Source organism: Nuphar pumila, chromosome 9, assembly GCF_984573655.1.
Source record: "Nuphar pumila chromosome 9, dmNupPumi1.hap1.1, whole genome shotgun sequence".
NCBI lineage: Eukaryota > Viridiplantae > Streptophyta > Magnoliopsida > Nymphaeales > Nymphaeaceae > Nuphar > Nuphar pumila.
In genome coordinates, this window is record NC_143257.1 from 63,592,327 (window position 1) to 63,664,415 (window position 72,089).

Here is a 72,089-nt window from a genome sequence, read left to right on the forward strand (position 1 = left end):
GCTCAAATTTATTAGAATCAAATCAATTTTCTATATTTAACTCAATTTCAAATCCGCATCCAATATCAAAATCCAAATTTGAGCTGCGTTGTCTAATTTTCAAATTAAAATTACAAAATTACCAAAAATAGTTTTGAATGGCTCGGATAGTCCATCCGCCATCCGTTTGGATTCACTGCTCTATATTTCTTGATTCGAGGTTCAAAACTCAAAAATTTTCTCAAATTCTGGATCCAAACCCGTTTTCTAAAAAAAAAATTTAGAGAATAGCCTTGAATTCTCGAAAAACCCTTCTTTTGTAAATATTTTCAAATTTTACAAAAATATGTCAAACATCCTTTGTTTTCTCGAAAATTTTAGAGTTTTATTTCAAAAATACAAAAAAATACAGAAAAAACCAAGAAAACAAACAAAAAATTCAAAATACAAAGGAAATTACAAAAACCTCTTTTAGAGAAAGTTTTAGAACCTTGTTTTAAAAAAATCAGAGAACCCCCTTTTTGAAAATCAAGAAAAATCACTGTCTCGCTCTCACTCTCTGTTTCATTTCTCTCTCTCCCTCTCGCAGGCCCTCCCTCTGGAAGCCTCCATATGCCTCCCCATCGCACCTCTCCATCGCCCATCCACCTTTGTCTTCCTCTCCACCATCGATCTCCAACAGAATCCCTTCCAGAACCATCTTCCATCTCTCGCCAGCTCCCATGTGCATCTTCCTTCATCTCCACCCTTGATCACCAACGATCTCCACCTCCTTTCCCTCTCGCACGCTCTCCCATTGGAATCACCTTCTTCACCCTCCGATCACCATCCTCGTTCTTCAACCATTGATCTCCAACGAACCCATTTCCTTCCCAAATCTTCCTCTTCCTCTATAAAGGAAGCACAAGGGAAAGGTTTGAGGATCCATCACATCTCACCCCCTCAGATCGATTGACATCGATCATCAACCTACTCACTCTCTTGCATCTACCAGCAACAAACTTCACCAACGTTTTTCCTACTTCCTGCAGCGGGACCCCGGTGAGTCTTCCCCTCCCTCTTCTCTCTGTAGCTTTGATCTCTCTTGAGTTTTTCTTGTTGATCACCTCATTATCGCACCATGGGTAGGGTTTGAATCACTCATAGCTATTTCGACCCATCCCTGTGCTACAACAAAAGGAATGTATCATTTCGACATATTTTCTTTTCGTTTCTTTTGCATTTTACAGTTTCATTGCATTCCATTCTATAGTTGGTTTTATTTTCGATTTCCTTTCGTTACTTTAATTCCCTGTTTATATCAGAATTTTGGTTCCCTGGTGGTAAATCAACTTGTATTTTGATTTTCGTTTTTTTGCTCTATTCTTTTTTTTTTACTAATTGTGATTATCTGTGTGTGTTTGATTTCCTGTTTTGGTAGTGCCGGATTCATAGTTCTCATTTCTTGTTATGTTCTTGTTTAAAATATCCTCTCTATTTTAATTTCCGCACTCTGTTGATATCTTTTGATTTTTGAAGTTTCATTTTCATCATTAACATATGACCATCGTCCCTGCATTTCGGCTAAAGCATTCCATCACCTGATCACATTTGTTTACCTGTTATGTTCTTGATTCATCAGCTGATCTAGTGCATTATCCATTTATCTGATTATTCCTGTTCATCGGATTGCACATCATGCATTTGGCCCCATCATCTGCATTCTATCCATTCAACATCATATTTTCTGCCAAAGGTTTTATACCCTCCTCCCCTTTGCTTTAAGGTCCAGTTATACTCGGGTAATTGATGGTTCTAATGATCAACGAATTTGTGATAATGAGAATCTATGTATTGGATTTACAACAAATCCTAATTAGAAGCATCTACTTCTGATCCATAGTTAAAAAAAAAATGTTGTAGGGTTAACCCGAGGCTCAAAATGCAAATGCGTCATATTGTGGGTCTGTTTGAATGTTGTTGTTACATTTTTTTTCAGTATCTTGAATTGTTGGTTCTCACAAATTTGCATCGTATAAATTCTTGCATCATTGGGTTTTTGTCTCCTGCAATCATTTCAATTTACCCTGTACCGCATTTTCCATATGCATCTGCTATACCTTAAATATCCATGTGAAATTGACAGTTACTGTTAATTTGGAATATGTTTCATAGTAAAATTCTTTTGGCTTCATCGAGAAATCCCTCTACGTAGTGGACCTCATTGCAAGCCAATCACTGTTAGTACAAAAGGCTGTTGAAAATATTTGGGGGTGTGGTGTTATCTGTAAATGACCCTTGAATCCATCTTAAGATGCTACCTAGAATCACCTGGTGCAGAGGATGCAGATGCTTTGTTGAGTGTAAGCCCATTGGTTAAGCTTTTTCACAGGTTCTGTATAGCCAATACCTCTTAGCTACTGAACAGATTTGAAATTCTGGTGCTTGTCTTCATAAGTTAATTAGGATTTTCTGTAGGTTTGAGCACATTCCAGAACATTACACTCACATATGTGTGGCTTTTTATGCACTTCCCACTCATAGCGCTTGTGGAAACATTGCGTGCGCATCTTGCAATCGCACATCAATATACTCACTGTGTACATATGCACCCTTGCATTATCATATGGTTTCCTGCAGGTCGTTTCATTTTTTATCATATATGTAGCACCACTGATGACCTTCAGGAGGTCATAGGTAAAAGAGGATCTGTTGATTACTATTGCTGCCTCCTGTAACCCCTTCGGAGTTACTGCATCCCCATCAGTTTCCTGCAATATTTTCATAAATAGTTTTGTTTGGACCCTTAATCGGGATTTGATCCTGATCACGCAAGGTGGGCATTATCATTGTTCCATCCCCTGTTTCATAGTTGTGCATATTTCAAGTTTACCTTATGCTTATAATTGCTATCTACATTGGGTTATATTGCCTCTTCTTTGTCGCTAATATCTGATTGATTAATGGAGTAGTATTTTCCCTTTTATAGAGTCTTATGGGATGTACAATATGGGAGATGGTGCCTCCTCAAGAAATCCACCTCATTGTATGCCACTGGGAATCCATTTACTACTCGAACCTTGGGAGTTTTGATGCCAATACTTGATTTGTTCCATCGATCAAGGCTTCATGTCTGAAATTGATCAGCTAATTCCTTCACTATCTGAATTTTGAAGGTTTGATAGTTAAGGTTGTTTGGTCGGATTTATTTGAAGGATCAATATATGCGTCTGAATGACTGAATATTTCTCTTTCACTAGTCGCCAACTATTGTTGTCACTTACTGTTGCATACATCAAAGCAACACTTTCTCCATGTATATTAGTGTTCTTGAATGCTCATACTACTTGGATTTCGTTACAGAAAATGCTAACTTTGTTTACCACAAAGCTCCATTGGCACATTCATTATTGTTTAAGCTTTTGTTTTATTCGTTTCCTGATGAGGTCTAGAACAAGGCATGCCTTGGCAGTAGTGGACTCTTAATGAGTCAGTTGATCCGTGTCCACAAAGTCATCTTACCAAAAGGTGTGATATGCTCTCATCTGTTGCCAGAAGCATAGTGGCAAATGTTAAAAAGGGTAAAATCTTGTGAGAATCTGAGGATGAAGGCGATATATTCCCACCCGGATCCACCAGCATACGTCCTGACTGCTCACTGAAGTTGAATGGTGTTTGAAATTTATTAATCAGAATGACATCGTCCAGTGGGCAATCACCGTGATGTTCTCACTGTCAAGCTCCCCAGGATTTTCTTATAACCTGTGTGTTTGCATTGTTCCCACCTGCTAAAGCCAACCTGTTAAGTCATTTGTGCATTCTAAGTAATGATTAAATACTTACATACCAGTGTTTGCATTAGGTAGAATACCTGTAGGTTGGGTCATCCCATTGCTCATCCAGGTTTCCTACGTTGAACCTGTTCTGAACATAGCTGTGTTTTTGTATGGTTGCAGGACTGCTTAAAAGCTCTTATAGATTTTCTTTTCCCTATGAGCATTGATTGAAAGATATGCTTATTTCTGTGCTATTAGCCCCTCCAGAGAATTTTTTTTTTCTGTATGGCTGCAGGATTGTTCACAAGTTCCTACGGATTTTCTTTTCTCTATGAACATTAATTGAAGATATGTTTATAACAATTTATGCGCTATTTGTGTTTCTGAAAATTTTATTTTAATAGCCACTCAAGATTCCTGTATTTGGGCAGATTCTCTTTTTCGTGTGCTTCCTTTGGAATATTGATTGAAGGTGTGTCATTGGGTGATAATGATTATTAATAATTGGGACCTGAGTGATGATATCATGCTGCCAGTAAAGTTTTCATTCACTGTTCACCTGTCACACACCTTGCTAAAGCTTCTTTTCGTACCCCCTGCTACACAGTGCACCTCCCCTGTTACCTCTCTCACCTCATATCACCCTCTAAGCTTCACCTGTTGCATCAACATTCACTGTACCTCCTGCGCCCAACACATGCTTTATACTCTAATTCCCTTGCCTGTCGTGCCATCACTTAGGCTACACCACTTTGCACATATTCATTTTCAACACATCTTCACATTCCACTTCTGCACTTATTTCCTGCACTCATACCACTTCCAACAGGTTAACATTTCACCTCCCTTGTACCACTACCTTATATCTGCAATCTATTAGTTTTCTATGTGTTGCCTTCCACTTTTTACACCCTATCATTGTTGCATACCCACTGCCTTACACAACACATTTAGCATCTTTCACCCCTATCACCTGTGTGCTCATTTTGTTCCACCAACAGTCCCACATTCACCTTGCCACCTTATGCACATTACACCACTACACTCGCCACCTTCACTCCATCTACTGCACCCTCTTCCTCTGCACCTGTACATTGTACTAGTGCATACATACCTACAGCAATACTATAATTCATTGTGACAAGGTCGTCCTTTGTTGCATTTCCACCACCAATCTCCACCTGTTGCGTTTCGCCAACAACATCCCAGCTACTTTATCCTTGCAACAGTGACCTTCCGTGTTTTTACCTTCAGCGCCCTCCTGTGTGCCACAGGGTTGTTCATTCATTACCACCGTTTGCATATGACATAAGTCATGTACTTCCATCTTCATTGCCTCCATGCTTCTTGTATATCTTATTTTGCACATGTCTATCTGCTGAAATCTTCTACATCACCTCCCGTTGTCACTTTACTCACCTGTAGCTTATAATTACTTCCCCAACACTTATGAACCCCTTTACCTATTGCAAAACACAATACATACCATATTGTCACTAACAACAATTCAGGCACCTATGCACCATCATGTGTGGATCATTCATTGCTTTAGCAGCATGGGCACTAAGTCTCACTGACTTTCTGTGGTAACTCTAGTTCATGCATATGCAAAAATCCAATCCAAACTTCCAAGTTCATTCAGCAGACCCATATCTCCATCTCACATGTGTCCTCATTCTCCATGGCATAAGCATGAAATTGAATGCATTACATAGGCATTCCCCACTTAGAATAAGTATGACCAGTTCGGTATTAATTTCCCCTTTATGATACTAACTCTATCTTTTTGCAGGAAATGTATGAAAAGGGTTATTTTTCCTCTTAACTTAGGAATTGTAATTTCCATTTCAGAAATGTAATAGCTAGATTATAATGAGAAATTTACATTTTTCTACACTAGATTAGAATGTATGAGCATGTGCATCCTCTAGAATTGCTTGTTTCATAATATTTTCTTTTTATTTCCAAAATTCACAAATGGGAACACGAATGGCACGTGCACCATTCTAATAAAAGGTGATTAAATCCTAAGTTGATGATTTGCATCAATGTCCGTAGTCAAGATGTGAACAAAACTTAGGATTTTCATCTTTTATGAGATAACACTAGATCCACACTGGATCTCTCTTCAAAAATCATCATATTTTCAAATATTTTCCTCCTTTATTAAAGTTTAACTTAAAATTAACTCAAAATTTATATCAATGGCCATAGTCAGGATATAAATTAAGAATTAATTTCATTTTAAACTCTATAAAGGCACCAAAATATGTTTTATTCTTTATTTGAATTTAAATATGATTATTATATAATACATTTTATGGCCTTAGTCAGAAATGTATTATATTTTCAATCTTATTTCAAATTCACCTAAAGAATGAAACATGCTTTCAAATTCCAATCTTCAAATAAATTTCAAAAAACATTCATCATTTAGGATAGAATTGCATCCTTTTCAAAATTATTTTCAAGTCATTTTCTGAACCAAGTGAATTTTGAAATAAACTTTCAAAATTCAACTTTTATTTTTCTAAATTCAAAACCATTTTCAATTTTCATTTACAAATTCAGATTTATTCTTTTATTCTAAAATCCAATTTTAAAATTTCAAATTCTCAAATGCCTAATTTTATTCAAATTCTTTATTTTCACTTTCGGAACTCATATTAAAATCGGAGTTTCATTTCAAATCAAAATCATGGAATAAACTTTGAGATTCCAAATTTGAGAATGATTTTGGATTTCCGAATTCTTTTCTTATTTCAGAATCCAAGTTCAAATTCAAACTTTATTTTCAAGTTTTATTTAAAGTTCTGAGTTTTTGATCTTTCATTCAATTCATCCTGAAATTCAAGTGCTGAGATAGATTTTGAACTTCAAAAATTGATATTTATGAATCCAAACCTGATTTCCAGATAAAATTCAAAGTCAATTCTAGATTTTCAAATTCAATTCAGTTCTTAGAACTAACTTTGATTTCAAGTCTTAAATTCAAATTCTAAATTCATTTCTAAATTCAAAGTCTAAATTCAAATCTCAAATTCATTTCAGATTCCAAGTCTAGATTGCTTTCTTCCAAATTCGAATAATTTCTTTAAATATTTTTTTCAAAAACTTATTTCAAAAATCACTTGAAAAAACTCAAAATTTCTGAAATACTTCGTAAAAACATACATCTCTGCATTTGCATTGCACAAGCATGATTCTTTGTGCATTTTAGACTTAGAATAATTTCTTAGATAATATTTAGGCAAAGCAAAAGGCATAAATTCGATCCTTGGTTCGATTACCTCTGGTAAAGGCGCCAGGAATGGTCGAACCTCGTACCGACGAGCGAATCCCGTCTCTCCATTTTTCTCGCAAATTTTCAAAACGGAGGTGAGTGATTTTCAAAAACATTTCCTTGGTCAGATGAGACCTTGCAAAAGAAATCCTTTCTCTTCTTCCTTTTCTTTTCTCTCTCTTCTTTTCTATCTTTTATTCCTCTTCAAAAAGTGAATAGAGGCTAGAAAGGCGAAGAGAAGAAAGAGAGGAACGAGAGGAACAATTTTGCATGATCACAGAAGTTGGCGACCGTGATGGGACCCGTCTTCGTCCGGTCAAATTTTTGCCTTTGCTTTGCTTTGATATTTTCTAAGTCTTTATTCTTTCAATGTCAGCTTCATTTCCATGCAAACTTTAGGAGCCTAGACCCTGTCCTAAGCTTACATAAAAGCATATAGGATTTAAGTATGGTTTGGTAGGACTATATTGAGGAGAACTATCCATGCTCACTTAAACTTAGGTCTGCAATACAACTCTCCTCAATTCTAGGAATTGAATGCAAACAATATATGCAAGTGTATGCTTCTCTTCATTTAAAGTCTATCTCTTTTAGGACTTGCATTAGAACTTTCTGGTTTTATTGCATGTTGAACATGTTTTCAAGCTTCGGCTTGAGTATATCAGCATACCTTGATTGGAACCAGATGATCTAAATCTTAGAGTTAGGATTAAGTTCCTAAAAGCCATTTCAAATATTGCATTTAGAGTCAGCTTTTAGGGAGTGACTGTTTATGTATCCTTGTTTGTACAGTTGTAATTGTGTAATGTGTTGTATTTTCCTATATATATGTATTAACTTTTTTAAAATCTTGGGTATATCATTCAAATTCTTCTCGTTATTTTCAAACCCAGATGTATATTTTTCTCTTTGTCTTCATTCGATTCTTTTATATCAATTTTTCTCAAAAACCCTGGAAATCCGTTTTTCTAAAAAAAATCTTGATTTTTCAAAATTTCCAGGATCTGTATCTATTCTCTTTTTCTTCAAGAATCTGTCTGTAAGTCCTGCATTCTATCTAATTTTCTTCATTCTTCTATTTGTCCCAGTATTATTCAAATGGCGTCCAAATCCCTTGATACTATCTTTCCCAGTGATCATGTCTCCGATCAGATAAGGGGTGGACTCCCGGATCATTGAGCCATCCAGAGTCATTCTTTCTTCCCCCGGTGGTATTATTCTTGGTTCACCACTTTCTTGCGTATGTTCCCAGACCACTTGGATGATTGCGGATTGGAGCTGGCATCAGCGGTAGGGAGGCAGACCATCAACGGAAGTCTGATTCAAGCTATGGCAGAACGGTGGAATCCACGTACCTGCACATTTTGGTTTTCATGGGGAGAAATGACCCTACAAATGGATGAATTCAATGACATCATGGGATTGCTAGAACCAGCGAGTCAGCCAAATGATCTTGTCGAATAACAATTCTTGATCAATATCAAGGGGATAGATGTTCGAGAAGCTTTGGCCAGAACAATAGGGAGCAGATCTTGGCCTCTCGTGGAGATCAGTTCATCGACCTGTTTGGACTCTATCGCAAGTATAGAGCATACAAGGAGGTTAACACCTTGTCCCGAGCAGCAAAAGACAGAATTCAGAATGCCATGGTCCTATATACAGTGGGATTAGCGTTCTTTCAAGACGATCATAATTACATTGATGTCAGAGTTTCCCAACTCTTTCAAAGATGGGGAAGCAAGCAGACCCATCGACTTTCAGTTTGCATGGCAGCTCTAGCCTTCCTTTACCGAGGATTAGCTTGCTTTGTGCTTGGAGAGACCATTCTGGTGGAAGGATGCACTTATGCTCTGCAGTCATGGTTCTTGCAACACGTGCCATCGAAGGCCAGTTCCTTCAGATTCAACAGCAAGAAGCCAAAGACAACCATCCAGTGTCGAACCTTGATCGAGAATCTACATCAAGAGGAGATTGTTTGGGATTACTTCAACTGGCAGGAGTCAGTTCTTCGCTACACTTACGCCTGATACAAGCGGTACAGATTGATGGGACCCTTCTTCTGTGTCGATTATCAGCCCGAGAGGTGTCTCAGATAGTTTTTGCAGCGACAAGTTCGAGCCAACACTCATTTTCTGGCAGGTCATGTGCCAGAGTTCAATCTGCAGTCAGATCAGTGGTCTGGGGCATACCATGCGACCAAATACACTTGGGACTCCTTCATTTCTCTGTCTATATTTCCAGGACCCAATGTATCTTCTGAATATCGAGAGTGGTGGCAAACTGTCTGCCCACCTTCTCTTTGTCTTTGAATTTATCATCAATAAAGTTCAACTTTTGCTCTATTAAAAAAACTTTTGGGGCCGAATTTTATTCTTTTATTTGTTTTATAGCATAAATGGTCACGATTCTCGTGACAACCTCATTCCTAGTGATGGGACATTCCTTCTATTCTTCTTCAAATATCTCTTATCATGGTTGACGACCTCGTCTAAGTAACAAGGCACATTTTCCGTTATCACAAAAATGATAACGCAATTATCACAAGTTTTGTGGTGACCGATCTCTGGTGATGGGATAACCTGTTTAATTGTCTATCAAATTCCTCCGTTCTCGTCTTTTCTCAAAAGTTTTGTTTCAAAAAACTTCTTCCGCGCTCTAACCATTCTCTTATTTTGCAGAAATCATTGGCATTGTCAGAATGGTTCAAACAAGAGCTGAGAAAGAAACGGTTGCTCAACATAGTGACACTGAGATCGAATGAATGGACTCTCCCAAGTCAGTCAGAGGACAGGGTCAGAGCATGAGAGATGATATTGATGAAAGTGCAGTAGGATCGAGGCAACGAGCACTAGAGGAGGGGTAAATAGTGCTTTTTAAAAATTGTCTGCTGAATATTGACGGATTTTGCATTTTGAAAAGCAAACACACAAAGAACACATAATTTATCCTGTTTCGGTCTTTCTCGACCTACATTTAGTCCCAAAGCAAAACTTGCTTGAGATTTCCACTATCAACCTTGTGTAACTACAAGATCATACAGACCAAATCCGGTCCCACTTTCAGTAACACACCAACTGAAAGCAAACAAATCCTTTAAACCAAGGAGTCCTTCCTTTTACAGAAAATAAGTAACAACTTACAATACAACCTATGAGCTCTTTTTTTGAATGCAAATGAGATGCAATTGGCTTTTGAGGCTGTTGAAATACTCTACTCACGAATTCACTATCTCTCAAAGGAATTTGAGTGAAAAACTGAAGTGAAAAATATCACGTGAGTGAGAAAATGAATATGAGTAAAAAGCAAAGAGTAATTGATTCAAATTGATTGAATTGAAGTGCTTTTGTGTGTAAAATGCACTCATATTTATAGTTGAAAGTTTTCATACGTTGAGGGTATGAAAGGGTGTCAAAACAGTCCATTTTGAACGATCAAAATGTTTGAAAAATGAAAAGACACGCCTTTTTGAAGTTTCAGGAAAAACAGCAAAATTAGTCGACTGAAACAGTAGTTAGTCGACTAATAGTTAGTTATTAGTAGACTGACAGTTATCGTCGGTCGACTGATCTGTTTATCGAGCCGTTTAAAAATCTGAACTTTTAAAACTTAGTTGACTAGAGATAAAATTAGTCGACTGATAATATCATCAATAGACTGAAAAACCTTTCAGTCGACTGCTGCTAAAATCTTCTGAAAAGCATACATTCTGTCCGGTCGACTGATAAAAGCATTAGTCGACTGCTGCTAAATTTCCAAGAACACACATGTTCTGTCCAGACGACTGATAAAGTCATTAGTCGACTGCTGCTAAATTTTCTAGAAAACAGACATTCTGTCCAGTCGACTGATAAAACCTTCAGTCGACTAATTTGACAAAAATGACTTTTTAGAAAATATGGCGTAAAAGGATTAGTCAACTGGTGAGTCTATTGGTCGACTAATAAACATGAAAATTTAAGAAAAAAGTTTTCTAAAAAGATTTTTATGAAGGGTTCTTTTAGAAAAGTTTTTCTAAAGACCTTTTCGATAAAATGCAACCTAAATATTCACTCTAAGTAAGGCTCTTACAAGAATCTAAGACTTTTAATGAATTTAACATTTGCACACTAGTCTTCAAAGATTCTTCATCGAATTCTTCAATTTCTTCATTGCCTTAGCTGAAATACAGTTGATTTCACTTGCTCATTATCAAAACCTTGTACTTGAAGTATCACGTAAGGCTTCGTTGTCGTAACAATCTCCCCCTTTTTTATGATGACAAACTTAATCAAAGATGAAGCATTTAGATGCATAGATGGAGATTTTACTCCCCTTATCAATATGCTGCAAAAAATTAAAAGTTAGTTCATTCAAAGCACATATATCACATATTGATTGGTTTGCATTTTCATCATTACTTCGTGCATTTTTAAATCCTTTTCATAAATGAAATTTTAAGTGCTTTCACATGATGTAATTTTCATGTCATAATGCAATATGCAATTTCTATCTTTTTCTCTTAATTTCGCATTTCTCATGCAAAATGCTATCTTTTTCTATCTTTTTCTCCCCCTTTGTCATAATAAAAAAGAGTAAAGGCAGAAATAGCATAAGCAAAATGTAAATACAAGTTTAAAATATTACAACCCATAAAATATTAAAGTTCAGTGAAGACAAAAAATAAAGATCAGAAAAGTGAGTTGAGCAAATCCTTGATTGCAGTAACATCTTTCTGAATCGAAGAAAGTTGTTGAGTCACATCTTCACGAAAAGTGCGTTGATGCAGCTCCAAAGCTTTCAGTCGCTGCAAAACTTCATCATTGTCTTGACTTGTAGAAAATTTGTTTCTTTTTGCTTGAGATGAAGGTGTCGCAGAAGATGGTGAAGGTTCAGAAATTGATGGTTCAGTAGGATCAGATGGTTCAGTTTGATCAACATTTAAAGGAGGCTGATATTTGATTTTCATCCTTTTAAAAATAGTTTGATCAAAGAACTCCTTTTGCCTAATATATTTTTCATTATTTAAGGAAACTTTGAAATGTCTAAAAATACGAGTTAGAAGACATCCATAAGGAAGAAATGGTTTTTGTTTCCACAAATTTGTAAAATACACATTAGCCCAATTTACAGAAATATTTCCAAATAATACATAAAGAGCTGTAGATAAATCTGTGGAATAGTAATCAAAAGAACCAGTTTTAGGTAGAACATTATGGGCAAGGATTTGTCCAGCAATGCGTGCACGAGTTTGAAGATTAGTATTTTTGAAAGGAGGGCAATGAGGTGCACCGGGAAGAAGAATTTGTTCAAAAACTCTTTCATCATTTAGTTCAACAGTATTGAAAAGAGTGTCTGAAGGTGGAATTTCTAGGATTTCTCCAAGTAGTTTAGAATCAAACTCAATTTCAACATCACGAACAAGAGAGGAAAGAACTCAAGTTTCATGATCAATTTGTAAATTCGTATAAAACAAGTGAATCCGAAAAGGATAGTGAAGGTGTCTGCACAGGCATCAAAAAGATGTGAAATTCCTGGAAATAATTCTCTTATTTTGTAACGAGAAAATAGGTGAAACAATACATTTCGGCCTGGTAAAATAGGTAGTGCAGAAATCGATCCAAAAGTATCATATAAAAGAGGATTTCGGAGTAATCTGAGAGAAAATCCATGTCTTGAAGAAGGTGTAGGAGGAGGAGAACCTAAACCTTTTGCAGATGCAGTCTTCGAACGAGGCATGGTTAAAAAAAAAAGATTCAGCTCAAAAAAATAGTTGCATGGAATGATATGGACTTCCAAATGGCGTTCGACGGGAGGAAGATGTTGTCGTGCGTCGTGCAACAGAAATAGAGGAGGATATGATGGCTGACGGCAGGGAGAAGGCTGCCACAAGGGGATTCCAGTGAGGACTGAAGATACATCGTCACGACAAGAGGATTCTGACGAGATCTGAAGATGCGTCGGTTACTGCAAGAGGATTCCGGCCTTTCTGTGTCACGGCCAGAAAATTCCGGCGAGGATAGGTTCGAACGGTACTCCGAGGGTTTTTTGGAAGAGAGAGAGGAAAGAGAGAGAAAGAGGGTTTTCGTTTTTTAAAGGGTTTCATTTTTAATAAAAACGAAAAGGTGTGAAAATGAAATGAAACGATGCCCTTTTTAAAAAAAGTGGGTGTTTTAAAAAAAATCCAAGGGGTATCGGGTCCCTTCAGTTAAAATTTTTAAAAAAAAAATAGTCGACTAAAATTTTATCGGTCGACTAATAATGTGTAACTCTTTCTAAAGATTTAAAAGCATCAGTCGACTAAAATTTTATCGGTTGACTAATATGGTGCGATTTTGAGATTTTGTTCAAAAAATCAGTATTTTATAAATCCAAAAATGAGCAAATGCCTAGTTCTCTCCTAATTCTCATAAAATCTTCATTTTTAAGTGGTTTAGTGAAGATATCAGCATGTTGTTCTTTAGTAGAAATAAAATTTAACGAAATATCTCCTTTTAATACATAATCTCTTAAGAAATGATGTCTAACTTCAATATGCTTAGTTCTTGAGTGCTGAACAGGATTTTTCGAAAGATTTATAGCACTAATGTTATCACAATAAATAGTTGTTGTGAAGTAATTCAAACCAAAATCTTTTAAGGTCTGTTTCATCCATAGTACTTGTGAACACGCTAAACTAGCCGCTATATATTCTGCTTCAGTTGTTGAGAGTGACACTGAATTTTTCTTTTTACTAAACCAAGAGACTAAAGCATTTCCTAAGAAATGACAAGTTCCGCTAGTACTCTTGCGATCAGATTTACTTCCTGCAAAATCTGCATCACTATATGAAACTAAATCAAAGAAAGATGATTTTGGGTAAAACAAACCAAAATCTGAAGTATCTTTCAAATATCGAAGAATTTGTTTTACTGCAGTTAAATGAGATTCCTTTGGATTAGCTTGAAATCTTGCATACATACAAACACTAAACATAATATCAGGTCGACTAGCAGTTAAGTATAATAGAGATCCGATCATACCTCTGTAGATCTTAGTATCTACATTTTTACCATTTTCATCTTTATCAAGAGAAGTAGTTGTACTCATAGGATTCCTTCTTGATTTCGATGAATCCATCCTAAATCTCTTGAGAAGTTTTTTTGTATACTTAGCCTGATTGATGAAGATTCCTTCTTCACTTTGCTTTATTTGAAGTCCAAGGAAGTAGTTTAATTCGCCCATCAAGCTCATTTCAAACTCTTCCTGCCTAGCTTTAGCAAATTCTTTACAAAGAGAATCATTAGTAGAACCAAATATTATGTCATCAACATAAATTTGCACAATAAGAATATCTGAATTAAGATTTTTAATAAATAAAGTGGAGTCTACCTGTTATCATCGCAAAATTTTTACTTTTGCGAGTCAAATTGACCTTTGAAAAAGTTTTTGAAAATAACTCGCCTCCGTTTTAAAATGCGGGATAATTCTGAAGAATGGGACTCGCCTGTCGGTACGAGGTTCAACCGTTCCTGGCGCCTTTACCAGGGGTAATTGAACCAAGGATCCATCTACTGCTTTACTCTGTTCATCTTGTCTAAACCATATTCTAATTCCTAAATGCACAAAGAATCAGGCATATGCTATGAATTTTTGAAAATGCATATTTGAAAACATGATGTTTGCTTCAAAGATTAAAAAATAAGCTCTTTGAAAATCGTGAATCATGATTGAGATACTGTATTTGAGAAAGTGAAAATCGATTTCTGAAGAAATATAAGGAGTTTTCTGAAAATCGATTTTGAGAAATGTGAAATAGCTTTGGAAAACTTGATTTCTTTGAATTCAAACTTTGAAATTGAAAACATAACTTAGAAAATCAAATTTGGAACTTTAGAAATACTTGAAATATCATTGGCAAATCCATATTTTAAGAAAATCGATTTTTTTGAAAGACTTAGGAGATTTTGAAGAAATTGATTTCTCTGAATTGAAATTGAAATTTGTAAATGCATGAATTGAATGAATATGGATTTGAAATACTTGGTTTTGAGGAATTGAGGAAATCCTTTTTGTATTTTTGAGAAATGCAATGCATTTGAAGTTAGCCTAAGAGTGTGGGCTGAATGTGGCTAATACAAAGATTACAAATCTGGGTCTCATTCGTATTCTGACTATGGCCATAAATACAAATTCCACCAAGTTTGTCAACTCCATAAGAGCTAGTGCACGTGCCATTCGTGTAGACCATAGTGAATTGGTAAAAATATGCATGAATTGGCATACATAATAGTTATGTATCAAAGCTTAAAACTATATGCAATGCATCCTATTTTATGCAGGAATTGAAATTCTTATTCCAAAATTAATTACAATTTACATCACTAATCAAATTTAAATACAAGAATTTAAAAGAAAGTAAAGTCTTCAATGTTCCTGCAAAACTAGAAAACTTTGTTAATGAAGATATGTTGGCTTTTCTAGGTTTATCCAGTAATATCTAGAAATTACTGGATTTTGCTTGATATAAGCCTTTTTGCCATGATTCCCTTAAATTAAAATGATGAAATATGAAATAAAATTGAATAAATAAGGAAGATAAGATATGAAATTTTGAAATTGGGGTCAAAATGACCAAAATACCCCTGATAGCAAGACTATGGCCTTGAAATCAGGGTTTTTAGAAAGATATTTTATAAAATGCAAGTTTTAAAATCCAAATAAGAATAAATTAAACTAAATATGATGTGACATGATTAAAAATAAGGAAACTAGGGTTTAGAATTTCGAAATTGAGGTCAAATGACCAAATTGCCACCGATAGCAAGACTATGGCCTTGAAATCAGGGTTTTCTGAAATAGATTTTGGTAAAAACTTGGGATTTATGATTGAAATAAACACAAAATCAAACATGAAACACCCTAATATGATTATAAACATGAAAAAACCCTAAAAACACACACTTATGCACAAAAATCAAGAAATATCACAAAATTTGTGATTTTGGCAGTGTTTTTGGATCTTTCAGGTATCCTGTTTTGCAATTTTATTGATTCAGACATCAAATGAATTCTAAATTTCATAAAAATTGGCACAGACACTTATTATAACCCTAAAATCAGATTGGAATTGCAAAAATATTTTTTGATATTATTTTAATCCGAAAATTGCATTAACAACCTAAAATAAGCTATTTTTAACATAGGTCACCAACCAGTTTCAGAGTTAGACCCAAATCAGGGGTCAATACTCCATGAAAACTTCTGAATTTTTACAAAGATAAACTAGGAAGAAAAACAGAGATTTCCCAATTTACAGATCGGAAAAAGCATCTTCGGTTAGGGAGAAACCCTTCCGGCAATCTGAACTAGAATCTAACAAACCTAACAGGGGTTAAAACAGCTACTTCAGATTGAAAATACAGACATAAATAGCAAACTTATTCAAACATTTCTGAAATTTTAGAAGCTAAACGTTAACAGAAATAAAACAATACTCATTTTTTACAGACCGCGAATCGGATCTGTGGTTTTGGATCTATGAATAACACAAGTCTGATTAGGGTTTTGGTAAACCCTAACGAGTTTTAAATTTAAAATCACACTTTCTGTCAAAGGAAAAATACTAAACGGATATCAAAAAATATCAAAATTTTACATTAGATAGATCTAATCAATATGAATCCATGGAATTTTACATATCTCAAATTGGATATAGGATGAGAAAAATATCATCACAGCAAGTTACCTTTTTTATTTTAACAACGATTTTAAAGTTTTAAAAACCCAATTTGATGTCCGATTTTTCTGACAGGGTTCCCGAATCCCAAAAACTCTGATTTTTTTACAGTAGTTCATATGCATATGCATTTATAACATATAAAAAAATCAGCAATTAACAGTAAATATTTCAATCCTAAACAGCATGCTCTTTTCTGTTCTAAACTTAAAACACACAGAAATTTGATAAAACCTAATAAAGCATGCATTAATCAATGAAAACAATAAAGAAAATACTAAAACAGTAAAATAAAATTGATTTCTATGTTAGAGAACGTGCAATAAACATGAATAAGCAAAGAAATAAATAAAATACATGGAATCAATGGTTGGAATTTGATGTTACCTTTAAAAGCATGGATTTAACCCATTAAAATGGTAAATCACATGTTTTACCGGTTAATAATATAAAAAATAATGCAATAAATGATTCTAATGGATTAGAATCATGAAAAACAGCATGTAATAGAGTTATATCATCTTCTTGAATTGATTTTGGGGTTCTTGAATGAAATCCATGGTTAAATCCATGAACATAAGAGTTTCCATGGTGAAATCTATTGAAAAATCATAAAAAAAATAATAAAAAATAATAAAATAATATTAAATAACTCACCTTGGGGTTGCAGCTGCAATGGAGGAAGGTGGAGGTGCTGGAGAGGAGAGATAAGCCACGAAAATTTGAGAGAAAAAGAGCTCCTTTGACCCCCTTTAGGTCCTTTTTTATAGTTTTTCAAAACCCATGTAATTAGGACTAATTAATACCTAACTTTGACTTTTTCAAACTCTATCTAAAATCACCAAGGGAGGATGATTTTTTGTGGTTTCCTAACCCTAAATGAACTCTAACTAAACCTTAATTAACACCTAATTAAACCCTAAAAAGTCCAAATGTGGCACCACCTAGTATGGACCCACATTTGGTTTTAAAAACTTGAATTTAAAACCTTTAAAAACCAATGGTTTAAAACTTAAATAAAATGGATTTTCAAAATTGATTTTGACTCCTCTAAACCTCTAACACTAACCAAGACACTGACTAACCCTAGTCTAGCCCTGACTTACTCGAATATGGCGCCACCCCGAGTGGGCTCCACTTGAATTTTCAAAAGATGATTTTAAAACTTGAAAATGAGAGGTTTTTGAAAAGAGATTCAAAAGTAGACTTGAAATCAAAAGTTTTGAAATGGCATAGAGTTTCAACTGGGTCAGAACTCTTCTGGATATGGCTCCAACTGAGTGGACCCCACATCTGAGTTTTGAAAATTTGAAATAAATACTCAAAATGGCTTTGAAAAGGGGTTAAAATCAATAGTTGAAATTCAAGATTTTTGAAAACAGAGTCTCAAGCGAATTGGAACTCTGGGTTAGAGTCCTGAACTCTTAGAACTCTGAGATTTTGGATTTTAAAAGCCAAATGAAGGAGTTTTTGAAAAGATTTAATCGAAAATGGTAAAACAAGTCAGAAAATACAGTCAGGGTTAGACTCCTAACTCAATCAGAACTCTGAAATAGAGTCCTGAATTAACTGGACTCTACAAAAATGACTTAATTTTTGAAAAACAAATGAAAATAAATGAAAATAGAATAAAAACAGACTCCTGACTGGACTAGGACTCCGGGACAGAGTCCTGATCAGACCGAAACTCTAGATTTTTTTTGGTATTTTCTGAAAAAAAGGCGAAATAACTTATGAAAGCAGTGAAAACAATAACAAATATTAAAATAGAACAAAGTTCTGATTCAACTGAGACTCTCAAGACAGAGTCTTGATTGAACTAGGACTCTCAAATTTTGGCCAAAACAGAAGATTTTAAAAGATTTTCTCCGAAAACAGGTAAAAAGGTAGTGAAAAGTAGAGTTCTAATCCGACTAGGACTCTGGAAAAAGAGTCTTGATTCAACTAGGACTCTAAGATTTTTGAGATTTTTGATAAATGAAGGAATCCAGAAGCGACATCACCTAAATGGGCCTCATCTGAGAATTAAAATCAATTGAAATTGAGTTTGAAATGAATCTAGATTGTTTTCTGAGAAAACATTTTGAAATGTAAGGTCCCGGGGTTGGAAAATGACAGAATGTTGAATAAAAACCCAGGTTTTGAAATTGATTTCGAAAGAAAAAGTTTTAAAACTCAAATATGGATTAAATATTTTGAAAACAAGAGTGTTGGATCTCGAAAATGGGATGCAATGACATGTAATGCTATGTAATGCTATGCAATGCAATGAAATGATATGTTGAATTCATGCAATGATAAGCAATGACACATGAAATGGATGAATACTGAATGAGGAGGAAAATTTGGGGTGTTTACAGATGCCCCTCTTTGCTGCTAAGCCGGTTAGAGGCCGAGCTTAGTGGCAAAGAAAAAAACACCAAATTCAGACTATAAAAATGCCCCAGTTAGATAAATTTGACTGGGTATGAAAGAATTAGTTCAAATGATGGTGGTAGATATAGCATAAAGAAAAAAGAAGAAGATTCACCTCATCGAAATGAGGCTCAGGCTTAGCCCTTAACCTGGATGGGACGACAAATGAAATACCTCATCAGAATGAGGCTCAGGTTTTACCCCTTGACATGATCGGGGATGATACCTCGTGGAAAAACGAGGTTTTAGGCTTAACCCTTAACCTGAAAGGGGACGATACCTCGTGGAAAAACGAGGCTGAGGCTTAACCCTTAACTTGAAAGGGGACGATACCTCGTGGAAAAATGAGGCTCAGGCTTAACCCTTAACCTGAAAGGGGATGATACCTCGTGGAAAAACGAGGCTCAGGCTTAACCCTTAACCTGAAAGGGAACGATACCTCATGGAAAAATGAGGGTCAGGCTTAACCCTTAACCTGAAAGGGGACGATAAACGTAATCCTCAAATGAAGAAACCATGATGAGACCTTCGAATTTTGCACAACAAATCCGCGAGGGGTTTGCAAAAGGAAAAAAGGGGGGTTACCTAAAGCTTGAAAAGGGATTGATCTTGCGCATCTTATTGCTGAGACTGTATGGCTTTTAAGACAGATGACCTTTTGCATAAAAATACAGGTTTAACCCTTATCCTGAATGGAAACGATACCTCGTGGAAAAACGAGGCTCAGGCTTGACCCTTAACCTGAAAAGGGATGATACCTCGTAGAAAAATGAGGTTCAGACTTAACCCTTAACCTGAAAGGGGACGATACCTCATGGAAAAACGAGGCTCAGGCTTGACCCTTAACCTGAAAGGGGACGATACCTTGTGGAAAAATGAGGTTCAGGCTTAACCCTTAACCTAAAAGGGGACAATACCTCATGGAAAAACGAGGCTCAGGCTTAACCCTTAACCTGAAAGGGGATGATACCTCGTGGAAAAACGAGGCTCAGGCTTAACCCTTAACCTGAAAGGGGACGATAAACGGAATCCTCAAATGAAGAAACCGTGATGGGACCTTCGAATTTTGCACAACAAATCCGAGAGGGGTTTGCAAAAGGAAGAAATGGGGTTCTCTAAAGCTTGAAAAGGGATTGATCTTGGGTGTCTCATCGCTGAGACTGAATGGCTTTTAAGACAGATGACTTTTTTGCAAAAAAATTTAGGTTTAACCCTTAACCTGAATGGGAACTGTCTATGGTGGGACAGTGGGGAACATAGGGAAGTGTGCTAATCTGAGAGCCCAGGTGCTCAAATTAAAACAAGAAGGGAAGGATCTTGCATGACTCCCATCATCTGATCCTAAAAGGGATAACAACAACGCCTGGATACATCAAATAGAAATTAAGCTCTCACTTCATGTCGGGATAACTTGAAAAGATTGCCAATAAGATAAAAATTGTGGTTAATTCAAGAATGATAAGCATATATATGAAAAATATTCCCTCTTGTCTACCTGAAGTATTACCTCCGACTAGGCTTAACTCCGTAGAATCAAGATTCGAATTCAAATATCATTGCCTTTGACTTTCTCTTAAGGAAGCTATCAATTTCCTTGATATGGGCAGAAAAGAATATATTCTTGATATTGCGAGAGCTATTGGTGAAAGGATATTGATAAAAGAATTTCACAAAATTAAAGAAGATTCTTGATAGATTCGACAGTCTGATATCCTGGGATTCTTTTCTCATGATGATCTTTCTGCACTCTCTTTTTGACAGAATTGGAGCTCTCTTGGATTTTTCGGGAATTACATCATCCTTCATTTTGGAGATGTCCTGACATTTCTCTCTTCTTTTTTTTGGAAGGGTACGTCACAAACTCCTTCATCTCGGAGATGTTCTGATCCTTCTTTTCTCTCAGGGATTATATTGACGGTTATTGGCTCTTTGGTTGAAAATCTCTTGATGATAGCAGTAATTAAATATCCTTTAGGGTTTGTCGGTAGGTCCATCACACTCGCCTTCATCTCGACGGTGATCTGGGCTTTCTCTAGAAGGATCCGTCACAAACTCCGTCATCTTGGAGATGATCCAAATCTTCTTTGGCCCCGGGGGTCGACTCGCATAATTCGTCTTTATCTTGACGACAATTGAGAGATCCCTTTTGCAGATAGTTAATTGCAGCTTAGATGATTGAGGAGATATGAAGGTTGAGTGGATTTTTCTGTATCACCCAGGATATTTTGACTGCTTTATTTTTCAATAAAGGTCTTTAAAAATATGCCATTGACTGCGATCAATATCAATCACTTCTGGCTTTGCAACAACATTGAATTTTCTTTGTTGGCCATATCGCGGATTTATTCTTCATCCTCTTGGTTGGCCAATAGAAAGATTTTGAACTTTGAATCCTTTTTCACGAAAGCTTTGTCCTTTCGGAAGTAATACTGAAGGTATTTCGAGGTACAATTTTATGTAATAAAGATTTTGAGATCAACAACTATTTTTCATGACAAATTGGCAAAATATTCTTTGAATCCTTGGTGAAAGAAATCACTTGAGATCTAAATGACACATCTGTGGCTAGATTCTCCTCTCCTTTCACCAAAGGAGAGACTCAGGCTTGACCCTTACCTGAACGGGTAATAAAAAGATACTCCTCTCTTCCCTGAAGAGGAGGCGTTTGCAAAACGAACTTTCGAAGAGAAATTAAGCTTTCGTCAAAACTCCTTATTTCTAGGCTTCTCTTATAGAAAGGGGGCCGCTAACAAAGATTGAAAGGATATCATAGAGGAGCGAGTCCATCACACTCTCCCTGGAAAAAGGGTCCTCGATGACGGGGGTGGCCTAACAAAAGACATTTAAGATTACAAGGAGGACGAGCTTCCGTCGAAACTCTCCCTAGAAAAAGGGTTCCTTGCGTGACAATAAAGATTATTTTGCAAACTGTTCGTGAAGCACGAGTCCCTTCAAACTCTCCCTAGAAAAAGGGGTTCAACAAACAAACAATAAAGACATGCGAAAAGAAACGAGCTCCCTCGAACTCTCCCTGAAAAAAGGGTCCCTCGCAAGAGAAGTACTTGACGATTAATTTTGATAGATTTTGATAACTGTTTGATAACACGAATGACTAGAGGTCTGACAAAATCGGCAACCCGAATATCAGATTAACAGAATGGAATGACCCAAGGGTCTGATACAGATTGTTTGGTTTGCAGGTTTGAAGATTAACATTGAGTCTGAACCCCAATATGAGATTTATGTTGCGACCAGTATAAAGACCGAACTTTGATAGAAATACCAGTATGAGCACTGAATTTTAAAGGATTATCAGTACGAACCCTGGATTTTTGAAGGATACCAGTACGAGCACTGGATTTTTACCAGTACGAGTACTGGATTTTGAAAGATTACCAGTACGAGCACTACCAGTACGAGCACTGAATTTTAAAAAGGTTACCAGTACGAGCACTGGATTTTGAAAGATCATCAATACAAATACAAGATTTGGTAAAGCAATCAAGACGATGTTGGATTTCATAAAAGAACCAATTTGAAAATTGGATTTAACCGGTCCAGTGGAAAACTGGGTTCGGTCAGAAGCTTTGAATCGGAATTCAAATCTTCAAGGAAAGACTAGATGAATTGGATTTTGAAAGAGAATTCGAGTCGGAACTCGGATCTTCTAGACCAATTGCCAAATTTGCAGGAAAGCTTGAGTAGAAGTTCAAACTTTTAAAGGAAAGCTAAGGGAATTGGATTTGAAAGAAAATTCGAGTCGGAACTCTGATTTTCTAGACCAATTCTGAATTGGATTTGGAAGAAAACTCGAGTCGGAACTCGGATCTTCTAGACCAATTCAAGACATTTGAAGGAAAAAAAACTAGATGAATTGGATTTGGAAGAAAATTTGAGTCAGAACTCGGATTTTCTAGACCAATTCTGAATTGGATTTGGAAAAAAATTCAAGTCGGAACTCGGATCTTCTAGACCAATTCAAGACATTCGAAGAAAAGAAAACTAGACCAATATGTTTTGTGTTTGGAAACGTTGACTAGGAAGAAAACCAAAAGATTTTCAACAGGATTTTAGAAAAGTATCAGCACGAGCACCGAATTTGAGAAGAATACCAGTACGAGCACTAGATTTTAAAAGGTTTGCCAGTACAAGCACTGGGTTTTAAAAGGTTGCCAGTACGAGCACTGGATTTTCAAAAAAAAGTCACCAGTACGGGCACTGAGTTTTAAAAGATTATCAGTACGAGCACTGGATTTTGAAAGGTTACCGGCACGAGCACTGGGTTTTGAAAGATTGCCAGTACGAGCACTGGATTTTTTTAAAAAGGTTATCAGTTGACGATGGCTCGGACGACTTGCTAGGGTCTCAGGATTTTATCCCTTATCCTGAATGGGAAACTTATGAATTTGGTGCATATGAATGCGAATGAATGCATGCAAATGCAAATGAATGCAAAATGAGAGATTTATTTGATCCTGCCTGCACACAGGTTGTTTTGAATAAAAGACAACTTTATAATAAGAATGCCCCAGTATATTCTGGGGAAGAGAGATATTTCGATAAAAGAATAATTGATCATTTATTGAAGGGAATTTTTGAAGAATATAAAAGATAGAATAGAGATTTTCTAGGTATAGAATTTCTTCAAATGTCGAGCATTAATGGGGTCGGATAGTTCTACCCTGTCTGCATTAATCAGACGATATGAATTATGGGGCAACGCTTCTTTCACCAAGTAGGGACCTTCCCAGTTTGGTGACCATTTGCCACGTGGACGATGCTTGAGATGAGCCGTTGATCTAAGGACCAAGTCATTAACTTGGAATCTCCTTTCGATGACTGACTTGGCATATTGCCTTGCTATCCTCTGACGATAAGACTGAGCGTGCTCTACTGCTTTGAGTCTTTTCTCATCGAGTAAATTCAACTGTACCAATCTCTGTTGCTGATACTGATCGAGTGGTAGCTCTAAAAGAGATGCGAACTTAAGGGCGGGCTTCTGAACATGAAGAGGTAACACCACCTTAGTCCCATAAACAAGTTCTGAAGGAGTTGCATTGGTTGGGGTTCGAATGGTAGTTCGATATGCCCAAAGTGCATCATGGATTTTCTCGTGCCAATCACAACCCGTCTTAACGGTTCTTTCCAAGATGCAAATCAAACTCTTGTTGGTTGCTTCTGCCTGACCATTTCCTTGTGGATAATAAGGAGCTGAAAAATGATGATGAATCCTGAATTTTGAACAAAAGATCTTCATTCTCTCATTCTTGAAATGAGTACCATTATCTGACATGATGTCGTGCGGTATACCGAAACGACAAAGAATGTTCTTATGAATAAACGAGACTACATGTCGACCTTCCACTGTACGCAGAGTGACGACTTCAACCCATTTGGTGAAATACTCTGTTGCGGCAAGGAAATATTTATGACCATTAGAAGCTGAAGGAGTGATGGGTCCTACGACGTCGAAGGCTCACATAGAAAATGGCCATGGAGACACGACTGATTGCAAGTACGTGGCTGGCGCATGAATGGAGGGTGCGTGCATCTGACATTGAATGCACTTCTTCACAAAACGATAGCAGTCTTGCTGCATGGTTCTCCAATAGTATCCTGCCCGAATGATTTGTTTAACAAGGGTTTGGTAGTCGACATGACCACCGCAAATACCTTCATGCGCTTCTCGCACGATTTCTTTGGCTTCTTCTTTGTCTAAGCACCTAGAATACTCAGAACTGAACCCACGATGATAAAGAACATTGGCAAGGATAAAATAACGGGCGGACATATGCTGAATTACTTTTTGCTCCTTCTTTGATAGTTCTGGTGGAAGCTCACCAGTTTCAATAAAGTTTTTAATATCTTGGTACCAAGGCTTTTTTTTCTGTTTCGCCCGGTTGACTTGCATTACCGAAACAAAGGCATGTTGGTCAAGTCTACCGATTTTAAAAGAGCGACAGGACTCTCTATTTCTGAAAGACATAATGGGGCCCAAGCTGGCCAACCCATCAGCTATTTGATTAAACTCTCTTTTGATATGGAAAAGCTGAAATTCATCAAAATTGTTGATGAGGGCTAAAACGATCTTTTGGTAAGGGAGCAACTTCTGATCTTTTACCTACCATTCAGCTTTGACTTGGCTGGCGACGAGCAATGAATCACCGAAAGCATGTACCCTCTTAACATTGAAGTCTTGCAAAATTCTCATACCTTGTATTAAAGCTTCATACTCAGCCATATTATGGGTACATTGAAAATCCAGTTTCAGAGAAAAGGGGATCATCTCTTTCTCTGGTGTGATCAGCAAGATTCCGATCCCTATGTCGGCCATGTTCTTGGAACCGTCGAAGAATAAATTCCAACCTGGGGATTGTTGGACATTACAGATTCGCTCATCGGGAAAACTATCCTCGATTTTAACATCTTCTGCCAAAGGAAAATCTGCCAATTGGTCCGCAATTGCTTGGCCTTTGATAGATTGCTGAGAAACATACCCCAGATCATATTGCATTAACAGGACTTTCCACTTAGCAATCCGTCCACTGAGAAATAGTTGTTCTAGAACGTACTTGAGAGGATTTAATTTGGATAGAATCTTGACTTCAGACGCTAGCAGATAGTGTCTCAATTTCTAACACATCCAAACCAGAGCTAGACACGTCTTCTCTATTTGAGAGTATTTCTTCTCGTAATCAATGAAAGTCTTGCTTACATAATAGATGGCATGTTCAATCAAACTGCCTTCCTCATACTCTTCCAAGAATCCACCGCAAGCAACTTGATTAACTGAAATATATAGCAATAGGGGTTTCCCCAATTCTGACGGTTTTAAAACAGGAGGATTGACAAGATATTTCTTGATGCGTTCAAACGACTGTTGACACTCCGGTCCCCATTCGAACCTCACTCTTTTTCTGAGCAAATGATTGAAAGGTTCACATCTCATGGCAAGGTTGGATATGAATCTCCGAATTGATTGCATACGTCCCTGAAGGCTACGCAATTCCTTAAGAGTAGTTGGAGGTGGCATGTCAATGATGGCCTTTGCTTTAGCGGGATCCATTTTTATCCCCTTTTTGCTGACCAAGAAGCCTAGCAATTTGCCTGATTCAACCCCGAAGACACATTTCTGAGGATTGAGTCTCATTTTGTAAAGAATGAGTCGCTTGAAGACTTGACTTAAAGCATCAATATGATCTTCTTCTTCTTTGGATTTGATCAGGATGTCATCAACGTATGCACCCATAGTCTTGTGCATCTGATCATGAAAAATGGCAGCCATTGCACGCTGATAGGTTGCCTCAGCATTCTTGAGCCCAAACGGCATGACTGTATAACAGAAAGTGCCCCATGGCATAGTGAAGAATGTTTTGGATTGGTCACGAGCGGCCAACTTGATCTGATTATATCCGGAGTATCCGTCCATGATGGAGAACATGGCATGCCCAGCCGTGCTATCAACTAGGAGATCAATATTTGGGAGTGGATAGTCATCCTTCGGAGTAGCTTTATTGAGATCGCGAAAGTCAATACAAATTCGTACTTTGCCATTTTTCTTGGGAACTGCAACGATATTTGCCAACCAGTCTGGATAATCTATTGCTCGAATGAATCCTGCTTTAAGCAAGTCCTCAAGTCCTTCCTTGACCTGTTGCTCGATTCGAGGATCCATTTTTCTTAACTTCTGCTTAACAGGTTTCGCATCAGGCTTCAGAACGAGTCGATGTTCCACCAATTTAGGATCTAAACCTGGCATATCTTCATAAGTCCATGCGAATACTTCTTGGTACTGCTTGAGAAAGTCGATGAGCCTTTCCTTCTCATCTGTACTTAGACTGGTGCCGATCTTGAGAATTTTCGGACTATCTTCTGAACCAATATTGATGTCCTCAGTCGGATCCTGGACTAGGGTCGATGGTTCATCTTGTTTCTGAATCGCTGCAAATTCTGGCAACTCTGGAAGCGACGAATCAAATTCTGCCATTTCTTCTGACTGCTTTATGACCTTACTGTCCTCTGCTCTTGCCCGGACCCGATGTATCTTTGTCGGTTTCGATAGGATTAAAGGATTGATGACTAATCTTTTTATCGGTTGAGAAGACATTCTGAAATTTTTGAAAAAGAATAGATTTAGAAAAAGTTCATTCACTATGACATAAATTGCATGAGAAAAAAAGATAAGAATAATGAATTTTGAAGACAAATTGCAGAGGAATAAGAGAAAGATGACATCCAGATAGACGAGAAAATTGATAACTTTATTAAAGACATGAAATAAAATGAAGACATGAACTGAAATGGGACATTGTTCCTACAAACTGCAGAAATCGAAAGAATGAAATAGAAAAGACAGATGGTAGAAAATTTTTAATGGATCCCTTTAATGAAGACAGTATTTTTGTGAGATCTTTTGCCCATGAATCCCGATCCTGCCCTGCGCGGATGATGATCAGGGACCACTGGCTCTAGTCGGCCATCTCCGTTCTTGCCCAATCCTTTGAAAGGCTGATAACCATGCTTCAGTAACAGGTCAAACCCTTTCTTGGTTCTAACAAACTGCGGGAAAGAGGATGGTCCTTGAAAGTACTGTAATCAAGACAACCTCCGATGTTAAAGAAATGTGGTCCTTACCATTAGACCATCGATGCTGTGTGGTTTGTCTCTGATGTTGCTTCTAACTTTAGCATTTCAAGGCTTTCACTGAGAACAACATCTTCACTTTCCCTAATGCTGGGGATATCAACAGTATAAGTTGGCCTAGGGATCATAGGCTGAGGTAGCCTCTCTTCAGGATCTTCCCCCAAGACAGTAGTTATCATGCCACCTTTAGACCATTTGATGCACTGATGCAGAGTGGATGGTACGGCGTTGGCATTATGAATCCATGTTCTTCCCAGTAGAAGATTATACATTGGTGGCACGTTGACGACATGGAAAAGCACTGTATGACCAGAGTAGTTGATAAATATTTCCAAGAAGATCTTTCCCTTTGCTGTCTGTCCATGATTATCGAACCCATAAATGGTTGTCGGATCCGGTGTATACTCTTCTTCTTTTATACCCAAAGCCTTGGCAGTCATTTCAGTACAAATGTTGAGGCTACTGCCTCCATCTACAAGCACGTGGGGTACAGTCAATCCCCGTGTTCGCACTACAATGTACAGGGCATTGTTATGAAATGCGTGAGGTTTTGGCAAATCCTCATCTGAGAAGGTTATGGGAGCATTGGTCATGGCCTGATTAACGATCTGAGCCATGTCTTTAGGTGTGGTGTCTGGCTTGACCTTGATTTTTCGTAGTAAATCGTCCAGGACTTGCTGATGCTTAGGAGAGGCACGTGCCAACTCAAGGATTGGGATATTAGAGAGGGCAGTGATTGGTCTTTGCACTGTATCGACCTTTTCTTCTGATGTTCTCCCTTTTTTCGAAGTAGATTTGACAAAGCTCTTGGGTAACCACGGCATTCTTTTGGATACCTCTGGAGATACTCCAGCGGGCTCTCTCGAAACTTTCATCTTACTGAATGCTGAAACAAGGTCCATATTTTGAGAACTGGACTGGGCCTTAAGCAACACTAATACCTGATGTTGTACCTTGATATCGCTGCTAGGGCATGGCTGGATATGATCTTGTGGCTGAAAGGGATGATCAGATATCATTGATGTTGAGTGCTGCAAGAAAGGCTGATTTAGAATTCTCATTTTCTCATCTTCAGCCCCTTCTACCAACAGATTTTTGTCAATATAATCTTGTATGATATTTTTTAGAACGAAACAGTTCTCGGTATCATGTCCCACAGTTCGGTGGAACTTGCAGAATCTATCCTTCATTTTTCCCATAACCACTGGCGGGTCAGCTACCCTTGGAAGCTTAATCATATCACTGTTGAGCATATATTCTAATACTGTCTCGAGGGACTGGTCTAGAGGAGTAAACTTGCGGTTATAACTCCATCCTTCCCGCTTCGGCTTTTCTTGTGGTCTTGATCTCTGTTCGAGGGTCTGCTGTGGCTGCCTATCATATTGAATAATCGACTTGCTTTTTTATCACTTTTGTTGGGATTTGACCCTTCTGAAGCATAACTGTGATTTTTCTCATTTTCTTTGTTCTGATTCTTGCTGATACTGGCAGAGTAGGTAAAATGGGTTTTCTTCTTTGATTCTTGTTGACTGTCATTCTTTGTAAACATAAAACCTTCATAAGATCCGTTCTCCACACTCAACTCGAGCCATTCGGCTCGCTCTGTCAGTTCTATGAAGCTCTTCGATGGAGATATAGAAATCAGTCCCCTCAGGGGTTGCGAGAAGTTGCTCAGGATCAGAGATAGTGAGTGTCCTTCTGCTATTGGCTCACGCATCTTATTGCAAGCGGATCTCCATCTATGAATGAAATCCCTGGCCTTCTCGTTTTCCTTCTGCCTCAGACTGCAGAGATGACTGAGAGTCGGGAGTGCTTCAGCATTGAATAGAAAGCGCTCAATAAATAAATTGACCACTTTGTCGAACTCTTTCAGTTCTATCGGATTAATGTGCTCTGAGTACCACTTTGTTGCAGCACCTTCCAAACTGCGAGGAAAGCAGAGAAATAAGGAACGATTGTTCCTCTTGAACCTGGAACATTCTGCGAAGAATAGGGAGAGATGTGCTTTTGGATCACCTGAACCGTCAAACTTGATAAATTTCTTGGGGAGATTGTCAAGATCATCATCCCCATCCAGTCCATCATAGAAGTCTTCACTTGTAAAGACTCTTTTGCCCTTGTCACGAGCTTGAAGATCCTTAACCATCTTCATCACATCTTTGAGTTGGGACTGCGTAGGGTCGTCAACAGACTGATTCTTGGACTTGTAAGCTGACCCCTGTCCCTGAGTTGGCCTTTTGAATTCTTGCTTGTTTTCATACTCTTTGTCAGTATCATCTGTTGATTCTGACTCATCAGACATTTCCTCATGACGATTCTGCTTTTTACTGATTTTTACATTCCTGGTCGTGTGGTCCCTATCCTTCTGTTTGATCTGAGTCTGTTCAGCACTGGCTTCAGCTTGCTCTGCCAGCATCTTGGTCATCATTTTCTTGAACATGACGTACATCTGGGGATCCACGTCATCCTCTGCTTGCTGACCCTGACTACGGGGTGAGTCCATCTCCTCTTCTGAAGCGACTGAGTACGTGATGCCTTCAACTGATGTGGTTTTCTTTCCGGACCTTGTATGAACCATCGAATATCACAAATATTCTTCTGAATGTCACTGGTGCTCTCTCTGGAATATTGCTAACGCTCTCTGCAAGGCAGAGTCGACGGTTAGGCTTTTGCAAGAAATTTGATTGGAGGAAAATATTTGTTGAGAATTTTGGTAGACAATTGAAAGAGTATCCCATTACTAGGGATTGAGTCGTCAGTGGGATTATGACAATTGTGTTGTCATTTCTTTGCAAAAGAACAAACAACTAAAAATATGCCTTGTTACTTAGGCGAGGTCGTCAAACCAAGATGAAGTGAAGATTAAAGAAATTTTATTGGAAATATGATTTTAATAATACACTTGACAAAGGGGAGGCAGACAGACAATTTTCCACCACTCCTAATAATCAGAGGACACTCGGGGACCAGAAAAAATAGTAAGAGTAACAAAGGAATCTCAGCCATGTCTGGAAGAATGGTATGCTCCAGACCATTGATCTGATGTGAGATCGAACTCTGGCAAGACCCCTCATAGTAGACGAATCTCTACACGCTTCTGTCTCTAAGAGAACTGCTTGACACACCGCTCTGGATGGTAGTAGGCGCAGAAGAAGGGGTCATGTAGCCTGAATCGCTTGCCATATGCATAAGTATATCTGGGAGATGATTCCTGAAGATCAAAGTAGTCCCACACGACTTCTTCCTCTTGAAGGTTATCGATCAAGAACCGGTATCGAGCAACTGGAATAAGCTTTTCACCATTGTATCTGAATGAACTGGCTCGGACTGGCACATGCCGGAGGAACCAGAATTGCAATGCATAAGTGCACTCTTCGACTAGAATCGATTCTCCAAGTGTGAAACGGGTCAACCCTCGGTACAGGAAGGCGAGTGTGGCCATGGCAATGGAGAGGCGGCTGGGCTGTCGGCTTCCCCACCTTCGCAGAAGTTGGACTATCCTGATATCTATGTAATTCCGTCCATCGGGAAAGAGAGCTAATCCCACAGTGCATAGGAACATCGCGTGCTTGATTCTTTCTCGATCTGTTCAAGACAACGAGCTGACCTCCGCAAATGTTCCATACTGTCTGTAGATTTTGAGCAGGTCCACATATTCATTTTCATCCTCCTCTATCAATGGCAAAGACTTTCCTCCTGTCATGCGAGCTAAAGCGTCTCGGGGGTCCAGACCCTTGACATTAATCAAAAATTGCTTCTCCAATGGATCTCCACGCTGACCGGCTAGATCGGGAAATCCCATAATCTCTGAAAAATCATCTATCAGCAATGTCATTTCTCCCCATGGGAACCAGAAAGTAGAAGTGCTCAGATTCCACCGCTCCGCCAGTGCATGGATCAAATTGTCGTTAACTGTCTGTTTTCCCACTACGGACGCCAATTCTAACCCACAATCGTCCAAGTGGTCCGGAAACATATGAGAGAAGTTATTGAGCCACGAATAATACCACCGGGGAAAGAAGGATCCGGTGCTAAGGACTCGATGCTCGGGAAGACTTTGTCACACCTCGTAGGAGATATGACCCTCAGGGAAGACTGAATCAAGCTGACTGAATGCCATCAGACTGGAAAACACAAAAAATTGGAATAAGACTTGGGAAAATATAGATATTTTGAAAAAATGCAGGCAGGATAAAATGAAGTAGGAAATTCGAGATCCAGAAGAAAGTGAGGATGGAAAATCACCTGGAGTTTTGAAGGAAATTAAGGGAAATTTGGAAAATCGTCTAGGGTTTGATGAAATATGAAGAAATACTTCATAAAATGGAAAATGAAGTATTTGAAAAATCGTCCAAGGTTTAACACATGGACAGTATATGGAAATGGATTGGGGATTTCTGAAAAATCGTCCAGTATTTTAGAAAATTGGGAAAATATGAAAAATAACAAGAAAATGACTATAACACATTCTGCACAAACAAGTATGCACATACAACATTCCCTAAAAGCTGACTCTAGATGCACAAGTTTTGAAATAGCTGTAGGACCTTAATCCTAACTCTAAGGTTCAGATCATCTGTGTCCAATCATGCTATGCCTATATACTCAAGCCAAGGCTCGATGTACGTGACATAAAATCAATTTCTCCGGTTCTAGGTTCAAGTTTTCCAACATCCTTGAGCACCTGCCGATATACGTTGGACTATGGCCCTTGGTACGTGGCAGGGGGGTTTTCACCCAAATAGGTGGCCCAGTTGTGAGGCTTTGTCCCGAACTATGGTTCTGGAAGAAAGCCTAGCAACGTGAAGACCGGGTAAAGATAGGTGGGGTGGTTTTTGAAAACATGAGCACATGCAATCAAATCAGAAGGCTCTAAAACCTAAAGAGATAGAGATTTTGAAAAATTTGAAGCAAACATTGTTTTCAATCAAACCTAGATTAAGGAGGGTTGTATTAGACCTAAGTCTATGTGAGCATGAAAATTTCCTCCTCAATATGGTCCTACCAAACCATACTTAGTCTATATGAGATCCATGTCAGTTGGGTTCAAGTCTAGGCTCCTAGGTTCACATGATATCATGAAATAAAAGCTGACATTCCATGGAACACGATTTTGACAATTTGAACTAAGTTAAACACACAATTGATCAGACGAAGACAGGTCCCATCTCGGTCGCCAAACCTGTTATCATGGCAAAATTTTTACTTTTGCGAGTCAAACTGACCTTTCAAAAAGTTTTTGAAAATAACTCGCCTCCGTTTTAAAATGCGGGATAATTCCGAAGAATGGGACTCGCCTGTCGGTACGAGGTTCAACCGTTCCTGGCGCCTTTACCAGGGGTAATTGAACCAAGGATCAATCTACTGCTTTACTCTGTTTATCTTGTCTAAACCATATTCTAATTCCTAAATGCACAAAGAATCAGGCATGTGCTATGAATTTCTGAAAATGCATATTTGAAAACATGATGTTTGCTTCAAAGATTGGAAAATAAGCTCTTTGAAAATCATGAATCATGATTGAGATACTGTATTTGAGAAAGTGAAAATCGATTTCTGAAGAAATATAAGGATTTTGTGAAAATCGATTTTGAGAAATGTGAAATAGCTTTGGAAAACTTGATTTCTTTGAATTCAAACTTTGAAATTGAAAACATAACTTAGAAAATCAAATTTGGAACTTTAGAAATACTTGAAATATAATTGGCAAATCCATATTTTGAGAAAATCAATTTTTTTGAAATAGACTTAGGAGATTTTGAAGAAATTGATTTCTCTGAATTGAAATTGAAATTTGTAAATGCATGAATTGAATGAATATGGATTTGAAATACTTGGTTTTGAGGAATTGAGGAAATCCTTTTTGTATTTTTGAGAAATGCAATGCATTTTGAAGTAAGCCTAAGAGTGTGGACTGAATGTGGCTAATACAAAGATTATAAATCTGGGTCTCATTCGTATTCTGACTATGGCCATAAATACAAATTTCACCAAGTTTGTCAACTCCATAAGAGCTAGTGCATGTGCCATTCGTGTAGACCATAGTGAATTGGTAAAAATATGCATGAATTGGCATACATAACAGTTATGTATCAAAGCTTAAAACTATATGCAATGTATCCTATTCTATGCAGGAATTGAAATTCTTATTCCAAAATTAATTACAATTTACATCACTAATCAAATTTAAATGCAAGAATTTAAAAGAAAGTAAAGTCTTCAATGTTCCTGCAAAACTAGAAAACTTTGTTAATGAAGATATGTTGGTTTTTCTAGGTTTATCCAATAATATCTAGAAATTACTGGATTTTGCTAGATATAAGCCTTTTTGCCATGATTCCCTTAAATCAAAATGATGAAATATGAAATAAAATTGAATAAATAAGGAAGATAAGATATGAAATTTCGAAATTGGGGTTAAAATAACCAAAATACCCCTGATAGCAAGACTATGGCCTTGAAATTAGGGTTTTCAGAAAGATATTTTATAAAATCCAAATAAGAATAAATTAAACTAAATATGATGTGACATGATTAAAAATAAGGAAACTAGGGTTTAGAATTTCGAAATTGAGGTCAAATGACCAAATTGCCCCCGATAGCAAGACTATGGCCTTGAAATCAGGGTTTTCTAAAATAGATTTTGGTAAAAACTTGGGATTTATGATTAAAATAAACACAAAATCAAACATGAAACACCCTAATATGATTATAAACATGAAAAACCCCTAAAAACACACACTTATGCACGAAAATCAAGAAATATCACAAAAAATGTGATTTTGGCAGTGTTTTTGGATCTTTCAGGTATCCTGTTTTGCAATTTTATTAATTCAGACATCAAATGAATTTTAAATTTCATAAAAATTGGTACAGACACTTATTATAACCCTAAAATAAGATTGAAATTGCAAAAATATTTTTTTGATATTATTTTAATCCGAAAATTGCATTAACAACCTAAAATAAGCTATTTTTAACCTAGGTCACCAATGAGTTTCAGAGTTAGACCCGAATCAGGGGTCAATCCTCCATGAAAACTTTTGAATTTTTACAAAAATAAACTACAAAAAAAACAAAGATTTTCCAATTTACAGATTGGAAAAAGCATCTCCGGTTAGGGAGAAACCTTTCCGTCAATCTGAACTAGAATCTAACAAACCTAACAGAGGTTAAAACAGCTACTTTAGATTGAAAATACAGACATAAATAGCAAACTTAATAAAAAATTTCCGAAATTTTAGAAGTGAACAGCTAACAAAAATATAATAATACTCATTTTTTACATATCACGAATCGGATCTGTGGTTTGGGATCTATGAATAACACAAGTCTGATTAGGGTTTTGGTAAACCCTTACGAGTTTTAAATTTAAAATCACACATTCTGTCAGAGGAAAAATATAAACAGAGATCAAAAAATCTCAAACTTTTACATTAGATAGATCTAATCAATATGAATCCATGGAATTTTACAGATCTCAAATCGGATATAGGATGAGAAAAATATCATCACAGCAAGTTACCCTTTTGATTTTAACAACAATTTTAAAGTTTTAAAAACCCGATTTGATGTCCGATTTTTCTGACAGAGTTCCTGAATCCCAAAAACTCTGATTTTTTTACAGTAGTTCATTTACATATGTATTTATAACATATAAACAAATCAGCAATTAAAAGTGAATATTTCAATCCTAAACAACATGCTCTTTTCTGTTCTAAACTTAAAACACACAGAAATTTGATAAAACCTAATAAAGCATGCATTAATCAATGAAAACAATAAAGAAAATACTAAAATAGTAAAATAAAATTAATTTCTATGCTGGAGAATGTGCAATAAACATGAATAAGCAAAGAAATAAATAAAATACATGGAATCCATGGCTGGAATTTGATGTTACCTTTAAAAGCATGGATTTAACCCATTAAAAGGGTAAATCACATGTTTTATTGGTTAATAATATAAAAAATAATGCAATAAACGATTCTAATGGATTAGAATCATGAAAAACAGCATGCAATAGAGTTAGATCATCTTATTGAATTTATTTTGGGGTTCTTGAATGAAATCCATGGTTAAATCCATGAACATAAGAGTTTCCATGGTGAAATCTATTGAAAAATCATAAAAAAACTAATAAAAAAATAATAAAATAATATTAAATAACTCACCTTGGGGTTGCAGCTGCAATGGAGGAAGGTGGAGGTGCTGGAGAGGAGAGAGAAGCCACGAAAATTTGAGAGAAAAAGAGCTACTTTGACCCCCTTTAGGTCCCTTTTTATAGTTTTTCAAAACCCATGTAATTAGGACTAATTAATACCTAACTTTGACTTTTTCAAACTCTATCTAAAACCACCAAGGGAGGATGATTTTTTGTGGTTTCCTAACCCTAAATGAACTCTAACTAAACCTTAATTAACACTTAATTAAACCCTAAAAAGTCCAAATGTGGCACCACCTAGTATGGACCCACATTTGGTTTTAAAAACTTGAATTTAAAACCTTTAAAAACCAATGGTTTAAAACTTAAATAAAATGGATTTTCAAAATTGATTTTGACTCCTCTAAACCTCTAACACTAACCAAGACACTGACTAACCCTAGTCTAGCCCTGACTTACTCGAATATGGCGCCACCCCGAGTGGGCTCCACCTGAATTTTCAAAAGATGGTTTTAAAACTTGAAAATGAGAGGTTTTTGAAAAGAGATTCAAAAGTAGACTTGAAATCAAAAGTTTTGAAATGGCATAGAGTTCCAACTGGGTCAAAACTTCTCTGGATATGGCTCCAACTGAGTGGACCCCACATCTGAGTTTTGAAAATTTGAAATAAATACTGAAAATGGCTTTGAAAATAGGTTAAAATCAATAGTTGAAATTCAAGATTTTTGAAAATAGAGTCTCAAGCGAATTGGAACTCCGGGTTAGAGTCCTGAACTCTTAGAACTCTGAGATTTTGGATTTTAAAAGCCAAATGAAGGAGTTTTTGAAAAGATTTAATCAAAAATGGTAAAACAAGTCAGAAAATACAGTCAGGGTTAGACTCCTAACTCAATCAGAACTCTGAAATAGAGTCCTGAATTAACTGGACTCTACAAAATGACCTAATTTTTGAAAAACAAATGAAAATAAATGAAAATAGAATAAAAACAGACTTCAAAACACACTCCTGACAGGACTAGGACTCCGAGACAAAGTCCTGATCGGACCGAAACTCTAGATTTTTTTTGGTATTTTCTGAAAAAAAGATGAAAGAACTTGTGAAAGCAGTGAAAACAATAACAAGTATTGAAATAGAACAGAGTTTTGATTCAACTAAGACTCTGAAGACAGAGTCCTGATTGAACTAGGACTCTCAAATTTTGGCCAAAACAGAAGATTTTAAAAGATTTTCTCCGAAAACAGGTAAAAAGGTAGTGAAAAGTAGAGTTCTGATCCGATTGGGACTCTGGAAAGAGTCATGATCCAACTAGGACTCTAAGATTTTTGATATTTTTGATAAATGAAGGAATCCAGAAGCGACATCACCTAAATTAGCCTCATCTGAGAATTGAAATCAATTGAAATTGAGTTTGAAATGAATCCAGATTGTTTTCTGAGAAAACATTTTGAAATGTAAGGTCCCGGGGTTGGAAAATGACAGAATGTTGAATAAAAACCCAGGTTTTAAAATTGATTTCAAAAGAAAAAGTTTTAAAACTCAAATCTGGATTAAATATTTTGAAAACAAGAGTGCTGAATCTCGAAAATGGGATGCAATGACATGTAATGCTATGCAATGCAATGAAATGATATGCTGAATTCATGCAATGATAAGCAATGACACATGAAATGGATGAATACTGAATGAGGAGGAAAATTTGGGGTGTTTACACTACCCGACCAATGAAAAAACCAGATTTTTCTAGAAAATTTTGTAGTCTTTTATACCACGCTATTGGTTCTTGTTTAAGTCCATACAAAACCCTTTTTTAATTTATAGACTTTTTCTGGACATATCTCATTTTCAAAGCCTGAAGGTTGCTCTACATAAACTTCTTCATTGATGTGTCCATTTAAGAATGCACTCTTAACATCAATTTGATATAACTTGAAGTTCATGTAACTAGCAAAAGCAAGCATCATTCGAATTGACTCCAATCGAGCCACTGGTGCATAGGTTTCATCAAAATCTATGCCTTCTTCTTGATTATAGTCTTGTGCTACTAGCCTTGCTTTGTTTTGAATGACTTCGCCATTTTCAACCAACTTATTTTGGAAGACCCAACTTGTTCCAATTACTGGATGATCCTTTGGTCTATCAACTAGATCCCAAACATCATTCCTAGTAAATTGGTTAAGTTCTTCAGACATGGCCAAAAGTCAAAATTCATCATCACAAGCCTCGTTGATATTCTTTGGTTCTATTTTAGATATGAAAGCAACATTTGCAATATATTTTTCTAATTGCCTTCTAATTTGGACACCACTCTTTATTTCTCCAATAACTTGTTCATGTGGATGATTAGGATCTTCTTTCCAAACCGGTTGAAGAGGAATATTTTCTTGAGAAGTACTCTCTATCAAGGGTTCTTCTTGAAGTATTACTTCTTCTCCTTCGCTTAGAGGTATAACCTGCTCACAATTCTCATCAAATGCAACATGTAAAGATTCTTCAATGCAAGATGTTCTTTTATTAAAAATACAATAAGCTTTACTTCTAGAAGAATATCCAAGAAATATTGATTCATTTGATTTTGAATCAAACTTATCAAGATTATCTTTGGTATTTAACAAAAAACATTTACTACCAAAAATTTTGAAATATGAGATCTTTGGTATATGATCATAATACAATTCAAAACATGGTTTATGTAAAATTGGTCAAATAAGAACACGGTTTAAAACATAACATGTTGTATTTATTGCTTCAGCCCTAAAGTATTTTGGTAAATTTTTATCTTGAAGCATGGTTCTAGCACATTCTTGCAAAGTTCTATTCTTTCTTTCAACAACTCCATTTTGTGGAGCCGCTCTAGAAAAAGCAAAGTTGTGAGACCATGTAAATCACAAAGATTCATTTTCAAATTCACCACCATGATCACTACGAATTTTAATTATAGATGTAGATTTTTCATTTGTAATTCTTCTACAAAGTTTGGAAAGTTCCGAAAAAGCATCATTTTTGCTTTTTAGAAAAATCACCCATGTAAACCGAGAATAATCATCTACTATAACAAAAGCATACTTGCTACCATTCAAACTTTGAATTCTAGATGGTCCAAATAGATCTAAATGTAAAAGTTCAAGAGGACAATTTGTTGAAACTATATCTTTTGCTTTAAAAGAAGTCTTGATTTGTTTACCTCTTTGGCAAGCATCACATAAGTGATCTTTTTTATATGGTATTTTAGGTAGGCCACTAACAAGATCATTCTTGGATAACTTGGAAATAATTTTAAAGTTAACATGTCCAAGTCTCTTGTGCCATAACCATTGAATTTCATTTGAAACAATAAGACGTTTTTCATTAAAAGTGGGTAACTCATCTAGATATAGTTCATACACATTGTTCCTTCTTTTACCTTTAAAAATGATCTTTTTAGATTGAAAATCAGAAATTAAGCATAAATCATTTTCAAAAGAAACATGAAAACCTTTATCACATAATTGACTAATAGATAATAAATTATGCATTAAGGGAAATTTTCTATCAAGGAAAATTTTGGATTACCAATATTACCAATACATATTACTTTTCCCTTGTTATTGTCACCAAAGGTGACGGTTCCTCCATCCTTACTTTAGAGGGTGAAAAACAACTCCGGCCTTCCAGTCATATGTTTGGAACAACCGTTGTCCAATATCCATTTGCTCCTTATTTTGTGTACCTAAAACAAATTTAGAAGACAAAGCATTTGACCCCTTTCTATTTTTGAGTCCATGAGAGTTAGTCTTAGGAACCCATATGCATTTGGATTTTGGTTTCCTTTGATAATAAATATTCTTTCTATAAAAAGATTTAGCATTTCTAGAATAATCATGTCTAGGCTTATAAGCATTATAAGTTTCATGATTAGATGCATTTCTATTAGAACTGGAAAATTTAGTTCTATGAATAAATGGTTGAGAATATTGTCTTTGATTCTTCACCACATAGTTTGGTCTATTTTGACTATCAAAGAAGCTATATCCCAATCCGGTTTTATTAACCGAGCATCTTTGAGAACCAAGAAGTTTTTCTAGATTCTCTTGACCATTTGTGAATTTGGTCACTATAGAAAGAAGATCTTTTGATTTTTCTTTTAGACTAGTTATTTCTTTTTGTAAGAGATTGGTTCTTGTTCCAATTTCTTTTATCTCAAATGCTTGACAAGAGTTTTCCTTCTTGAGATCTTCTATCTCTTAAAGTAACAGTTTGTTTTGAGAGTCAAGAGTTAAATTTTCAGTTTTTAACTCTTTGTTTTTAGAACTTAGACTCTTAAATTTAGCATATAAATCATTGAATGCTTCTAATAAATCATCATAGTCAAATTGACTTACCGAATCTTTTTGTGCTACAAAACACATGTTGGCGACTTCTGCATTTGATTCTTCATTGGAAGAGGAGTCACTATCATCCCAACATGATTGAAATGCCTTTTTTCTTCTTGAATTGGTCCTTAGGTTTGATTTTGAGAAGAGGACAATCTTTCTTGATATGTCATGCCTTTTTGCAGTTAAAGCACTTGACTTCATTGGGATTTGAAGAATCTGCTTTTTTTACCTTTCTTTGAAATCTTCCCTTTTTGATGAATCTTCTGAATTGCCTTGTAATGAGGGCTATATCTTCATCTTCATCTTCTTCTGAATTTTCAGAGTCAGAAGTAGCCTTAAAAGCAAGAGATTTCTTCTTGGGTTCTTCTTGTCTATCTTAAAGTTGGACTTCATATGCCATTAGGTTACCAACCAAATCTTCAAGAGTGAGAGTGTTTAGATCATTTGCCTCTTCAATAGCTGTGGTTTTTCTCTCCCATTCAGAAGTTAAACACCTTAGGATCTTTCTGACTAAATCCACTTGTGAATATTCTTTTCCAAGGGATTTCAGAGTGTTAGTTATATCGGTCATTCTTGTTACCATGTTCGATATAGATTCATTTTGCTTCATTTTAAACAATTCAAATTTATGAACCAAAGAGGCGATTTTAGATTCCTTTACCTTTGACGTACCTTCGTGAGTCACGAGAAGAGTATGCCAGATTTCATTTTTTGTAGAGCATTGAGAGATGTGATTGAACTCTACCTTGTCAACGGCACAATATAATGCATTCATTGCCTTGGCATTAAGTGAAGCAGTCTTCTTTTCTTTATCGGTCCATCGGCTGAAATCAATTGATGGAGTTTGCTATTTATCTGAAACAACTCTCCAAATATCGAGATCCATAGATTGCAAGAATATTGTCATTCTCACTTTCTAGTATCCATAGTTTGTTCCGTCAAAGAGAGGAGGACGAACAGAGGAACATCCTTCTTTGTGCTGAGATGTTGTAGTTGCCATGCTAGATGATGATCAAATCAAAATAATAGCAAACCTGCTCTAATACCAAATGAAAGTGCAGTAGGATCGAGGCAACGAGCACTAGAGGAGAGGTGAATAGTGCTTTTTAAAAATTGTCTCTGGAATATTGACGGATTTTGCAATTTGAAAAGCAAACACAAAATTTATCCTGGTTCAGTCTTTCCCGACCTACATCCAGTCCCCAAGCAAAACCCGCTTGAGATTTCCACTATCAACCTTGTGTAACTACAAGATCATACAGACCAAATTCGGTCCCACTTTGAGTAACACACCTACTGAAAGCAAACAACTCCTTTAAACCAAGGAGTCCTTTTTACAAAAAATAAGTAACAACTTACAATACAACCTATGAGCCCTTCTTTTGAATGCAAATGAGATACAATTGGCTTTTGAGGTTGTTGAAATACTCTACTCACGAATTCACTATCTCTCAAAGGAATTTGAGTGAAAAATATCACGTGAGTGAGAAAATGAATATGAGTGAAAAGCAAAGAGTAATTGATTCAAATTGATTGAATTGAAGTGCTTTTGTGTGTAAAATGCACTCATATTTATAGTTGAAAGTTTTCATACGTTGAGGGTATGAAAGGGTGTCAAAACAGTCCATTTTGAACGATCAAAACATTTGAAAAATGAAAAGACACGCCTTTTTGAAGTTTCAAGAAAAACGACAAAATTAGTCGACTGAAACAGTAGTTAGTCGACTAATAGTTAGTTATTAGTAGACTGACAGTTATTGTCGGTCGACTGATCTGTTTATCGAGCCGTTTGAAAATCTGAACTTTTAAAACTTAGTTGACTAGGGATAAAATTAGTCGACTGATAATATCATCAGTAGACTGAAAAACCTTTCAGTCGACTGCTACTAAAATCTTCTGAAAAACATACATTATGTCCGGTCGACTGATAAAAGCATTAGTCGACTGCTGCTAAATTTCCAAGAACACACATGTTCTGTCCAGTCGACTGATAAAGTCATTAGTCGACTGCTGCTAAAATTTCTAGAAAATAGACATTCTGTCTAGTCGACTGATAAAACCTTTGGTCGACTAATTTGACAAAAATGACTTTTTATAAAATATGGTGCGAAAGGATTAGTCAACTGGTGAGTCTATTTGTCGACTAATAAACACGAAAATTTAAGAAAAGAGTTTTCTAAAAAGATTTTCATGAAGGGTTCTTTTAGAAAAGTTTTTCTAAAGACTTTTTAGGTAAAATGCAACCTAAATATGCACTCTAAGTAAGGCTCTTACAAGAATCTAAGACTTTTAATGAATTTAACATTTGCACACTAGTCTTCAAAGATTCTTCATCGAATTCTTCGATTTCTTCATTGCCTTAGCTGAAATGCAGTTGCTTTCACTTGCTAATCATCAAAACCTTGTACTTGAAGTATCATGTAAGGCTTCATTATTGTAACAATGATCCTGCCATGTATGGTCTGTTCCAGAAAATGATGGTCAGAATGATGTCAGAACAAGCTGAGGCCAGTCTGAAGAAGGTCGTTCCTAGGAGCAAATTAAAGAAGAAGGTTGTGAAAAAGCAAGTCAAGTTTATCAGAAAGAAAGTTCAGTCAGACACTACTTCGGAAGATTCAAAATCAGCAGAGGAAGAGTCAGAGGAGGAAGAACAATTTGTCTATAGTCAGAATCCTCCGCGGCAGTTTGAAAAGATCGATGTAGAACCTGAATCTGTGAACAAGCCCACTCCAACTGAGGATCCGATGCACAAGCAGTTTAAGGAAATGACTCAAGCAATCAAAGATATTCAAGCCAAGAGCAAAGGCAAACAAACCTACTATGGCGAAGATTTCTATAACGACCTAGACAGGGATGATAACCTGGAGAATCTTACTCAAAAATTTCTTAAGTTTGATGGAACGGGCAATCCTAAAGATCATTTGGCCACGTTCTATGCGGAATGCGACCGTTTCAGAAAAGATAACAGGGCCTTATTCATCTGCTTCCCCCGCAGTCTGGAAGGAGTAGCAGCCAGGTGGTATGCAGACCACATCAACCCTATCGAACTAAGAGAGTTAGATAAAGTCATGAACTTTTTCATCGAGCGCTTCATGTTCAACGTGGAAGCCTCGCCAACTCTCAACCATTTGTACAATCTTAAGCAGAATGAGAGCGAAAGAGCTGGAGAATTCATCCACAGGTGGAGAAGCACCTATAACAAGTTGAAGGTTCCCATCCCGGAGGAACATTCCTTGCAGATCATCCTAAATAACTTTGCTCAGCCTCTAAGGAATCTCATCTCTACATCTCCTGCGAAGTCATTCATTAAGTTGATTGAGAGAGCCGAATGGCTCGAAAAAGGATTGGACAACGGCCTCTATGAAGGTTACCCATTCGTCCGAGGAAACCCTGAGCAGAAAAGGAAGGCACACGTTGCTTACTCCACAAATTTTTCAAGTTTTAGCAGCAATGCTAGTGGCAAGAAAAATAAGAAGAACCGCCACAAAGACTCAAGAAGCAACAGAGCTGAAAGAACAAATTCGTCAGCCCATAAGGGAAAATTCGTCAAACCACAGCCTGCCCAGCCAGTGCCACAACCTAAAGCAAGGCAGCAAGAGAAACCGAAGCATGAAGGATGGAGTTATGATCGAGAATTCACGGCTCTGGAACAATCCCGTGAGGATATCCTCGAATATATGCTATCGAAGGGGATGGTTAAACTCCCCAAGGTGGCAATTCTTCCAGTTGCTATGAGACCATCATTCGCACTCCAACAAATGCTACTCCATTAGAACTGGTCTATGGAACAGAAGTAGTATTGCCTCTGCATGTTCAGAAGTCTGCTTTGAAATTTGCATCACTTCTAGAATTACTTCTTGATCAATACCAGCAACAGCGACTGGTACAACTAGACTTGCTTGACGAAAGAATACTAAAAGCAGCAGAACATGCTCAGTCCTATCGTCAAAGAATAGTCAGGCAATACGCGAAGTCTGTCATCGAAAGGAGATTTAAAGTCAATGATTTAGTACTTCGATCCACAACTTATCTCAAGCATCATCCTAGCGGGAAATGGTCGCCAAATTGGGAAGGTCCTTATGTCATCAAAGAAGCATTACCCCGCAACTCATATCGGCTCATCAATGCCGATGGGGCAGAATTACCAAATCCCATTAATGCTCGACACTTGAAAAAGTTCTATACTTGAAGCATCTATTCTTCCCTTGTAATCTTCCTATTTCCTTTAATAAGGATCAAACTTTCTTTCTCAGTTACACTAGGGCATTTTTAAAATTTTTGTTCTGTATGCAAGCAGGATAAACAAATCTCTTATTTTACACACTTGTGCACCCGTGAGCATCAATTTGCATTCATTCACATTCAACTACATTAATATTAGTTTGGTTGGTCATTCTTGGGATTTCAGCAAACAGTCCCATCATAATTTCTAATTGTTATTCAAAATTGAAAGACAATCATTAGCACTGAACCAAAATCTAGTGCTCAACACTGGTATTATTTCAAAACACAGTGTTCAAACTGGTATATTTCAAAATTCAGTGCTCGAACAAGTACATTTTCAAAAATCCAACTTTCAAATTGGTTTATATTTTCCTTTCAAGATCCAAGTTCCGACACGGGTTTTCCCTCAAATTATTTTTTCTCTGAAGATCCGAGTTCTGACTCGGGTTTTCCTTTAAATTATTCTTCCTTTGAAGATTCGAGTTTCGACCCGGGTTTTCCTTTAAATTATTTTTCCTTTGAAGATCCGAGTTCCAACTCGAGTTTTTGTAAACACCCCAAATTTTCCATACTCATTTTAGACAACCCTCCTCGTGCAGTGCCAACCCTGTTAGGTTAGTGTAGGAGTCACACCCCGAGTCAATTTCAGAAAATTACCATTTTACCCACTCTCATTAGGACAAATTACCATTTTACCCCTAGGTCATCCCAGACCCCAGTCAGAGGGAGTCAACCAAGCTCATTAGTCAGTTCAGAACAATTAGAATATCAGTCATTTCAAGCTCATCTGAGCTCACAATAAATAGACCATTTTCATTTCTGACTATTCCTGCCAAAATGGGATCATTTCTTCAGAAATGAGTTCATTTCTCAATCAAACCCGAGCCAATTGTCTCCGAGTCAGTCATTCACAGTCAGTCATATTCCCCAGAGTCTAACTTGAGCTCACCAGGAGTTCGAGTGCTCCAGTTTTAGTTTAAAACCATTTCCAAGTGTCTAGGAGCCCATTTTAGCCCGTTTCAGCTCTTTCAGCTGAAATTGAGCTGAGTTCAGTCAGTTGAGCTAGTGTTCGAGCTTCGATTTTAGTTCATGTCAGTATTACTGATCTTTTTTTTAGCTCAAGCCCAACTCAGGTAGGTAATTCACCTCACTCCAACGACCATTCCGTAACATTTCTATAAAAATGGCAGTTTTTCTTGTAAATTTAGTGGGAAAGGTCAGTTGAGTCAGTGTCCGATCAGTTCACTTGAGTTCTGAAACTCTAAAACCCAGTTTAATCCAGCTCATTTCAGTTCAATTCAGCTCAGACCCTAATTTCCAGTGTCACTCTAGCTCGGTAGGGCCTGAAAACCATTTCTTCAACCATTTTACAAATTTTATCAATTTTAATGCTTTTTTAAACTGGTACAACTGCCAATCGGGGTCTAACATCCAAAATTCTTCATTCAGAGTCTGCATTTCGCATAATATTTCATGTCATTTCTCATAATTTCATATCATTTCTCAGCATTTCATAACATTTCATCACATTTCATTTCATTTTCGAAGTCCAGAACTCCAGTTTTATAAATTTTAATCCAGATCGAGTTTTAAAAGTTTTCAGAAATCAATTTCAAACCCCGGGTTTCCAAAATTGACATTTTTACCCTCAAGAGTCCAAATTTGGAAATATTTTCTCAAGAAAAATAACCTGGATTCATTTCAAACTCAAATTTTCAAATTCTACACTGGATTTGCTTCGTAACGGGGTATTGAACATCAAAATCTGAGCTCGTTTCAAAAACTGCCAAAAATAGCTCGTTTCGTCTAAAAAATTTTCTGAAAAGACAATTTTACCCCTCTAATCGTCAAAATGAATTTCAAATTTGGAAAGAGAGCCCGCTTTGAGATGGCTCCTTCATTTCTATTAAAAAAAAGTTTTATCTTTTCCTTTTCTTTCATTTTATTTTTTTTAATTTGTTTGTTATTTTTTTTTTATTATTCTATTTTCTTTGAGAAGAGGTGGGACCCACAAGGTGGTCACCCAAACCTCCTACCCCCTCTCCCTTCCTTTCTTTCCTTTTTCTCTTTCCCATTCTCTTTCCCTTTCTTCTTCCTTTCTTTCATTTTCTTTTTCTTCTTTCTTTCCTTTCTTCTTCTTCCCTTTCTTTCCATTCTTCCTTTCCCTCTTGTGTTGAGAAACTCTGTTTTGATGTCACATAATATGATACACTGTCTGATTTGATTTCATATGATATGATAATATGTCTTCTTGAAAAAATGTTATATTATGACTGGATATGTTTTGCCATATATCTAACGAGTATTTGATGCAAGGATATCTCACTCAAAAAGGATGGAGACCTCCTGTTCAAGTACAACTATGGTGCAATCATACTCCTTGAAGAAAAAGCTTGTTGAGCCATGCATTTCTAAAGACCATCTTAAGAGATCGGCTACCTCAAGTTGAAGATTTTTTTCTTCTTTAGAGTCATATGTAACAGAACCTTCAGAAGCATGCATATTGCATATTACATACTCATTCATAAAAGCTATTTCATAAAAGTATACGATAGTTTCAAAAAGGCTCCTTTCTTTTGAAAACCAATAATTGTACCCTCTTACAAACCTTTATGGAAAAGGTATTTTGACATGATATAATTCATGATTTCAAAAAACAATAATTGTACCTTCTATCATATACAAGACAACTTGAAAAGTAATGATTTCAAAAGTAGGAAAAAGACAAAACATAAAATCGGCTACACAAAGAAAAACAAATATAATACTTGGTAAAAAGACTCTAGTTACCTTTTTAAAGAAATGATTTCAAATGTGTAGGAAAAAGACAAAACATAAAATCGACTACACAAAGAAAAACAAATATAATACTTGTTGAAAAGACTCTAGTTACCTTTTTAAAGAAATGATTTCAAATGTGTAGAAAAAAGACAAAACATAAAATCGGCTACACAAAGAAAAACAAATATAATACTTGTTGAAAAGACTCTAGTTACCTTTTTAAAGAAATGATTTCAAATGTGTAGGAAAAAGACAAAACATGAAAATCGGCTACATAAAGAAAAACAAATATAATACTTGTTGAAAAGACTCTAGTTACCTTTTTACAAACCCATAGAATGTCGACTTACTTGAAGTCATCATTCTCTTTGTATAGCATTAAATACCTCCTGCAAGAAATCCTTGTTAATATCCTTCTCAAGAATGTCGACTTGTTTAAAGTCTTCATTCTCTCTGTAGACATTGAAAAACACATCATAAAGAAAACTCTTGATATGACTATGTACAAATAAATATCTCAAAGCATTTATTGTACTTACATTCATTTAAAGTAAAGAAGTACTTATGTACCACAAATCATTAATTAGGATAAAGACAAAACTACATGACAGCCTACAATCCAACGTTCAATGTACTATTGTAAGAAATAGACTTTTTACATAAAATATATATTACCTAAAATATTACAACGACTATTGTACCCTATATTTTACTTTTATGGAAAGAAGACTTTCTCGAACTTCTCTAAAGATGTTTTTTGAAATGACATGACATTTCACATCTCAAAAAGGCTACGATTTCAAAAAGGTAACGACTACTTTTTTAAGCTATATAAACACACTCAAATAAACTATTCAGACAAGGAATGGACATGTGGGCTTACAACGAGAAAAATTCCTATTCAATATCTGAAAGAGAGCCTAGAAAAAGAAAGAGAAAAGAAAAAGAAAAAGTCAAGAATAGCTCTTTGACAAAGAGTATCCTCTGAGTGAAAAGAACAGAACATTCTGAGAATCCTTCATTCGTGCATTCATATCATTCTGAAGATTCTATTGGAAGTATTGTAACTTTCTGTTATTCACTCTATTCCTTCTTTGTTGAAAGAAGTAGACCTCTGAGAAAGAGGGTGTTGCCCTTCTCTGTTGAGAGAAGAAGACCTTTGTGAAAAAGGGTGTTGTCCTTCTCTGTTGAGAGAAGAAGACCTCTGTGGAAGAGGGTGTGCCCCTTCTCTGTTGAGAGAAGAAGACCTCTAAGGAAGAGGGTGTTGTACTATTTATCCGGTGCTCGGATGTTATAGTGGAAAGCTCAAGTGGTTTGCTTGGGGACTGGATGTAGGTCAGGGTTTTGACCGAACCAGTATAAATTTTGTGTTTATGTGTTGTGCCTTTTGATGTCTTTTTTTAAATCGTTGTAATTTTGAAAAGATTTTTATATGAAAAACATGTGAAAACCAGACATCAAATAATAAAAACCGGTTCTCACTAGTGGATGAGATCGGGTCGAACTCAGTGAACGAGAATATATTGTATTCAAGTACACAAATCTAAACTAATCTTTATTGCCAAATTATTTAAAATGTAAAATGTTCAAGAAAAGTAATAACAACTAACTATTACAATAAATGAATACCCTTCGCAGAGGGCGTAAAGTGCAATATTTACAAACCCAATTTAAATTCCTAATTCTAAACTAAAAAGTAAAAAGAAGTTTTATTCTTCGTACTTCGTGTCATGTAATCGCTTTCGCTCCAGTCCTGTGCTATCCTGCACAGATCAAACGAACACGAGCAGTACCAGAGATAGAAATAGAAACCTATATTGAACTAGCTAATTCTTAAAAACACTGAAGGATATTAACAAAAGAATCCAATGCCAATTAAAACTACATTAACTAACACAATTAACTAAATTTCAATTTACTAACACTCAACTTTATAAAATCTAATTATTTCAATTAACTAATAATGAAGACAATTAATCACTAATACTTCATTAACAAACTATGAACATACACTATTGAAAAACACAATATTAACAAACATTGAAAGCAGTAAAATCAAGAATTGTAAAAATCAAGAAATGACTAATGAAGAATCAGAAATTCAGGTATTTGAAAACAATAAGAAAAACATGTAAAACAAGCTAACAGAATGGCAAAGGAAAACTAATTTGTAAAAAAAAATATTGAATGAGGCAAAACAGGAAGAATTTTTTTGATAAAAAAAAAATAGGAAATTGGAAATTGTATAATACCTAAGAATCCAATAGTGAATCACTCACTAAAATCTTGCTATCAAACCTAATCCAGAACTTCTGAGATCAGTTTATCCATATTCACAGGAGAAGTCAGTATATAACAACCACTTAATCCGAAAACTCAATACATCGTAATCAATTAAGCTGGAAACTTAGGCATTTGGGTAAAATATTGATCAATGTTTATACAGGCCATGTTTCAGTAATCCTATTCCACTGTGAACCAGATCTTCACTGTGAAAGAAAAAAATTTCTGGTGAAGCAGAGTTGATTTCGATCAGTTATCCACATCAACTCCAAATGAAAATCTGTTTTTAGAATCACAAATCAACTGATCCAGATGATCCAGAACACATCGAATTTCAATTGATCCGGTTGAAAATCTGTATCCAAAGACAAGATTAGAATTTCATTCAATGATTTATCAAATATTTTGAAGAACTGTATTGGATTCAGGAGACAGAAAAATTTTTTGAATCAAACATAGGAAATATGAAATTCAAAATGTGAACTAAACGTTAAAAATCAATATGCATCTAACTAAAACATCAATTACAAAGTTAATCAGCAAACTAAAACATCAATCTTAGAATTGATCAGCAGAAAAAAAAATTCAGAACAGCAGTGATCGATTTATATTTTTTTGTTTTATTTCTATTTTTTTTTTTCAGACAAACACAATATAATCGGACAAGTTGAAAGAAGAAGAAGTAATCAGAAGAAGAAGAAGAAGAAGAAGAAGAAGTAATCAGAAGAAGAAGAAGAAGAAGAAGAATCTGAAGAATTGGAAGAAGGTGAAGAATAAGAAGATCAGAAAACGAAGAAGAAGAAGATCTGAAGGAGAAGAAGAAGAAGATGATGAAGAAGAAGTAGAAATCGACTTACCGTAACTGAAGGGGATTGGGGATTGAAGTGGCGACCTCCACCGTGCTGTCACCGGACAGAAAAATCCACCACCGCCGGCTGCCGGACATTGACAGAGAAAGAGGGAGAAATGGAAGGTAGGTAAGGGGAGTAGCCACCGGCGATGGTGGAGGAAGGAGAGAAGAAAGGGAATAGAGGGAAAGAAGGGAAAGTAGGAAGCTTCAGCTGTGTGGGGGAGGCCCCCGATTTTTTTTTCAGTTATTGGGTTTTAAAAGCCCCAAACTGGCTGGAACCGGTTTCAAACAGAAATTTTTCAGTTTTAAAACAATGCAAACCGGTTCCAGCCGGTTTGCTTATTAATTTTTTTAGTTTTTAAAATTCAAAAACCGTGTAAACCGGCTTATTAAAAAAAAAATCAAAAAGTTACAAACAAAACTTTTTTTATTTATAAAGAAAATAAAACTATTCTACTAATTTTTTTTCTTCTTTTCTAAAAAAAACAAACACTTAAAATGAATATAAAACTATTTTTCTCCAATTTTTTATTTTTTATTTTTATTTTTATTGAAAATTAAAACTAAACTACTATGACTATAAAAAACTAAAATATGCATAAAAATGTAAAATAAAACTATTTTTCATGCATTTTCTATTTTTAAATCATTTTAGCACATTTACTCGAAAACTAACATAAATTTGGGTTTTTGAAACATTATTTCATAAAATCATGCATATTTAAATGTTAATTAACCCTGAATTATATGCATGATCAAATACCCCCATGCTTATGTTTTGCTAGTCCTCGAGCAAACTAGAAAAATGCATGAAATGAAAACTATCACCTAACTCACTTTCGTAGGAATCACGGTTGCATTTAGCTCATGCAACAAGCCCTTTCAACCCCTGGGTTACCCCAGTGGATGAGTAAGGTCTCGTGAGGGTTTGCAGTGATGCTACCCACAAACATCTCTGTCATGTATGCATAATATTACACATCCTCATAAGCAGTAGGTAATTAAAGACTTTGTTTTCACAAATATTTCATGTTACAAAAAAAATCAAGACATAATTAGAGTCTTTTATATACTATCACAGAAAAAGAATTTCTTTCACTTTTCTAAAAATCACAATTATTTATGTTTTATTCTTAGAAAATCCAATAAAAACATATTATTATTTACTTATCCTCACTCATATGTTTTCTGTACAGGTTTTCTCAATCACACTTCTAAGCACTGGAAAGTAAGAATGACAATATTCTTGCAATCCATGGATCTAGATATTTGGATAGTTGTTTCAGAAAAGTACCAAACTCCATCAACTGATTTTAGCCGATGGACCGATGAAGAAAAGAAGACTGCTTCACTTAATGCCAAGGCAATGAATGCATTATATTGTGGCGTTGACAAGGTAGAGTTCAATCGCATCTCTCAATGCTCTACAGCTAATGAAATCTGGCATACTCTTCTCATGACACACGAAGGTACATCAAAGGTAAAGGAATCTAAAATTGCTTCTTTAGTTCATAAATTTGAATTATTCAAAATGAAGCAAAATGAATCTATATCGGACATGATAACTAGAATAACCGATATAACTAATACTTTGAAATCACTTGGAAAAGAATATTCACAAGTGGATTTAGTCAGAAAGATTCTAAGGTGTTTAACTCCAGAATGGGAGAGAAAAACCACTGCTATTGAAGAAGCAAATGATCTCAATACTCTTACTCTGGAAGATTTAGTTGGCAACCTAATGGCATATGAGGTCCAACTTCAAGACAGACAAGAAGAAGAGCCTAAGAAGAAATCTCTTGCTTTTAAGGCTACTTCTGACTCAGAAAATTCAGAAGAAAATGAAGATAAAGATGAAGATATTGCCCTCATCACAAGGCAATTCAGAAGATTCATCAAAAAGGAAAGATTTCAAAGAAAGGTAAAGAAAGCAGATTCTTCCAATCCCAATGAAGTCAAGTGCTTTAACTGCAAAAAGGCAGGACATATCAAGAAAGATTGTCTTCTCCTCAAAATCAAGCCCAAGGACCAATTCAAGAAGAAAAAGGCTTTTCAAGCATGTTGGGATGATAGTGATTCCTCTTCCGATGAAGAATCAAATGAAGAAGTCGCCAACATGTGTTTTGTAGCACAAGAAAATTCGGTAATCCAATTTGACTATGATGAGTTATTTGAAGCATTTAATGATTTATATGCTAAATTTAAGAGTCTTAGTTCTAAAAATAAAGAGTTAAAAATTGAAAATTTAACTCTTGACTCTCAAAATAAAGTGTTACTTCAAGAGATAGAAGATCTCAAGAAGAAAAACTCTTGCCAAGCATTAGAGATAAAAGAAATTGGAGTTAGAACCAATCTCTTACAAAAAGAAATATCTAGTCTTAAAGAAAAGTCAAATGATCTTCTTTCTATAGTGACCAAATTCACAAATGGTCAAGAGAATCTAGAAAAACTTTTTGGTTCTCAAAGATGCTCGGTAAATAAAACCGGATTGGGATATAGCTTCTTTGATACTCAAAATAGACCAAACTATGTGGTGAAAAATAAAAGACATTATTCTCAACCTTTTATTCATAGATCAAATAGAAATGCATCTAATCATGGAAACTATAATGCTTATAAGCCTAGACATTATTTTAGACATGATAAATCCTTTTATAGAAAGAATATTTATTATCAAAGGAAACCAAAATCCAAATGGATATGGGTTCCTAAGACTAACTCTCATGGACCCGAAAATAGAAAGGGGTCAAATGCTCTGTTTTCTGATTTTGTTGTAGGTACACAACATAAGGAGCAAATGGATATTGGACAGCGGTTGTTCCAAACATATGACTGGAAGGCCGGAATTATTTTTCACCCTCCAAAATAAGGATGGAGGAACCGTCACCTTTGGTGACAATAACAAGGGAAAAGTGATAGGTATTGGTAATATTGGTAATCCAAAATTTCCCTTGATAGAAAATGTTCTTTTAGTAGATGGTTTAATGCATAATTTAATATCTATTAGTCAATTATGTGATAAAGGTTTTCATGTTTCTTTTGAAAATGATTTATGCTTAATTTCTTATTTTCAATCTAAAAAGATCATTTTTAAAGGTAAAAGAAGGAACAATGTGTATGAACTATATCTAGATGAATTACCCACTGTTAATGAAAAATGTCTTATTGTTTCAAATGAAATTCAATGGTTATGGCACAAGAGACTTGGACATGTTAACTTTAAAATTATTTCAAAGTTATCCAAGAATGATCTTGTAAGAGGCCTACCTAGAATACCATATAAGAAAGATCACCTATGTGATGCTTGCCAAATGGGTAAACAAATCAAGAATTCTTTTAAAGCAAAAGATATAGTTTCAACAAAATGTCCTCTTGAACTTTTACATTTAGATCCATTTGGACCATCTAGAATTCAAAGTTTGAATAGTAGCAGGTATGCTTTTGTTATAGTAGATGATTATTCTCGGTTTACATGGGTAATTTTTCTAAAAAGCAAAAATGATGCTTTTTCGGAATTTTCTAAACTTTGTAGAAGAATTACAAATGAAAAATCTACATCTATTATTAAAATTCGTATTGATCAGGGTGGTGAATTTGAAAATGAATCTTTTCTAAAGTTTTGTGATTTATATGGTATATCTCACAACTTTGCTTTTCCTAAAGCGGCTCCACAAAATGTTGTTGAAAGAAAGAATAGAACTTTGCAAGAATGTGCTAGAACCATGCTTCAAGATAAAAATTTGCCAAAATACTTTTGGGCTGAAGCAATTAATACAACATGTTATGTTCTAAACCGTGTTCTTATTCGACCAATTTTACATAAAACATGTTTTGAATTGTATTATGATCGAATACCAAAGATCTCATAATTCAAAATTTTTTGTAGTAAATGTTATTTGTTAAATACCAATGATAATCTTGATAAGTTTGATTCAAATTCAGATAAATCAATATTTCTTGGATATTCTTCTAGAAGTAAAGCATATCATATTTTCAATAAAAGAACATCTTGTATTGAAGAATCTTTACATGTTGCATTTGATGAGAATTGTGAGCAGGTTATACCTCTAAGCGAAGGAGAAGAAGTAATACTTCAAGAAGAACCCTTGATAAAGAGTACTTCTCAACAAAATATTCCTCTTCAACCTGTTTGGAAAGAAGTTCCTAATCATCCACATGAACAAGTTATTGGTGAAATAAAGAGTGGTGTCCAAACTAGAAGGCAATTAGAAAAATATATTGCAAATGTTGCTTTCATATCTAAATTAGAACCAAAGAATATCAATGAGGCTTGTGATGATGAATTTTGGCTTTTGGCCATGTCTGAAGAACTTAACCAATTTACTAGGAATGATGTTTGGGATCTAGTTGATAGACCTAAGGATCATCCAGTAATTGGAACAAGATGGGTCTTCCGAAATAAGCTGGATGAAAATGGCGAAGTCATTCGTAACAAAGCAAGGCTAGTGGCACAAGGCTATAATCAAGAAGAAGGCATAGATTTGATGAAACCTATGCACCAGTGGCTCGATTAGAGTCAATTCGAATGATGTTTGCTTTTGCTAGTTACATGAATTTCAAGTTATATCAAATTGATGTTAAGAGTGCATTCTTAAATGGACACATCAATGAAGAAGTTTATGTAGAGCAACCTCCAGGCTTTGAAAATGAGAAATATCTAGAAAAAGTCTACAAGTTGAAAAGAGCTTTGTATGGACTCAAACAAGCACCAAGAGCGTGGTATGAAAGACTATGAAATTTTCTAGAACAATCTGGTTTTTCCATTGGTCGGATAGACTCCACTTTATTTATTAAAAATCTTAATTCAAATATTCTTATTGTGCAAATTTATGTTGATGACATAATATTTGGTTCTACTAATGATTCTCTTTGTAAAGAATTTGCTAAAGCTATGCAGGAAGAGTTTGAAATGAGCTTGATGAGCGAATTAAACTACTTCCTTGGACTTCAAATAAAGCAAACTGAAGAAGGAATCTTCATCAATCAGGCTAAGTATACAAAAGAACTTCTCAAGAGATTTGGGATGGACTCATCTAAATGAAGAAGGAATCCTATGAGTACAACTACTTTTCTTGATAAAGATGAAAATGGTAAAAGGTTAGATACTAAGCTCTACAGAGGTATGATCGGATCTCTATTATACTTAACTGCTAGTCGACCTGATATTATGTTTAGTGTTTGTATGTGTGCAAGACTTCAAGCTAATCCAAAGTAATCTCATTTAATTGCAGTAAAACAAATTCTTCGTTATTTGAAAGATACTTCAGATTTCGGTTTGTTTTACCCAAAATCATCTTCCTTTGATTTAGTTTCATATAGTGATGCAAATTTTGCAGAAAGTAAATTTGATCGCAAGAGTACTAGTGGAACTTGTCATTTCTTAGGAAATTCCTTAGTCTCTTGGTTTAGTAAAAAGCAAAATTCAGTGTCACTCTCAACAACTGAAGCAGAATATATAGCGGCTAGTTTAGCATGTTCACAAGTACTATGAATGAAACAGACCTTAAAAGATTTTGGTTTGAATTACTCCACAACAACTATTTATTGTGATAACACTAGTGCTATAAATCTTTCTAAAAATCATGTTCAGCACTCAAGAACTAAGCATATTGAAGTTAGACATCATTTTTTAAGAGATCATGTGTTAAAAGGAGATATTGCTTTAAATTTTATTTCTACTAAAGAACAACATGCCGATATCTTCACTAAACCTCTTAAAAATGAAGATTTTATAAGAATTAGGAGAGAACTAGGTATTTGCTCATTTTTGGATTTGTAAAAATGTTGATTTTTGAACAAAATCTCAAAATCGCACTATATTAGTCGACCGATAAAATTCTAGTCGACTGATGTTTTAAAATTTTAGAATGAATCGCACCATATTAGTCGAGCGATATATTTCTAGTCGACTGATAATATTTTTAGAATGAGTCGCACTTTTTTAGTCGACCGATAAAGTTTTAGTCGACTAAAATTTTTTTAAAAATTTTTAAATGAAGGGACTCGATACCCCTTGGATTTTTTTTTAACACCCGTTTTTTTTTTTTTAAAGGCATCGTTTCACTTCGTTTTCGCACCATTTCATTTTTCTTAAAAACGAAACCCTTAAACCGAAAACCCTCTTTCTCTTTTGCCTCTCTCTCTTCCGAAAATCCCTCGGAGTATCGTTCGATTCCATCTTCGCCGGGATTTTCTTGTCATAACAAGTAGACGCCGGAGTCCTCTGGCCGTGATCTTGAAACGCCGGAATCCTCTTGCAGAAACTGGCGCATCTTCAAAACACGCCGGAACTCTCTTGCCGTGACAGTGTATTTTCCGCCATTGTCGGAATCCTCTTGTGGCTGACCTCTCACTCTCCGTCAGCCATCGTATCCTCCTCTGTTTCTGTTTCACATCGCCGGACAGTATTTTCCTCTGCCGGAAATCGTTTGGAAGCCGACATTTTTTTTGGTAACTATATTTTTAACCATGCCTCGTACGAAGTCTGCATCTGCAAAAGGTTTAGGTTCTCCTCCTCCTACACCTACTTCAAGACATGGTTTTTCACTTAGATTACTCAGAAATCCTCTTTTATATGATACTTTTGGATCATCTCTTCCATCTTGCCTAAAATCTGTGGAGAATCGACATCCCTTTTCAGTGGGTTGTTACTTTTGATTATTTTGGCTCAATTTACAGAATTGTACTTTTTTAATTATTTTGGCCACTACCAATGTGTATTTTACAAATTTGTGGAAACAAAAACCATTTCTTCCTTATGGTTGTCTTTTAACTCGTATTTTTAGACATTTCAAAGTTCCTTTAACAAATGAGAAATACATTGAGCAAAAAGAGTTCTTTGATCAAACAATTTTTAAAAGAATGAAAATTAAATATCTGCCTCCTTTAAATGTTGATCAAACTGAACCATCTGATCCTACTGAACCATCTATTTCTGAACCTTCACCTTCTGCGACACCTTCATCTCATGCAAAAAGAAAGAAATTTTCGACAAATCAAGACCATGATGAAGTTATGCATAGATTGGAAACTTTGGAGCTGCATCAACACACTTTTCATGAAGATGTGACTCAACAACTTGCTTCAATTCAGAAGGATGTAACTGCTATTAAGGATTTGCTAAACTCCCTCTTCTGATCTTTGTTGTCTAAACTTTCATACTCTATGGGTTGTAATATTTTAAACTTGTATCTCTATTTTGCTATTTCTGCCCTTACTCTTTTTTATTCTGACAAAGGGGGAGAAAAAGATAAAGATAGCATTACATTGAAATTGTAGGAGATCTTGATCTTGTATGAGAAATGCAAAATTAAGAGTAAAAGAAAGAAAGCTTTGAATAAATGCATGAAGTAATGATGAATGGAAATGCAAACCAATCAATATGTGATATATGTGCTTTAAATGTGCTAACTTTTAATGTTTTGCAGCATATTGATAGGGGGAGTAATATCTCCATCTATGCATCTAAATGCTTCATCTTTGATTAAGTTTGTCATCATCAAAAAGGGGGAGATTGTTACGACAATGAAGCTATACATGATACTTCAAGTACAAGGTTTTGATGATGAGCAAGTGGAATCAACTGCATTTTCAGTTAAGGCTATGAAGAAATTGAAGAATTCGATGAAGAATCTTTTAAGACTAGTGTGCAATTGTTTAATTCATTAAAAGTCTTAGATTCTTGTAAGAGCCTTACTTAGAGTGCATATTTAGGTTGCATTTCACCTTAAAAGTCTTTAGAAAAACTTTTCTAAAAGAAACACTCTTGAAAATCTTTTCAGAAAACTCTTTTCTTAAATTTTCATGTTTATTAGTCGACCAATAGACTTACGAGTCGACTAATCCTTTCGCGCCATATTTTCTAAAAATGTCATTTTTGTCAAATTAGTCGACCGAAGGTTTTATCAGTCGATTGGACAGAATGTCTGTTTTCTGAAAAATTAGCAGCAGTCGACTAATGGTTTTATCAGCCGACTGAACAAAACATGTGTTTTCTGTAAATTTAGCAGTAGTCGACTAATGCTTTTTATCAGTCGACCGGACAGAATGTTTGTTTTTCTGAAGATTTTAGCAGCAGTCGACTGAAAGGTTTTTCAGTCTACTGATGATATTATTAGTCGACTAATTTTTCTCAAGTCGACTAAGTTTCAAAAGTTCAGATTTTCAAACGGCTCAATTAACAGATCAGTCGACCGACGATAATTGCCAGTCTACTAATAACTAACTATTAGTTGACTAACTAATGTTTCAGTCGACTAATTTTGTCGTTTTCCTGAAACTTCAAAAAGGTGTGTCTTTTCATTTTTCAAACATTTTGATCGTTCAAAATGGACAGTTTTGACACCCTTTCATACTCTCAACGTATGGGAAACTTTAACTATAAATATGAGTGCATTTTACACTCATGATAACAACAAGAATTCAATTGATTTGAATCATTTACTTATTGCTTTTCACTCTTATTCATTCAAGTATTTGTTTTCTCACTCACTTGATATTTTCACTTCAGTTTTTCACTCAAATCACATTGAGAGATAGTGAATTCGTGAGTAGAGTATTTCAACAACCTCAAAAGCCAATTGCATCTCATTCGCATTCAAAAGAAAGGCTCATAGGTTGTATTGTAAGTTGTTACTTATTTTCTGTAAAAAGAAGGACTCCTTGGTGTAAAGGAGTTGTTTGCATTCAGTAGGATTGTTACTGAAAGTGAGACCGGTTTTGGTCTGTGTGATCTTGTAGTTTACAAGGTTGATAGTGGAAATCTCAAGCGGGTTTTGCTTGGGGACTGGATGTAGGTCGGGATAGACCGAACCAGGATAAAATCTTGTGTTCTTTGTGTGTTTTGCTTTTCAATTTGCAAAATCCTTCAATATTCTGCAGAAATTTTTTAAAAGCACTATTCACCCCCCCTCTAGTGCTCGTTGCCTCGATCCTAGTGCACTTTCAGTACCTTGGTTTTCTTTTTTCCTGTGTGCATCATGATCACTGTATTTTGGTTATAAATCATTGCATGATAGTCTCTATAGTGTCTATATTTTGTACATATGTCAACATATGTTTCTGCTATTATCAGAACATCCTCATTTCAGGGATGGCTTCATTCTAGTTCTAGAAAGCTTTCACTAGCATTTCGTTTGTGGTTCATCTCATAATGTCAACTGCATCATCTGATTTAATTTTTAGTCTTTAGTCACTATTATGTATATACCATGGTTTAGTGGTTTGTATCTCTATCTTTGAGCCCATTGCAATACTAATTAAGAGTTGTGCCCATGAGGGTTCTCTCTTAAACAGGGTTGAGCAATATATGGTTACCTAGCCAAACATAATTTCCTCCCTTACATTGTGATTAAGAATTCATTCATGAATATGTGTGCTAAGTGCAAGCAGGTTTACTCTGCGTGTCTGGTTTTAAATAAGATGTGCAGAAAAGACAATGTTTCATGGTATGCCATGGTCGAAGGCTATGTTTGGGATAGATATCTATAGGAAGCTCTGTAGCTTCTCTATGAGGTAGATTGCCAATATACAGAAATTGGCATTGTTATAATATTGAACGCATTCCATAGCCCAATCTGAGTACCCAAACTTTGTGGCAATGAGAATTTGATGAATTCATCATTGACTAGATGTTAATAATATAGTTGCTGGCCTGTGGAGTCTTATTTACTCGTGTTTGGTTATTTCCATATCATGAGATCCAATTTAGTGTATCTGTTCCTCATCTCTTGCTTACATTGCGTTAACACTTACCACTCTTGTGTACATCATTTTCAGGGGTACAATGAACGTTCGTGCCACTGTTAGTTCCTTCATTATCTCACCATGTTCATATAGTAATTTCTTTTGCACTCCTATTTTATGATAATCTGCACATTTTGTATAACATGCATATCATCTGTATACAATGTCTGCGTCATTAGGTTGGTCCAGTATGTCGATCTCATCACTTGAACACCACCATTCTGTGGTGGCGATGAACAACTCTGCAATAAGATTCAAAGCTTTGAGGTCGGATGTTGAGTCCACCCTCAAAAAGATTTTCCTTTGCTCGTCATAGAGGAAATATGCCGCCATCATCTCTCTCTCTCTCTCTCTTTGATGATTCCAGGATATTGAAATTTTCTTTTGTTGCTTATGCTAATGTGGTATGATGTTGGAAAGCGACAAGCAAAATGGAAATCAACGCTCAGACTCTCAATTGCATGATTCAAATGGAGGCAGAAGAGTCAAAAGATATCAAAATTTCATTGCACCCTCGTGTACACCAGGGGCCGGATGTAAAACAGATCGATCCACATGATCTGGATGGTATTAATTCCAAAGAAAGACAACCTGCTAAAGATGATTGTTTGGAACCCACTTCTGTTGATTTCAAAAAGATGGAATTGCAGTCATGACATGGTGTTCAAATCTTTTGCCATATAAGTGTATTGATGATATAGAGTCTTGAAGTTTAGGTGTTAGTTACCTACAATTATCCATTTTGAATATTTCTTCATGTTGATCGTGGATCACCGCTCTTTCTCATTTATAGCATATGTCACAGCTTTAGTACCCTCCTTATTTCATTGATTTTCTGCTATTATTCCCCTTTACACAAATTTCCTCACAACATATGTCCCTCTGCATTATCCTCCCTTGTATCTTCATGATACTTTATGCACAGCACACTCACAGTCTTTGAACATACTACACGGTAGCCCAGCTATCACATGCACTTTCTGCTGCTTGCAGTAGATTCGTATCCCATTCCTTTATCCCAGCTATACCTTATTTGCAGGTAAAGCAATTGATCACGGGCTTTGTATGCTGCTAATCGTTGTGGCTGTAAAAAATCCTTGTCTTTGAGAAGATAGGAAAATCAAACCAAGTTATGAATTAAGATAGTTGCTTCATTAGGGAGATGATCCTTAGCTGGTCTACTGTTATAATTGTATATTTTGTTCCAGGATCAATCTCGTCAATTACATTTTCCTATACATTGTTATGTGTATAACCATTCCACTGTACATAGTATCATGATCACCACTCTGCTCCCAATCTCATACTTTCATACAGTCACATTGTTGCACCATGTCACTGTCTTAAGCAGTAGTAATGCCTAGCATTTGCTACAGCACTCCAGGCCCATGTCTTCATCTTGCTGTTCACCACCACTTCACTAAGTCACCACAGCACCTACCTCGCTGTCATTGCTTTGCAGAAAATCTGTCACTGCATCAACCCTGCATATTTCCAATAGTAGCACCTTGTGTTGGTTGCCGCCACATTGGTTGCACCCTTGTGTTGACACCTTATACCTGTGTGCACAGTTGTAACATCCATACTACCCCCAATTCTCACCTTTCTTGTTTCATAAAGAATGATACATGTTGTATATATATATATATATATATATATATATATATATATATATATATATATATATATATATATATATATATATATGTATATATACATGTATGTATATATATATGCATATATGTATCTATACATAGGTATGTATACAAATATATATTATTTTCTACTTTTTCCATCATAAATATTTTGGCATATGAGCACCTCACATTTGGCCTATTTGAAATGTACAATTCTCTTTTGCTTCCATACTAACTATGGTGTTTTGCAGGGAATATATAGAAAATATCATCATTGGGAGTTGTAAATTCAATTTTATGTGTTGTAATAGCTAGATTTGAATGAGAAGTTATATTTCCTATCTTAGATAGAATGAATGAGCATTGTAAATATCATGAATTATTTGTTTTCATGTATTTCACCTCTATTTCTCAAATTTACACAATGGTGAAACACGAATGGCACGTACACCATTTCATAAGAGGTAATTGATCCTAAGTTGATGATTCACATCAATGGCCATAGTCAGGATGTGGACAAAACTTAGTATTTTTATCTTTTACAAAATAACACTGGATCCACACTGGATTCCTTTTCAAAATCATCATATTTTCTTTAAATATTTTCCTCTTTTATCAGAATTTAATTTAAAATTAATTCAATATATATACCAATGGCCATAGTCAGGGTATATTGAGAGTTAATTTCATTTTAAACTCTATAAAAGCACAAAAATATGTTTTATTCTTCACCTGAATTTAAATATAGATTATTATATAATACATTCAATGACCATAGTCAAGGATGTATTATATTTTCAATATTATTTCAATTCATGTAAAGAATGAAATACGATTTTCAAAATCCAATTTCAAAATTTAAGATTCATTCATCATTTAGGATAGAACTGCGTCATATTTTCAAAAATTCCTTTTTCAAAACTCCAAGTGATGTAAATATCTTCTTCAATCAATCCTCAATTCTTATAAAATCCAATTCATCCTTTCATTTTCAAATTCTATTTCATTTTTCAATCTCAAAAGTTCAAATTAAACTTTGAGATTTCAAATTCATTTTATATTCAACTTCAAAAGTTCCAAATTCATTTTATATTCAAAACTCCAATCAAATTCAAAGTTCAATTTTACTTTGAGATTCTTGATTCATCTTCTAAATTCCAAAATTCAAGTTTTCAAATTCAAAGTCCAATTTGACTTTGAAATTCATTTATATATTGAGAGTTCAAAATCTCAAATCAAAATTCCAAGTCCAAAGATAGATCCTAATCTCAACTTGGATCCAGATTTCCAAGTATAAATCTTCATTCTTTGGATCTCAGATTATAGATCCAAAATCCATTCTAGGATCCCGAACCTGATTCTACTCTGGATCTCAGACTTCAGATCCACTCCATTTTAGGATCCATAATCCAATTCTACATTGGATCTCAGACTTCAGATCCACTCCATTTTATGATCCAGAATCCAATTCTACATTGGATCTCAGACTTCATATTCAAATCCATCTTAGGATCCAGAATCCAATTTCATCTTGGATCTCAGACTTCAGATCCACTCCATTTTAGGATCCAGAATTTAACTCTATCTTGGATCTCAGACTTCAGATCCAAATCCATCTTAGGATCCAGAATCCAATTTCCACTTTGGATCTCAGACTTCAGATCCTAAACCCATTTTTTAAGATCCAAAATCCATTCCCAAGTCTAAATTTCAAATCCAATTTCATTTTCAGATCTCATCTGAACTTCCTAAATCCACTTTATTTCTAAATACCATTTGGATTTCTCAAAACCATCTGATTTCAAATTTTAGATTCAAATTTCATTACAAGTTTTATCTCTTCTCCTAAATCTAAGTTCAAAGTCTATTTTCTGACTTTGGAATTTCTTTCCTTTTTCCTTTTTCCTTTTTATCTCATCTTCAAACCATTCTTTCTCAAATCAAAAGATTTATTTTCCCAACTCTTATCATTTCAAAGACTTAGAACTTCTCTAATCTATCTCAAGTTCTAAGTTAGATTCTACCATTCAAAACCATTTCTTCACTCCATTATCAAGCACTTGGGGATTTTTTAAATCATCTTTCAAAAGTGCATACATCCTTGCATTGCACAAGCATGATTCTTTGTGCATTTAGACTTAGGATAAATTCTTATATAATATTTAGGCAAAGCAAAAGGCATAAATTCGATCCTTGGTTCGATTACCCCTGGTAAAGGCGCCAGGAACGGTCAAACCTCGTACCGACGAGCGAATCCCGTCTCTTCATTTTTTTCGCAATATATTTCAAAATGAAGGTGAGTAATTTGCTAAATATTTTTAAATCAAGGTCAAGGGAAACCCCGCAAAAGAGTTCATCTTCTCTCTTTCTTTCTTTCTTTCTTTTCTCTTCTCTCTTTCTTTTCTTTCTTTTATTTCTCTCCCTTCAAAAAGGAGAAAACAGAGGTTAGAAAAGGAAAAGAGAAGAAAGAGAGAGAAACCACAATAGAGGAAATTTTTTGCGATGATCACACCTAGCCACTACTGGAACCAACCCAGACCCCCAACACTTATGTCACATCTTAGGTCTTTGTTTAACATCCAGAATTTCCCATGATTTAATCAATTTTTTTTTCAAACATTTTACTATATGTACCGACCAACAACATGATGATAGCATATATTTTTATTTTTGGAAGACAAGAGATAAAGCAAAGGACCTTCTTAAACTATCTAAGAAATCAGCACATGGTTTTATGAGAACATTTGCATATCGGGTAACTGCTACATGTTTTCAGGAAAATATATGAAGCAGATCAATATACTCACGTATTTGTAACAATATAGTAGGTAACACTAACGCTTAACCCACTAGGGAAAGATCCAACCCTCAGAAATGCCAAGACCAACTTTCTTAATTATGAGTGACCATTTTGGCAAGAAAAAAAAATAAACAAAGATACATGGATAAGTTTGATTCTTTGTGGGGCGTTGAACCTTGAATCCAACATCCCAGTTCTTTTAAAAGCTATTTAACAATTTCGAATGACCTCATCAAACGTTTGGTTGAGAGATCAACAACAGGTATAGCCTTTGGTGTCCTTAAGGAAGAAAATGCCATACACATAATATACCAATGAGGACAACAATCTAATGTATACGACTTTTTAAGTGAGATCAGATGGAGAGAATGTGTGGAGCTGAGCATAAAGTCAGGTGCATGCTGGTAGCAGTCGTGCACGGCTCCCTCAGCATCTCTTATGGTGGAAGCCATTGGCTAAACCACACTGCATCACCACATAGGCAAGTAGGTGACTCGGTCCAGCCTTGAGCGGCCCAACTACTCTACCGCCAGCCCCAGTTAATGGTGCTAACTCCATCCACCTTGATGGTGTTGCAGCATAGTTGTGCTACAGGCCATTGACCACTTACATACAAAATAACACCCCTTATCTCTTTGGAGCCTCGTGACAGCAACCACCACACTTTCTTATCTTTGTTGAAGCAGCGCACCATGTCACTAATGGAGGTCCACTTGCACAACAATAGAAGGTTTACACATCCAGCAAGGGAGGTCCAAACTTACGAAAATGGAGAGGAAAGAAAGTGAGAGAGAGAGAGTGTGTGGGTCGTCTAGTGTAGCTTCCCGCCATAACTTCCTCATTTAATCCTTCCCTTCTTAGGGGAGTTTCAAATTCTCAAATCTCCACCCTCATCCCACATTTTTGGTGGGTGAAAAGCATTTCCTAAATTGCTCCATCTTCCCTTTAGAAAATTTTTTCTCTAACTACCTTTGTTGGTTGCTTTAGTGGTACCCCTACCTCATTTGGTGGGATTTCCCATGTTTCTTGGAAAAGAGGAACTACAAGCCAACTCCCACACATTTTTTTTGGGAGGTGGGTTATGAGGTAGATAGGTTTTTACCAACCCACCTTTTTACCCCTTTCATTATGGTAAAAAAAATCACTTTTTTATGTAAAAAAGAAGAAAAAATCCATGCACAAGGGGTTTTGAACCAAGGTCCTCCACCAAAGGGGAACAAACTCCATCACATGTGCTATATTGTTTTTCATTGCAAAGTGTGGATTAAATTGTATTTAACTATTTCTGTTCTGTTCCGGATTTAATGCAAAAAGGTAAGGTTTTTTATTTTCACGTGTGCGCATAGTGGGTTTTGAACTTGGGTTGCAGCTCCGCACACCCGTATGTCCTACCACAACACCACACCATGTGTTTACTTTTGCAAAGAAATTTTCTTTATGTCTTATTAAGACGTTTTCCCTCGTTGGGGGATCTCGCCCGCTACTAAGTGGATTTTTCTTCCGTTTGTTCCAATCTTACACTCTCTCACCTTAAATGTGTTTTGGGTCTCACACTATCATCCTGAAACTATCAGATTTTTTTCCCATTTAGCCCCGTCAACCAGGTCAAATCATCAATTTTTGCTAAGATCCAAATCCAAATACCACTTTCGAGGGTTTGTTGCCAGTTTCGTTCTAGAAACCTCAAGTCATCAAAATTGTATTGCATAGCATAAAATCTTATTATTTCACATAAATGCTTCACTTTTATTCATTTAAAATTCCATAAATTTCACGGTTTTTACATCCTTCCTCTCTAAAAAAAAAAAATCATCCACGAAATTTATAATACATATCAATCAAACAATTGAGGGTACTTGTCCTTCATTGTTGCTTTTGGTTTCCACATGCATTCTTCTAAGCCATAGTGTCTCCATCTCACTTTGACTAATGGGATGATCTTGTTTTGCACCACTCGCTCACTGCAATCTACAATTTCGATCGGTCTCTCTTCTACGGTCAGATCCTCTTGCACACTGATGTCCTCAAACTGAATCACGTGTGACAGATCTTGAACGTATTTTCTCAACATTGATACATGAAATACATTATGGATTTTGGCAAGTTGAGATGGTAGCTCAACTCGGTAAGCAGTCTCGCCGATCTGTTCCAATATCGGGAAATGTCTGACATATCTTGGACTCAACTTTCCCTTCTTTCCAAATCTGAAGACGCTCTTGGTCGGAGATACCTTAACAAACACTACATCTCCCACTTTGAAACTAAGCTCTCTGCATTGCTGATTTGCATAGCTTTTTTGTCGACTCTGTGCCGCTCGAAGTCAATCTCGTATTCTTTGTATTTGTTTTATATAATGATGAAGTACCATTGGCGACTCAACTGCTCTTTCGCCAACTTCGTCCCAATGTACCAGAGATTTGCAAGGTCGCCCATATATTGCTTCAAAAGGCACCATACTAATACTCACGTGGTAGCTATTGTTATAAGCGAACTCTGTTAGTACCACGTGAGCATCTCATTCTCCTTTCCAATCCAATATACAGGCAAGTAACTTGTCTTCCAGTGTCTGTATAGTCCTTTTTGACTATCTATCGGTTTGTGGATGGAAGGCAGTGTTGAACTTCAACTTAGTTCCCAATGCCTTTTGTAACTGCCCCCACAGTCGTGAGGTGAGCCGAGGGTCTCTGTCGGAAATGATCGAGACTGGCACTCCATGTAGTCGTACTATCTCCTAGATATACAGGTCGGTCAGGCTCTCCAATGACTGACCCTTCCTCATTGGTAGGAAGTGTGCTGACTTAGTGAGTTGGTCAATCACTACCCAAATAGCGTCATGGTCCTTTCAAGTTCGTGGTAACCCACTCACGAAATCCATCGTGATATGTTCCCATTTCCATTAAGGAATTTCCATCAACTGCATTGTTCCACCCAGCCTTTGATGCTCAATCTTGATTTGTTGACACATCAAGCACTTCGTGACGTATCTTGAAACATTGCGCTTCATTCCATTCCACCAGTACCTGTGTTGTAGATCTTTGAACATCTTGGTACTGCCTGGGTGAATGGTATACTTGCTCTTATGTGCCTCTGCCAATAACTCTTCTCTGGTCTCTGGATCGCTCGGTACCCATAGTCGATCCTTAAACCATATACTTCCATCCTCTTGCACTAAAAAACAGTGTCTTCTTACAATGCCAATGCCTCCATCTTCCCATACTGCAAGTCTTCTTTTTGCTTAATCATGATCCGCTCTCGCAGTTCCGATCGTACCATTAGGCTAGACAGCCTAAGTATGCTTTGGTTGCCGAAGAAAGGTCTCCATTCTGTGAACTCAGAAATCATCTTTCATCCAAGACTTACCAGGCTAGAAAGATTTCTCCCAGTCTTGCGACTAAGGGCATTAGCAACAACATTTGCTTTCCCGGGATGGTACGAGATTGTAAACTCGTAGTCCTTGATGAACTCGAGCCACCTTCTTTGTCGCATATTGAGTTACTTCTGAGAAAATAGGTACTTAAAGCTCTTGTAATGAGTGAAGACTTCAAACTGCTCCACATATAGATAGTGTCTCCAAACATTCAAAGCAAAAACCATGACCGACAACTCTAGGTCATGAATGGGGTAATTCCTCTCATGAATCTTCAGTTGTCGAGATACATAGGCAATAACCTTGTCGTGTTGCATCAATACACACCCTAGTCCAGTACCAGAAGCGTCCATGTACACCACGAATCCTCCACTTCCAGACGGTAAAGCTAACACCAGAGCTGTGGTAAGCTTAACTTTAAGGGTTTGAAAGCTTTCTTCACTCTTCTCATTCCATTCGAACTTTATCCCTTTTCGTAGGAGCTTTGTCATTGGGAAAGTCTTGAATGAATCGCCTATAGTAGCCAGCTAATCCTAGGAAGCTTCAGATTTCGCTGACGTTCTTCGGTTGTGACCAATTCATGACAGCCTCAACCTTGGCAGGATCCACTGAGACTCCGTCTTTCGAAATCACATGCCCAAGAAACATGACTTCTTCAAGCCAAAATTCACATTTCGAGAACTTGGCATATAGCTGATGTGTCCGAAGGGTTTCCAAAATTATTTTCAGATGTTCTTTTTGTTCCTCCATGTTTTCCAAGTATATTAGTATGTCATCAATGAAGATGATGATAAAAGAGTCCAAGTATTGCCTGAATATCTGATTCATCAGGTCCATGAACGCAGCTGGGGCATTAGTGAGTCCAAATGGCATCACCATAAACTCAAAATGCTCATATCTGGTTTGAAACGCTGATTTAGGGATATCCTCATCCTTTGTCCTCAACTAGTGATATCCTGACCTCAAGTCGATCTTAGAAAAGACCCTTGCTCTTTTCAACAGGTCAAATAGATCCTCAATACGAGGTAAAGGATATGTGTTCTTCACAGTTGCTTGATTTTGGGATTCCTACGGTCATGTGGTTAATGCCCTACAACATTACAAGTATCATCATGAAGGATTAAGCGAAGGTCGAGTTGCTGCAAACTCGATGGAGACTTTCTTACTCAGTCAAATCCTTGCGGGATCCATACTTTGTTTACATTTTTTTTAGGGTTGTAAAACATTAAACCTTACCATTTTATATCAGTACTCTTTTGAGACTTGTAAATATTTTGGAATGAGATTTCCTTGTGAATGTTGTCTTTTCTTTTATGCAATAATTGTGCATATGATTGCAAATATCAAACTTTTACGTAACTTCTCAATTGTCTCAATCTTCTTTGGTTCAAGTTGAGAAATGAATGCCATGTTTGTAATCCGTTCTAGCTGAGCTCTAGTTTGAACCCCCTTTGTTAGTTCTCCCAAAATCTGCTTTTGAGGATGATCTTTGATATCGACAAAGGTTCTTTGGTGATCATCTTCATTAGACTTAGCTGTGTTATCTAAAAATAAATCTGTACTTTCAACATCATCATCATTAGTTTGTATATGAACAGATTGATCAATAGATTCACAAAAACTAACATGCATAGATTCTTCAATAGTATTATGACACTTATTGAAAACTTTGTATGCTTTACTATGACTTGAATATCCTAAGAATATGCCTTCAACAGATTTAGCATCAAACTTATCCAGGCTATCTTTTGTGTTTAGGATAAAGCATTTACATCCAAAGACTTTGAAGTAGTCTATTCTTGGAGTTCTGTCATAGAATAGTTCATAGGGAGTTTTATTTAATAAGGGTCTAATGAGAACTCTATTTGTTATGTAGCATGCAGTATTAACAGCTTCTGCCCAAAAAGATTTTGCAAGATTATTGTGTTGGAGCATAGTCCTGGCAGATTCCTGAAGGGTTCTATTCTTTCTTTCTACTACACCATTTTGAGGTGCAGCTCTAGGAAAGGCAAAGTTATGAGAAATACCATGCAAGTTACAAAAATTTTCAAAGAGTTCATTTTCAAATTCTCCTCCATGGTCACTACGGATTTTAACAATAGAACACGATTTTTCGTTTTGTAATTTTTTACATAAGATTTCAAACTGACAAAACGTGTCACTTTTGTTTTTCAAAAATATTACCCAAGTAAATCTTGTGTAATCATCTACAATGACAAAAGCATATCTATTTTGATTAAGGCTAGCTACCCTAGAAGGACCAAAGAGGTCCAGGTGGAGAAGCTCTAAAGGTCTTTTACTTGAAATGACATTTTTTGATTTGAAAGAAGATTTTGACAATTTTCCTAATTAACATGCATCACAAAAATAATCCTTTTTAAAAGATATGTTGGGTAACCCACGTACTAACTTATCTTTAGCTAGTTTAGACATGTATTTAGAGTTGACATGGCCCATTCTCATGTGCCATAGATGTTGAGTGTCATTATTAGCTATGAGGCAATGTTCTGTGATGTTTTCTAGGTATAGTTCGTATATATTATTCTTTCTTATACCTTTTAGGATGATGTTTTCATTTGTGTCAGCTATGAGGCATGCATCATGATTAAAGCTAACATTATAACCTGTGTCACACATTTGACTGATACTTAGTAGGTTATGTTTTAAGCCTTTAACAAGGAGAACGTCTTTGATAAGAGGTTTGTCTATGTTACCAATATTTCCAATACCAATTATCAAACCTTTGTTGTTATCTCCAAAGGTGACGGTTCCTCCTTCTTTATGATGAAGAACAGCAAAAAGGTCTGGATGTCCTGTCATGTCCTTTGAACATCCACTATCTAGTATCCATCTGTTCTTCTTCTTTAGAGCCTGCAAAACATTAAGTAAATCTTCTTTTTGGTACCCAATCGGGTCCTTTTTTGTTAGACTTTGGAACCCATATCCATTTGGATTTGGGTTTGTCTATCTCTTTAGAGGAGTTAAAAAGATTATCAATATAATACTCCTTATTTGGTTCAGATGAACTTTTCACAAACGTGGTCTTTTGATTTATACAAGAAGGTTTTTTGAAATGAGAATAGCCAATCCCATTCTTGTAAAAGGAGACCTTCTGAGAGGATAAGAGTTTATCCAAGTTCTCTTTACCTTTAGTAAACTTGAAAACCGTTTTCATGAGGTTCTCAGTTTTACTTTTTAGCTCTGAAATTTCTACTTGCATATTTTTAGTTTTGGAGCTAGTAGAAGAAATTTCAGATATAAGTAAAAGATTTTTCTTTTTTAACTCAGAATTTTCACTGCTGAGTTTTTCATTCTCTTGAGAAAGCTTTAAATTTTCAGATTTTAAAACTTTATTTTTGAAACTCAATTTTCTAGATTCTTCAAATAGATCTTGAAAAGCATCTAGAAGTTCTTCAAAGGAAAAATCAGAGATTTCACTTACCGAACTTTCGTTTGCCATGAAGCACATATTTGCAGTTTCGGCTTCATCATCACTTGACTCTTCACTAGTGGATGGTTCTGAATCATCCCATTGAGCATGCAGAGCCTTTTTCTTGAAGAACCTCTTCTTTGGTTCCTCAGTCTTGGACTTTCTTTTGAGAAGTGGACAGTCACGTTTTAAGTGGTCTGGCTTATTACACTGAAAGCACATGGGATCTTCTTTAAGATCTTTTCTTTCCTTGTGCCTGTTTGGAAGCCGGTTCCTTCTCATGAAGCACTGGAATTTTCTGGTAAGTAGCGCAATTTCTGATTCTTTATCTGAGTCTTCATTCTCAGATAGAGCTGGGAATGCTAGAGTTTTCTTTACTGGTTGCTCTTCTTCCCTTCTTTCTTTCATGTGGACTTTATAGGCCATAAGATTGCCTATTAAGTCGTCCAATGTAAGTTTAGATAAATCTTGAGCTTCTTCAATAGCAGTAGTCTTTTTCTCCCAATCAGTTGTGAGAGATCTCAAGATTTTCTTCACCTTTTCAGTTTGGGAGTATGTTACACCCAGAGATTTCAGATCATTGGTGATGTTGGTGAATCTGGTAAACATCTCTGTGATGGGTTCATCTTTGTTCATTTTGAACAACTCATATTTTCTAACAAGAGA